At 40.7% G+C, this 72,089-nt stretch overlaps 2 protein-coding genes across 2 annotated transcripts; both read right to left on the bottom strand.

Moving 5' to 3' along the window:
* Positions 1 to 21,146: 21,146 nt before the first annotated feature.
* LOC122099534 (zinc finger protein OZF-like) lies at positions 21,147 to 27,550 on the bottom strand. Its single transcript, XM_042670079.1, is given in 3 exon segments — positions 21,147 to 24,557; positions 24,559 to 25,990; positions 27,524 to 27,550. Coding segments are annotated over 2 exon segments (1,635 nt in total). The 5' UTR covers positions 25,980 to 25,990; positions 27,524 to 27,550; the 3' UTR covers positions 21,147 to 24,343.
* LOC122099535 (zinc finger protein 809-like) lies at positions 27,482 to 60,867 on the bottom strand. Its single transcript, XM_042670080.1, has 4 exons — positions 60,713 to 60,867; positions 58,682 to 58,740; positions 36,112 to 36,238; positions 27,482 to 27,613 (listed from the first exon to the last, which is right to left on the bottom strand). Exons 1-4 carry the CDS (start codon positions 60,717 to 60,719, stop codon positions 27,501 to 27,503), a joined length of 306 nt encoding a protein of 101 aa, XP_042526014.1. The 5' UTR covers positions 60,720 to 60,867; the 3' UTR covers positions 27,482 to 27,500.
* Between the last annotated feature and the right edge of the window lie 11,222 nt (positions 60,868 to 72,089).

Below are 72,089 nucleotides of genomic sequence, written 5' to 3'. Positions count from 1 at the left end.
TGGTACTAGGGAATCGAACCCAGGGCTTCATGTATACTAGGCAAGCTCTGTCTGTCTGTCTGTCTGTCTCTCTCTCATGGTCCTAGTCTAGGACTCAAACTCAGTTCTTTCTGTTTTTCCCTCACTGGCTAGAGCTCTACCGACAGAGCCACGTCTCCAAAGAGGCCCCAAATGGGATTACAAATGGAAGAAAATCGTATTTTCTGGTGATCATCCATTTTTCAAGGGGTGGAGGTGGGGTGTTAAAAAATAAGTTCTATTTCTCTTCCCCCATTTCCTCCTCTTTCTCTTAGGAGAGTCTCGGGGAGCCATCCCCCACATCCAGGCCTGGCACAGGGCCGTGAGACCTCACACCGGCCCTTGGACCCTTTCGCTGGAAGGTCACAGCCAGCACAGCCCCTCTGTGCTCTGAGCCCTGGGGCTCCCCAGCGGCCCTTCCCACCCTTCCCTGCACCCCGTCTCCACCCAGAGCCCAGAGCCCAAGACTGCGCCCAGTCCAGGCACTGGGGAGAAGAAGCCTTTCTGGTCTGGAGTGACTGCCCTGTGATTTATCACCAAAGCAGGGGCAGGGCAGGGTGGCTGCCCCCCTGAAGCAGCCAATGGAGCTGAATTTGGGATGGATTCCCCCCAACACTGAGGACTGCCTGCCAAGAAGAGGTGAAGAGCTGAGAGGCGATGGGGAAGGAGGCGGCGGCGCGCGCCCCCGTGTGGCCGGAGCGCGGCAGCGTCGCAGGAGCCGGGCGGGGCCTGAGCCAGCCACACAGACCCTCAGACAGAAAGGCTTGACTTAGTGTGCACTGACAATGCGCACACTGGCCTCTCACAGTGGTCGGGCCCGAAGAAAACAGGCTCTGAGAGGTGGACTTCTCTGTTCCCTCCACCCCCCCTGAGAAAAGATTGGTGGTGCACACCAGATGGGCCAGGAGGGATCTTGGGGGTGAACCAGAGTTAGATGAAGACTGGCATTGCACCTCAGGCCTGCAGACCTGTGAGCAACAGTGTGTGTGTGTGTGTGTGTGTGTGTGTGTGTGTGTGTGTGTGTGTTCTACCACTTGAGCCACAACTCTACTTCCAGCATTTTGCTGGTTAACTGGAGATAAGAGTCTCATAAACTTCTTTTTTTTTTTTTTTTTTACCCAAGTTGGCTTCAAATCTCAATTCTTTGATCTCAGCCTCCTGAGTAGCCAGGACTACAGCCAGGCATGACCCACTGATTCCTACGTATACTTTCTTTTGCATTTAGTTGAATGGTTCTTACTAGCTTTGAGTGGGTATCCATTTTGTGCCTGGTCCATGAGTACCCCAGGAAGATCAATTTCATTTGTAAGGTGTGAATTCAATTTTGTGTCCACTCATTTCCCTTATGGTTCCTTTTGTTTTTGTTTTGTGTGCCCATCCTGGGGCTTGAACTCAGGACCTGGGTGCTGTCTCTGAGCTACCACTTGAGCCACACCACCACTTCTGGTTTTTCTGGCAGTTCATTGCAGATAAGAGTCTCATGGACTTTCCTGCCCAGGCTGGCTTTGAACCACGATCCTTAGATCTCAGCCACCTGAGTAGCTAGGATGATGGGAGTGAGCCACCGGCACCAGAGCCTCTTTATTTTCCTGTTATTCTATGACTGTGTTGTTGTTATTATTTTGTATATATTAACTGTACCAAAGAGTTTCACCCTTGTATCTTGCACATGTACTTTAATCAGATTAACCTCTTTTATTTTTTTCCTCAGTTCCTTAATTCTGTTGTTAGCTTACAGCGAGATCCCATAGACACATAAAACATGTGGTGTGTGTGTGTATGCGCGCGCGCGTGAGCTCTAGATTCCACAAACGATCTGGGCTTATCCTACTCAACAGTGTGATCTCCAGGGATATACATCTCCCTGCAAATGCTGTCATTTTATTTATCTCTATGGCTGTGTAATATTCTATTGTAGAGATGTAGCATGTTTTCTTTATCCATTCATCAACTAGTACTGATTCCCCAGTTGGGCTCTTGTTGAGAGCTGCGATAAACCACAGGTGTGCGAGAGTCTTTCTTGTATATTGGTCTAAACTCTTTACATGTCTATGAATGGTATGGTTGGATCATATGCAAGGTAGATTTTAGATGCTTCAGGAATCTCTATACTGATTTCACTAGCTTACATTCCCAACAAGACTATATAAAAGTTTCTAAGTCTCCACATCCCAGCTGCATTTGCTGTTGTTTTGTTGATAATTTTCACTGAGGTCAGATGAATCTTAGTACAGTTTTTGTTTAGTTGATTGGGAGGGAGGGTCAGTTATGTGGCTTGAACTCAAAGCCTGGACGTTGTCCTTAAGCTATTATCGAGGCTAGCAGTCTATCACTTTGAGCCACAGCGCCACTTCCGGTTTTCTAGGGGTTCATTGGAAATAAGAGTCTCACAGACTTTCCAGCCCCGGCTGGCTTTGAACTACGATCTTCATATCTCAACCTCCTGAATCGCTAAGGATGACAGGTGTGAGCTATCAGCACCCACCTGATTTCCATTTATTTTTATGGCCCATCTGCTGGGTATAAAGTGGTTATCTTGTAGTGCTTTTTAATTTGCACTTCTCTAATGATTAAGTTGAGCCTCTTCCTATGCTCATTGGTCATATACATACCTGCTCTGAAGAAATATTTACTCCATCCCCCCCTTTTTTTGTTGTTTAGTGCCAGGGATTGAACTCAGGGCCTGAAGCTCTACCACCTGAACCACAACTCCATTTCTTGGTTTTGCTGGTTCACTGGAGACAATGGGAGGGGGGAGGAGGGGCGGAGATGGTCCTCAGGAACTCTTCTGCCTAGGCTGGCTTTGAACTGCAGTCCTCAGATCTCAGCCTCCTGAGTAGCTAGGATTATAAGCGTGAGCCACCAACGTCTAGCTTTTTGCCATTTTTAAGTTGAGTTCTTTGCCTCATAGTGGTTGGTGATATATTCTAGATGGAAGCCACAGTATTTTCTCCCATCCTGTGGTTGCTGTTTGTGTGCATGTGTGGTTGATGATGGAACTCAGGTTCTTGCATGTCCAGCCATCCGCCTACCCCTCAGCTACTCCCATCTGTCTTTTCCTTTCCCCATACCATCTTAGGAAGCACTTTTTAAATTCATTTTCATTACATCCTATGTATATGGCTTTGTGTGTGTGTTGTTTGTTTATTGGGGGGGGTATTTTATTGTTATGTTTTCGTTTCTTGTTGGGTTGGGCTTTTTGCTGTTTTGGGCTTGTGTGTATGGGTGTGTGTGTTTTATTCTGCTGTACTTGGTGTCTTATTTAATAATGTGGTATGAGTCAAGTGTTGGTGGCTCACGCCTGTCATCCTAGCTACTCAGGAGGCAGAGATCTGAGGATCAGGGATAAAAACCAGCCGGGGCAGGAAAGTCCATAAACTCTTATCTCCAATAAACCGCCAGAAAACTGAAAGTGGTGCTGTGGCTCAAGTGGTAGAGGGCGCACCTTAAGCTGAAGAGCTCAGGGATAGCGCCCAGGACCTTAAGCCCCAAGACTGGCAGAAAAGAAGGAAGGAAGGAAGGAAGGAAGGAAGGAAGGAAGGAAGGAAGGAAGGAAGGAAGGAAGGAAGGAAGGAAAGAAGGGAGGGAGGGAGGGAGGGAAGGAGGGAGGGAGGGAGGGAAGGAGGGAGGAAGGGAGGGAAGGAGGGGGGGCTGGGTGCCAGTGGCTCACTCCTGTCATCCTAGCTACTCAGGTTGGAAGCCAGCCCGGGCAGAAAAGTCCCCGTGAGACTCTTATTTCCAATGAACCACTCAAAAACCAGAAGTGGCGCTGTGGCTCACTAGCCTTGAGCACAAAGAGGCTCAGGGACAGCTCCCAGGCCCTGAGTTCAAGCCCCAGGACCAGCAAAAAAAAAAAAACCCAAAAACTAAATAAACTAGCTTACGTTGAACTCTACGTCCATCGTAGTTCCCTGTCCAGTTGCCGAGAGGTGGACAGAGCTGGAGATTTTCTTTTCTTTGTCCTGGGCCGGTGTTCATGCTGATGGAAGTCTACCCTTGGGGCTGATCAGGCAGCAGAGCAAGTTGTTAGTTACAGGGAGAGATCGCCACCTGCTGGCCAGCCTGCTCCACAACACTTGAGTCCTCGTTCACTCCTGGGCCCTCAGAAGCCTGTTAGGCCCCGTCCCTCCCGCCCGCCCCGCGTTGCTTGGCAACGGCGGACGCTTAGGCTCCCTGAGTCTGCGCAGTGGTCGATGGCTCCTAGCGTCGCGTCGGGACGAGGTGGAGACCGGGTCTGGCGATCGCCATTGGAGTTGTTCAGCCTTGGGGTGAAGGTTCGGACACCCCTGGGGTTCTGCGATGACCGCCCCCTGCTCCCCCCCCCCCCACAGGGCGTACGCGGGACTGGGCCCCGGGAGTTGTGCAAACCCTCGTACAAGCCCCATTGGTGGTAAGGAGCACAGGGGTGGGGTGGGGTCAGAGGTCAGCGGCCCAGGGGAGTGCACCCCGCCCCTCCCCCACCGTGGGCAGCGCCCCCTGGTGCCCTGGCAGCCCAAACCAAGACACAGGCTTTGTTTAGTTTGGGTTCAGATCGTTTTAGAGCTCTTTATGGGCGCATCGACTCCATGGATCCATTTCCCATCAAGTGCACATGCGCCTATCTTGGTTCCTGAATTTGTTCCCTTCTTCTTTTCCTCTGTGTACTTTTGTTTGTTGGATGGTAAGCCTAGGCCAACTAGATCTTCCAGTTCCCAAACAGTAATCAGCCAGTTGCTGGGCAGGCCTGTGAGATGAGTGGAATGAATGTAGTCAGGCCTGGGCATTTGTGCTTCTTCATCCGCTTGGCTTGACCATGACCAAGAGGCCAACTGTCTCTGGCAAACGTCAGAGTGTTTCAGTCTATGACGCACTTCCCGTCCACTTCCCGCACCGCACCTTCTCAGTTCACCCCAGTGCATTGGCAGTTGATGCGCACACTCCGATGGGTTGCAGCTGCGCATTTTCCCACTTGCACTGGAATGTTTTGCAGCTGTCTTGACAGAAGTTTTAGGGTAAGTTTCTCTCCCCATTGACCAACTACCAAACCACAGAGTTTTCTTGTGTCTAGTGCATTTTGAAGCGTTTTTGTTTGTTTTGCCAGTCCTGGGGCTTGAACTCAGGACATGGGCACTGTCCCTGAGCTTCTTTTGTTCAAGGCTAGCACTCTACTGCTTGAGCCACAGCGCCACCTCTGGCTTTTTCTGTGTATGTGGTACTGAGGATTCGAACCCAGGGCTTCATGCATGCTAGGCAAGCGCTCTACCACTGAGCCACATTCTCAGCCCCTCTCTTTTAAGTAGCAGGCCTGTGCTCCACTATCTCTTATAGGCCTTTTTTTGTTGTTGTTCTTGTGTGCTTGAGCGCCCTGTGCGAGCTACAAACTGTGTACACTAGTGTGTACCAGCGTTGATTGGCAAAATGTCATCAGGGCACCTGCATATAGTTGTCAATAGACATCCAATTCTAGAGCTTTCTAGAATATGATTCACTTTGAAATTGAATTTTGAAGGAATTTAGATTTTTTTTTTTTGTTGATTGTTGGGTTTGAACTCAGGGCTTGGGCACTGTCCCTGAGCTCTTGCGCTCAAGGCTAGCACTCTATCTCTTTGAGCCATAGCGCCACTTCTAGTTTTCTGGTGGTTCATTGGAGATAAGAGTCTCATGGACTTTCCTGTCTGGGCTGGCTTTGAACCATGACCTTCAGATCTCAGCCTCCTGAGTAGCTTGGATGACAGGCATGACCACTGGCACAAGGCTTGGAATTTAGAATTTCTAACACTTTGTTTTTTTGTGTTCTATGTTGACAATTCTATGACAATTCAATGCACAAGATGTAGTTATTCAGCAATTCCCCTTAATGTATACACTTTAAAATGTGTGTCACTGGGCTGGGAAGGTGGCTCAGTGGTAGAGCGCTTGCCTTGCATGCCTGAGGCCCTGGGTTCAACTCCTCAGCACCACTTATCAAAAAGAAAAAAGCCGAAGTGGTGCTGTGGCTCAAGTGGTAGAGTGCTAGTCTTGAGCTGAAGAGCTGAGGGACAGCGCCCAGGCCCAGAGTTCAGGCCCCACGACTGGACCCCCCCCCCCAAAAAAAATAAATAAATAAAATGTGTGTCACATCGATGGTAGAACATCAATGATGAGGGAAAACTTAAAGATACTCTATCATCCCCACCACCCCAACATATATTAATCTTCAAAAACTATTTTATTTTAATACATACCCATGGATATGTATTCTTTACTGACCTACATTAAACGGATTTTATATTATTATTATTATTATTTTTTTTTGCCAGTCCTGGGACTTGAACTCAGGGCCTGGGCACTATATCTGAGCTTTTTTTTTTTCTTTTTCTTTTTGTCCCTCATGGGGCCTGAGGTACTATACCTCAGCTCTTCATCTCAAGGCTACTGCTCTACCATTTGAACCACAGTGCCACTTCTGGCTTTTTCTCCTTATGTGGTGCTGAGGAATTGAACCCAGGGCCTCATGCATGCAAGGTAAGCACTCTATCACTAAGACACATTCCCAGCCCTATACAGTTTTTTTTTTTTAAAGTAGAGTGATTCAATGTAATTTTGATTAGTCAATTTAAAATTTTTCTTTTGCTTAATTGCTATTATAAAGGTGGTGTACAGAGAGGTTACAGTTTCATAAGTCAGGTAATGAGTCCTTTTCTTTTTGGACAATATCACTCTACTTCCTTTGCTCTCACTCAGTCCTAGGGCTTGAACTCAGGGCCTGTGCACTGTCCCTGAGCTATTTTTTTTGTTCAAGGCTTGGCATTCTGCCACTTGGGCCACAACTCCTCTTCTGGTTCCCTCTCTCCCTCCTTCCTTCTCTCTGTCTCTCTCCCTCCCTCTTTCCCTTCCTTCCTTCCTTCCTTCCTTCCTTTCTCTCTCTCTCTCTCTCTTTCCTTCCTTCCTTCTTAATTTCTTTCTTTCTTTCTTTACAGGACTTAATTGCTGTTTTGCTCATCCTATACCCGTCGTTGATTATCAGACCTTATCCTTCATTGTGTGCATACTTATTTCAGAAATTGATTACTCGATTCACAACCTCTTAAGCTTAACTCCTTTAATAGTAGTATTGTTTCTTTATACTTATATAATTTTTAAGCTCCATTTTAAATTTTTTTATTTTTTATTTTTCATTTTTCATTTTTATCTCTCTCCTCCAGTCCTTCTATCCTTATCGTATATCAGTATTATTTCTTTTAATTACATAATTTTTAAAGTTCCCTTTTTTAAATTTAAATTTTTATTTTTCATTTTTTTCTTATCTCTCTCCTTTTGTTCTATCTGCTTCCTCTCTGAAATTAGGGCTTTGTTAAATCCCCTCTTTCTTTTTACCTTTCCACATTGCTCTAATATTATTTCATCCCCACAATTCTCCCTAAACCTCTTAATTTCTGGTCTGCTCACTCCCTCTTAGACGTTCTTAGTCCATTAATCCATAATTGTTAGATGTTGAATTAGATTGTATCTGTTGAACTAGATTGTATCTGTACTCATTTTGACTTTGTTAATCAATCGGTGCAACTACAGGATTCTGGTGGATGCTTGTCTTAAAATAGTGTTCTAGCACAAAATTGGTTTTGCTTTCATACCAAATGGGCAGAACAAGCCAGAGAAATACAAGAAAAATGGGAAGTCCGAGTATCTCAACTCCCACTCAAGATAATCAGGTGACAGAACAGTTAATGAATAAGCCAGAGAGAGTTCCCAAAGAACTTTACAAACACTACTGGTAAACATGCTGAATGAAAAGCTTGAAAGCTTGCAAAGGACTCTATGTGAGTGTTATAGGGAGCGAGATGAGGCTAACCAAAGATTAATACAGGAATTTCAGGAGGGTGAAGAAGCTAATCAAAGATTAACACAAGAATTGTGTGAGAGCGATGAGAATAGACAAAGATCAATGGAGGCATTCATGGAATCCACAGATAGCTCAAGGAATCCAGGGAGGCCACAAAGGGAATGCTGAATGGAGCCTATCAGACGAAAAGGGAATCCAATAAAACAATAACCAATCAACTAGGTGATTTGGGAATGAAAACAAAACCAAATTAAGGAAGAAGTCCATACAAGATCTAAAACAAAGCTCCAACAAAGAACTTGAAGCCATCAAATCCAACCAATTAGAAGGAAAGGAAATAAAAAACAAAGTAGAAAGTCTTGACATTGCTTTAGACCATATGGAAGATCAAATCTCTAGGATTTAAGACAGTCTAGACATTATAGTGAAAGAACATACAACTATCCAAGACAAATCCAAGAAATATGATAGATCTATTCAACATTTGGAAAAAACAATCAGAAGGCCTAATCTGAGGATAATGGGTGTAGAGGAGCACCTAGAGACAGAAGTTAATGGTCTAGGAAATTTGTTTAACAGGATCCTAGCAGAGAACTTCCCAAACATGCAAAAAGATAAGCCTATTCAGATACAAGCAGCTTTTAGAACCCCAAACAGACCAGACCAGAACAGGACATCCCACTGTCACATTATAATCCACACAGGATCAATTCAGACCAAGGAAAAGATCCTTAAAACTGTCAAGAAAAGATCACCTATAAAGGGAAAGCAAATAGAATCACAGATTTCTCAGCAGAGACCATTAAAGCAAGAAGAGCCTGGAATGATGTATGCCATGCCCTAAAGACAAACAACTATCAACCAAGAATACTGTACCCAGCTAAACTCTCCTCTGTAACCGAAGGCTAAATAAAAACCTTCCAGAGCAAAGAAAAACTGGAACAATATATCTCCACCAAACCAGCCCTACAAAAGATATTTAAAGATGTCCTACACATAGAAAACCAACAAGACCACAATAAAGGCCAAGAAAGCTCACCCAAACTGAGAATCCAAGAATCATAGGAAGAACCCAGTTGTCACAGCCCCCAAGAAGGTGTATAACATGGTAGAACTACCAAACACTTCTCAGTCCTAACTCTCAATATAAAGGCCAAGAAAGCTCACTCAAACTGAGAATCCAAGAATCATAGGAAGAACCCAGTTGTCACAGCCCCCAAGAAGGTGTATAACATGGTAGAACTACCAAACACTTCTCAGTCCTAACTCTCAATATCAATGGACTTAACTCTCCAATTAGGTGACAGACTGTCTAGTTGGATTAAAAACCAAGATCCTGCTGCCTTCAAGAGTCACACCTTGCCCATAAAAAGAAACATATTCTGTAAGTGAAAGGCTGGAATAAAATCTACCAAGTGAACGGCCCCCATAAACAGGCAGAAGTTGCAATCCTAATATCAGATAAAATAGACTTCAAATTAAAATTAGTACGAAGAGATAAAGAAGGTTGCTACATACTAATTAAAGGATCTCTCCTTCAGGAAGATATTACAATTCTAAATATCTTTAATCAAACAACGGAGCACCAAACTTTATGCAAGAAACACTACTTTCCCTCAAATCTCACATAGATCCAAAGACATTAATTGTTGGGAATTTTAACACACCACTATCCCCACTGGATAGATCAACTCAGCAAAAACTCAACAGAGAAACCACTGACCTAAACAACTGCATATACCAGACATCTACTGAATATTTCACCCAGCAGCATCAGAATACACGTTCTTCTTAGCAGCACATGGAACATTCTCCAAAGTAAACCAGCTTTGTCCAAATTCAGAAACATCAAAATTATACCCTGCATTCTCTCAGACACAAGGGAATAAAATTAGAACTCAACACCAAAAGCCTCAAAGAAAGTCCTGTAACACATGGAGGCTGAACAACACACTGTTGAACCACCAGTGGGTCATGGAAGAGATTAGAAAGGAAATTCAAATGTTCATGATATTCAACAAAAATGAGCACACAAATTACCAGCTCCTCTGGGACACAGCAAAGGCAGTACTCAGAGGTTTATAGCTCTGAGTTCCCACATCAACAAATTGGAAAGATCTGAAACCAACAATTTAATGAGACATCTGAGCCTCCTTGAAAAAGAGCAGTAAGATGAACCCCAATCCAGTAGATGGAAACAAATAATCGAAATTAAATCAGAATACTAAATTTTAAAACACAATTCCTATCTTTGTCATAAAACAAATACCCTGCTGCTACATTTCATCAACTTTACAACCAAAATTGTGAATAAAGTTGTTCATACTCTCTTAGCTTTTCTTCTTCAGTTTTGTTCTCAAGTCTCTCCTATGTAGCTTTCATACCATCCATCTCTTGGTGATCACTAATGACCTTTAGGACACAAATGAACTTCACTTTTACTAAGGTTGAACATTTGATTCCATGTCCAGTCTTTTCTTTTGGATCCATAGACCATTCCAGCTAGGCTGATCCGATCTTATCCTTTATCCATCTCATGTGCAATTGCTATTTCCACTGATACTGACCTAAGAATTTAAATAAGCTACCTGCTACTATTGCATATAAAAATCATAGAAACCAGATGCCATATTGAAACATTTTATTCCTATAATCTAGATGGAATCTATTGAGAGTAGTCACATGATCACCTCCTTTCAGCCAATGGAATAGTTACGGAGAAGTGTGGGTTTGGCCTTGAGTATCAGAGCTCACCTTTGCTGTAAGATGGAATGGGGTCTGAAATCAGAGGTCCAAATCATTCTGTATCTCTGCTTTTATGTGTATTGAAAGAGTTGATGATAAAACTAATAACACCTCTTTGAGACCTGCCTTCTTTCTTGTCCCTCTTCCCCAAAAGGCACTTCTAAGGAAAGGAGAAGGGAACAGCATAAAGAGATGCTATTATTTTGCTGTCTTCTTTCTTACATCATTTCCAGATCAGAGATACGATTATACGTTAAACTTCAAAAAGCTTCTCATAAAATTAAATTTCTTTTCTTTGAACTTTTTTTTTTATTATAAAAATGTTGTACAGAGGGGTTACAGTTACATGAGTTAGTTACATTTCAAAGCGAGAATTGTTACCTCCTCCTTTATTTTCCCCCTACATCACTTCCCTCCCCACCTCCCCAACTCTTCCCACCCCCACCCCAAAATTGTAAAGTTCATTTTCAACATAATGTCCTGTTCATTTCGTCATCACAATGGGTCAGCCTGCATCCCCATTTAAGCATTCTGCAATATACCTTCTCCTCCCCAAATTACAAAAATATATATACAAGGGGCAGAATACCGGCTCAAACCCAGTGAAAACAGGTTATACCATGGGGGGGGAGAACATACAATAGAAACAAAAGAATCACGTAGTGTATTGGAAGTACATTAAAAACACTAGCAAGAAAGAAAAACCTCTTGTGTCCCTGTCTTGGGGTACATTTTGCTTAACATCATCTCATGCAGTCATATGTACATAGCTTTTGACCTACTCTGTTCATCCTAGACATGTACTAGTCACTGTAAACAAGGGAAACCATGGGACCTATGTTTCTTTGGGCCTGGCTTACTTCACTTAATATCATTTTTTCCAAGTCTTTCCATTTCATATGGAAAGAGTCAATGTCATTCTTCCTGACGGAGGCATAGAATTCCAGTGTGTGTGTGTGTGTGTGTGTGTGTGTGTGTGTGTGTGTATCACATTTTCTTGATCCATTCATCTACTGAGGGGCATCTGGGTTGGTTCCATATCTTATCTATGGTAAATACTGCTACGATAAACATGGTTGTGCTGGTAGCTTTGGTATGACCTTGTTTGTGGTCGTTTGGGTAAATGCCCAAAAGTGAGATTGCTGGGTCATAAGGGAGCTCTATGTGGAGTCTTTTGAGGAACCTCCATACTACTTTCCAAAGTGGTTGAAAAAGTTTACACTGCCACCAACAATGCAGTAAGATTCCCTTCTGTCCACATCCCCTCCAGCATCTGTTGTTGTTAGAGTTCTTGATTATAGCCATTCTAACTGGGGTGAGGTGGTATCTCAATGTTGATTTGATTTGCATTTCTTTTATGGCTAGAGAGGTACAGTATTTCTTCATGTGTCTATTGGCCATCCTTCTTTCCTCTTCAGAGAAGTTTCTCTTTAAGTCTTTAGCCCACTTATTTATTGGGCAATAATTTCTTTGAAGATTTGTTGTTGGGGGGATTTAATGTTTTGAATTCCAGGTATATTTTAGATATGAAACCCTTGTCCATTGTATGGCTAGTGAAGATCTTCTCCCAATCTGTGGGCTTTCTATTGATCTTGCTAGCTATGACCTTTGCCATGCAGAAGCTCTGCAATTTCATGCAATCCCATTTGTCCAACCTTTCTTTGATTTGTTGTGTTTTTGGGTCTCTATTAAGAAAATTTGGGCCTGTACTAAGGAGACCTAGGGTTTCTCCTATTCCATCCTGTAATTTTTTCAGAGTGTCTGCTTTGACGCTGAGGTCTTTGATCCATTTGGAGTTGATTATGGTGCAGGGTGATATATAAAGATGTAGCTTTAGTTTTCTACAAGTGTTTAACCAATTTTGCCAGCACCATTTACGAAGAGGCTGTCTTTCTTCCATTCTATTTCTTTAGCTCCCTAGTCAAAGATTAAGTGGCTATTGGTCTGTGGGTTCATTTCTGGGTTTTCAGTCCTATTCCATTGGTTCTCAGGTATGTTCTTGTGTCAGTAACAGGCTGTTCTGATTACTATGGCTTTGTAGTAGAGTTTGAAATTTGGAATTGGTATGCCTCCAGCGCTGTTCTTTCTACTGATTGTTTTTGCTATTCAGGGTCTTTTATTGTTCCATATGATTGCTTCTTCTATTTCATTGAAGAACGAGGTTGGAATGTTGATAGGTATCACACTGAATTTGTAGATAGCCTTTGGTAGTGTTGCCATTTTCACGATGGCAGTCCTCCCAATCCAGGTGCATGGGAGGTTTTTCCACTTGCTTAGTTCTCCTTTAATTTCCTTTTTCAGTTTTTTTTTTTAAGTTTTCGTCATATAGGTCCTTCACATCTTTTGTTAAGTTAACTAACTCCAAGTATCTTAATTTTTGTAGGGCTATTAGAAAAGGCATTGCTTTCCTAAGTTCAGCTGCACTCCTCTCATTATTGGCATACAGGAAAACCATTAGTTTCTGAGGGTTAATTTTGTACCCTGCTATTTTGCCAAAGTTTCTGATCAGCTCAAGTAACTTGGGAGTGGATTCCATAGGGTCCTTTAAATGCAAGATCATGTCATCTGCAAAGTGGGAGAGTTTTACTTTATCCTTCCCTATTTAGATCCCCTTTATGTCAGCATCTTGTCTTATTGTTGTAGCTAGGCATTCTAATACTAAATTGAAGAGAAGTGGAGACAGTGGACATCCTTGTCCCACTGACCTATAGCCACTTAATCTTTGACTAGGGAGCTAAAGAAATAGAATGGAAGAAAGACAGCCTCTTCAGTAAATGGTGCTGGCAAAATTGGTTAAACACCTGTAGAAAACTAAAACTAGCTCCTTATATATCACCCAGCACCAGAATCAATACCAAATGGATCAATGACCTCAAAGTCAAAGCAGACACCCGGAAAACATTACAGAAAGCAATAGGAGAAACTCTAGGGCTCCTTGGCACAGGCCGAAATTTTCTTAATTCAGACCAAGAAACATAACAAACCAAAGAAATGTTGGACAAATGGATTGCATGAAACTGCAGAGCTTCTGCATGGCAAAAGACATAGCTAGCAAGATCAATGGAAAGCCCACAGATTGGGAGAAGATCTTCACTAGCAATACAAAGGACAAGGGTCTCATATCTAAAATATACCTGGAATTCAAAAAATTAAATCCCCCAACAACAAATCCTCAAAGAAACAACAGCCCGATAAATAAGTGGGCTAAAGACTAAAAGACAAATTTCTCTGAAGAGGAAATAAGAATGGCCAATACGCACATGAAGAAATGCTCAACCTCTCTAGCCATAAAAGAAATGCAAATCAAAACAACATTGAGATTCCACCTCACCCCAGTTAGAATGGCTATAATCAAGAACTCTAATACAACAGATGCTGGAGGGGATGTGGCCAAGAGGGAACCCTACTGCATTGGTGGTGGGAACGCAAATTTGTTCAACCACTCTGGAAAGCAGTATGGAGGTTTCTCAAAAGAGTACATGTGGATGTCTGTCCCCTACTACCCAGCAATCTCACTCTTGGGCATTTACCCAAACGACCACAAACAAGGTCATACCAAAGTTACCAGTACAACCATGTTTATCCCAGCAGTATTTACCATAGCCAAGATATGGAACCAACCCAGATGCCCCTCAGTAGATGAATGGGTCAAGAAAATGTGACACACACACACACACACATTCCATTATATATATTATATATATCACCTGATATATATATATATTTATATATATCTACATATAGATATATATAATGGAATTCTATGCTTCCATCAGAAAGAATGACATCACCCCATTCGTTAGGAAATGGAAAGACTTGGAAAAATTATATTAAATGAAGTATTCCAGCCTAAAGAAACATAGGTCCCATGGTTTCCCTTATTTGTAATAACTAGTATAGATCTCAGACAAGGAGAAAAGGTCAAAAGCTATATACATATGACCATATAAGATGTCAAGCGAAATGAACCTCAAGACAGGGACACAAGTGATTTTTTTCTGTCTTGCTATTTCTTACGTATTTATAATGGACTATGTGATTTCTTTTTTGTTTCTTTGGTATGTTCCTCCCCCTACAGTATAACCCCTGTTTTCACTGTATTTGATTCTGTTGGTTCTGCATCTTGTATATACATTTTTCTAATTCAGGGAGGGGAAGAAAAAGCAAAATGCTTAAATAGGGATACAGGTTAATCTATTGTAACAATGAGATGTACAAGACACTATGCTGAAAACGAACTTTACAACTTCGGCGGAGGTGTAGGGATAGTTAGGGAAGTGAGAAGGAAAGGATGGTAGGGGAAAAACAAAAGAGGAGGCAACAATGCTTGATAGGAAATGTAGTCATTACCTTACTCATGTAACTTTAACCCCTCTGTACAGATTTTTACAATAGAAATGTATTTAAAAAGTGACAATCTTTAGATCTCAGCCTCCTGAGTCACTAGGATTACAACTGTGAGCCACTAGCACCTGACTGGAATTCATTTTTATATTTGATCTCTACTAAACCAGCTATTTCAGCAATCAGTTCATTTTTAATGAAGTAACATCATGAACTATGATATCAAAATGCATTTTTGAAATTTCAGGTTAGTATTGTTAAGCATGAATCACCATTTACGTATTGATAAGACTACGTTCTTTTTTTATGATATTTGTATTTGTAGTAGTAAATTTCAAACTTTGGGCCTCACACATGCAGAGCACAGGCTTCACCACAAGCCACCATCCTCATCTGTCTCGTAGTAGACAGGTATTTTTGTAATATGGTCAAATATGTTTTTGGGTGTGCTTGGCCTACGGCTTGAATTCAGGGCTTGAGAGCTGTCCTTGAGCTTTTTTTTTTTTTTTTTTGTTCAAGGCTAGTGCTCTATGCCTTGAGCCACAGCTCAACGTTCAAATTTTTTGTCTTATATCCTTTGATAATGAATTGGAGATAAGAGTCTTCTAGACTTTCCTGACAGGGATAATTTGGAATTATGATCCACAGATCTTAGCATCCTGAGTAGTTAGGATGGCAGGCATGAGTCACCAGCACCTGGCAGGCTGAACATTTTTATAAAGTGCCTTGGATATGTTATTTCCCTTACATTTAATTAGCATGTATTAGTTAAACAAAGGAGGTTGATTGTGCTATTTCTATTATGTATGTGAATGCACCTTCACTCTTTTGTTTTAATAATCAGTGGGGGTGATGTCATCGCCCCAGGGGCTGGGCTGCTGGAAGGGCCAGTGTGTCAATAGTGCTTGGGAGTGGGTGGCTTGGGGGGAGGAGCGTGAATGGCAGTTGAAACTGTTGGAGGGGGGAAGGGGGAGCAGCCTATATATAGGCTGCATATTCCCAGGAACAGGGGTGGAGATTGAGATGGCAGAGAGAAAGAGAGTAAGAGGAGCCTATTGTAGCAGAGCAGGGCCTGTGGAGAAGCCTGGAGCCTCTGGAGAGGCCTTTGGAAAGGCCAGTGACAAAACCTGAGGCCTTTGGAGAGGCCTTGGGAGAGGCCAGAGGTGAGGCATGAAGCCTGCAAAGAGGCCTATGGAGAGTGGAGAGGCCTGCAGAGGAGGAGGAAGGAAACAAAGGAAAAGCCTTCCCCTTTGGAGGTTTAGAGCTTTGAAGCTTTGCAGACTGACTAGGAGAAGGTTTGCAATCCAACTAAAAAGGTTGGGGCTGCCCATTGGAGGCTTGGAGTTTGAGGATGCTCTTGGTTCTGGGTAGCCAGCCCAGCACAAGGTAGTTGCAGGCCCCCTTTCTCGTGTAAATAAAAATTCCTTCTTTCACCTTTAACTGTGCCTTGAAGGATTGCCTCGCTCTCAGGTCACAACATGCCCTTCCTCATCCCCTTTCTCAAAACAGTGTCAACGCATTGCATCATTCTATTTGCACAAACATATACACGGTTTATTTCATCATACGGCCTTCCTTATCCTATCTTCTCAGCTCCTACTGGTACTCAGATCCTCAACAGAATGTTTTATGTTCCTGTTACTTGTTTGTTTTTCTTTTTAATTTTTACCATAAAGGTGATGTATGAAGGGGTCATAGTTCCATAGTCATGCATTGAGTACATTTCTTTTTGAACTGTGCTATTATTTGTTTTTTTATTTATGTTAGTTGTGCAAATTGGTTTCACCTAGGGATTTCAAAATATATATAGTTGCTTTAATCAGATGAACTTATTCTGGGGTCCCCTCTTCACTTGTCCACTACCTCCTTCCCCACTTCTATTATTCAACTACTTTCCATCAGTTCTTGTATGCATTCCTCATAGGTTCATATCTTGTAGATCAGTGTTATTCAGGGTCTGTCCATCCTGTTCCCTCTATGACTAGTCCTTGGAATCCCCAAATAGACCACATATTACAATTTTGGTTTAAGGATGTGATTATACATATGTACACACATAGGTATGAATATATTTTAGGACCCCATTCCATTCCATTATATAAGACAAAAACATAGCATTTGTCTGTATTAACCTAATTTAGTTCAAATAACAAGTCTCTATACAGTTACATCCTTTTGCCAATGAATGCTGTATTATCTTGTCTGTAGCTGAATAAGGGTCCCTTGATTATGCAAGGCACATTTTCTTTTCTTTTTGGTTGGTCATGGGGCTTGAACTCTGGGCCTGGGTGCTACCCCTCAACTCTTCAGCTCAAGGCTAACAGTCTACCACTTGAGCCACAGCCCCACTTTTGGCTTTTTCTGCTTATGTGGTGCTGAGGAATCGAACCAAGGGCCTCATACATTCAAGGCAAGCACTTTACCACTAAGCTACCTTCCCAGCCCCACATTTTCTTATTTATCTTGAAGGAGTTGTATGTTGCTGTTCAACCAGCAAGACCTAGGAATACACATCTGGTAGACAGAAAGTGGACTACACCTTGTTGGCATAGACAAAGTTTATTGAAATATCACATGCTTATATATAGCATACAGGCAGGAAAGTAAATCTTCAGCCAGGAGGCAGAAAGTTGATCTTAAACAGTTTTACGGGAATACAGACAATGAGAGTTAACTTTAAGTCAGTTAGCAGGAGAATTAATCCTTGACAACAAATGTGAGGTAGCTCCAGTGATCAAAGGTTACTGAAAGTAAGCAAGGCAGAGGTGAGCTTCCTTAGACACACAAAGGGAGTCTGGAGGCCTTGTTCTATGGGATGAATAAGAAGGGCAAGAATGGCACTTCCTGCAAACCTTCACTTGAAACTTGTGGCTGGGTGTGGGACTTTCGCCCTGACTTGGAAGGGACATTCCCCTTTCCCCTGCCCGAGGGATTGCATGCCCGCATATAGCATCCTCATGGCACACAAAACCTCAGATGGGGTCACAGGCATCTATGCCTCTGACAGTTGTACAAAGGACTTTTCCTTTATCCAAGCAATTACAAATACAATGTTTCTTGATCAATGTCACTCAGTTCAACATTCTCACTCATCCCTCCCCTATGTATCCCTTTTCTGTCTTTTCTTAATTTTGTGAGATGCACATTGGAACCCGGACAGCATTTTCTTCTTCTTCATTTGTTCACTGCCTTCCCCTTAAACCCATCTCACCCCTTTCAAGTACCCACTTCCTGGTGAAAATTTTGAAAATCTAATTTTCACAACTGTTGAAACCCCTCTGCTTAATTTTTGTCAGTTAGTCCTTCTGCCTACCAGGAGGAGAAGTTTCATAAAACCCTAACACCAAGATGGAAGTTGAGTTGTAGAGCTTTGCATTAAAGTGACTGACATAAACTGAGATAGACTAATCTGTAAGTATGTAACTCCTCAAACTGTGGGACTGAGGTCAGACACATATCCTTAATTCAAGAAATAAGAACCCACTCATTCAGCACACAACTGATTGCTTGGAATTTCATGAACTATTCTAGAGTTCTCAATCATCTCCACATTCTTTAACATTCCTGTCATTAGCTGACTGTGTAGATTACAGTTTACTGAGGCAAGCTGTCTTTTTTTGTAACTCATTAACACTTGGGCATAGTTTAAAAAAACCCTTTGGATCTTGATTTCCCATCTATACAATGGCAGAAATAATTCCATGTCTCTGTAATCTGGATATTGATAGTTGTGACAGGATACCATTGTTAGCAGAAGGGAATAATATACAAACTGCCTAGAACTTGGCATGTCTAAGCCACATTTTGTCTATTCATCAACTGTAGTGCTTCTAGACTGCTTCCAGTTTGGCTCTTGGGAATAGAGGTGCAATAAATGTGGGTATAAACATGACCATGTTCCCTCCTTATATTCTTTCAGATGTATGCCCATGGGTAGTATTGCTGGATCCTATGGTGCTTCTATTTTTAGCTTTTTGAGACATCTATACCATATTTCCATAATTTAAATGCACACAAATATCCTTACCAGCAGTTATTTCTTTGTGTGTACTTGCTGATGTGCACTCTGATTGAAATGAAATTTATATGTCATTCCATTTTTCCTTATCTTTCTAGCCAAGGATGTTGAGAATTGCTTCATCTAAATGTTCTCAGTTATATATTTTTGGGAATTAAGTTCACTCATTTGTCCTGTCAGTTTACGTATTTATTAATTGGATTATTGGTTCTTTGGGAGTTTAGATATTTGAGCTCTCTGTATCTTATTCTCTTTTCAGATGTATTTCTGGCAAATATGTTTTCCCATGCTGCAGTCTATTATGCTGTGTTTTAATTCTACTTATCAGAATCTGTGGGGGCTGGGAAGGTGGCTCAGTGGTAGAGTGCTTGCCTTGCATACATGAGGCCCTGGGTTTGATTCCTCAGCACCACATAAACAGAAAAAGCAGGAAGTGGCACTGTGGCTCAAGTGGTAGAGCGCTAGCCTTGAGCTGAAGAGCTGAGGAACAGCGCCCAGGCCCAGAGTTCAGGCCCCATGACCGGCAAAAAAAAAACCAAAAAAACAAAAAACAAAACCAAAAATCAAAATCTGTGATGTGTTGAGAATGAGGCTCAGTGGTAGAGTGCTTGCCAAGCATGAATGAAAACTTTGGTTCGATCCTCAGTACCACATAAACAGAAAAAGCTGGAAGTGGCACTGTGTCTCAAATGGTAGAGTGCTAGTCTGGAGCAAAAGAAGCTCATGGACAGTGCCAAGGCCCTGAGTTCAAACCCCAGGACTAGCAAAAAAAAAAAAATAGAATCCGTCATAAAATTATTCAAATATCTAGGGCTGGGAAGGTAGCTCAGTGGTAGAGCACTTGCCTTGCATGCCTGAGGCCCTGGGTTCGATTCCTCAGCACCACATAAGCAAAAAGAAAAAAGTCGGAAGTGGCACTGTGGCTCAAGTGGTAGAGCGCTAGCCTTGAGCTGAAGAGCTGAGGGACAGCGCTCAGGCCCAGAGTTCAGGCCTCACAACCTGACACCCCCCCCCCAAAAAAAAATAATTCAAATATCTAAAGGCCATACACGGTTACTTAATCCACAACTGCTGGAGAATTTCTATGATACTAAGACCTTGTTCTTCAGATAGCTGATTTTTTTTTTTAACTGAATTGGCTAATGCCTATTTGTTTGTTTTTGCCAGTACCTGAGCTAGAACTCAGGTTTTGTGCTTGTTCAGTTTCCTCTCTTATAGATCAAGGAGATGCGAGTCATGCCTCCCACTCAGCTTTTTGCTAGTTAATTGAAGCTAATGTCTTGTAGTCTTTTTGGTCTATGCTTGCTCTATTCCTTGATTCTCAGATCTTGGCTTCCTGAGTATCTAGGCTTACAGGAAAAATCCATCAATACCTTGCAGGCACAAGCCACCAGTACCTACATGGTTTTTTCCTTTTATGGCTGTTGCCATAGAAAATAAGATGAATTTTCAAATGCCATAAAGTGCGTCCCAATCTATTTGGACCATATATATATTCTAATTATATATTAACTATATATAATACATAAAGCATATATATATATAATATATATCCAGTATTAGTTGGGGACATGCAACATACACACACATACATATATGAGAAAACTACACAGTCTGTGGTTTGACATCATCAGAGAAACCATGGCCATTAACATTCCTTATAAAAAACCAAAGTACTTTATGTATATATAAAATATGTAATATATTAATATATACCATATAACATGCATGATTGTGCAAGTGTGTATGTATAGATATGCATGTGTGTATATGTCTCTCTATATATCCATATACAAACTGATGCAGAGCCTTACTATGTAGCCTGTGTTGCTCTCAAACTAGTGAAAATCCTGTCTTCCTTCACTACATTTTGAATTATAAACCTGCCCAACCACACCTAGCTTACTAACTTTATTTGAGGTGAATACACTGATGTCCTCAAACCAAACAAATTCCTAGTTATTAAGGAAGGATTATATTTAGAGGAACTACTAAATGATTGCCGGAGCCTGCCGGCAACGAGAGGGAATCCTGAATTAGGGGGCGAGGATGAGGAAAAAAAAAGACACAAGAAAAACGATGGGGTTGGGAGGTCTGCAGCTCAAGACTGCAGCACCGTTTATTTTTTAACTTTCCCTAATATATATTATTAGAAGTCAAGAGGTAACATAAGGTTACAATAGTCCAGAAAAACAAGGAAAATTTCAGTAAAAACAGAGTGCAGTAAAAACAAGACAAGGTCAACTGGTAGAAAGTAAAACAAACTGCAGACATAGCAAAGCAATCCTAGGCACCTGGTGTTATTCTAGTAAGCCAGTTTCTTGTATGTGCCTTCAAGTGAGCACAAGGGTCAAGATGACCTTTGAACTTTACTGTCAGCTCTCAACAAATGATGAACTAGCTTCACAACCGTATCATAGAAATCTACTTTTTTGTTTCTAAGAGGATTCTTTAAGTGTGCATTATTATGAAATGAAGTTCAATTACTACAATTGGCATTGATTTCTGTACATCAGTCAAACATGCCAATGTTAGCACTTGATCTCATTGCCTAGGTGCTGTACCTGAGCTTTGCTGAAGCCTAGCCCTCTACCACTTGAGCCACATTTCTACTACTTCTGACTTTTACATTAATTGGAGATAAGTGTCTCATGTTCATTTTGCCAAAGTAAGCTTCAAAGATTGATCTTCAGAACTGCAGGCATGAGCGGCCTGAGCCCAGCAGCTTTACATATTGATATTTACATGTTTTGTATTATTTCTGGTATTGAATCAGGGCTTCTATGTTTATTTGCATTTTTGCTGGTCCTGGGGCTTGAACTCAGGGCGTAGGTGCTGTCCCTGAACATTTTTGCTCAAGACTAGCACTGTGTCACTTGAACCATCTGTTCGCCTTTGGGTGAATTGGATATAGTAATTTCAACGACTTCCCTAGCTTGGCTGGTTTTGAACTATGATCCTCAGATCTCAGCCTCCTGAGTAGATAGGAGTACAAGTGTGAACCACAGGTGCCCAGCTGCTTCAGAAGTGTTCTGAGACCTCTTAAAATCAGCCAAATACTTTACACTGACCAACAGTTTTCATCAGGTGAGTTTCAGACACTTCAGGGTGAAAGGGAGAAAAAATATGAGTTGGAGAACTAGGAATATTCTTAGGTGCTAATGTGTCAGAGAAACTATTCATGGTGAGATGAATTGTGCTTTTATTTTCAATCAATGAAATTCCTTGACTTTTAATCCTCTTCTTTGTAAGAATCTTCATTTCTTGGGTTTTCAATTCCAAATAATTTAACCTTACTGCTATCCCTTCTTTGAGGACTTGATCATACAGTAAGTGAGTTTCCTCCTTTATGTGCCTGTACTTAGGGCCTGATATGGGTCTGTGCTCTTTTGCACCATGGCTGCTCCTGAGATGAGCTGATTGTGGAAAAGCTCTGATACAATGAATGGTGCTATGGAGAACGGTGGGTAGATTCAAGTGAGTGGATGAATTTGTACTGGTATATATGTGTATACATACATAGATATATACATAGATATCTATACACACACACACACACACATATATATATATATCACTGATATATTTCCAGTGAATGGATTGTAATCTTACTCTACCTAAAAATGACTTATATATGTCAAAGCTCAATATCTTATATACATTAAGTATATATAGACATATATATGTATGTTTGCATACATATACATACATACATACATACACATATATATTTTTCTCAGAAAGAACTGCAAGTTTTATTCTACATCTACATCAAACTGAGGAAGAGAAGAAATTGGTAAGGTTGGTATTTCAAATCAAGGAAATAAGATTCTTTTCACTGTTTCATTTTACCTTGTTCCTTGATTCACATTGAAATTTACATGATCAATGAAAATATTCACAATGAAGATTCACAATGTTTGCTTTTTAAACATGACTTCATGTATAGGCATTAATATAATCTTTGGTTTTCAGATTAGTTTTGTAAAATGAAAATGTCTAGTGGGAAAATGATAGGTGCTCAATGTAAACACCCCGGTGACATGCTGATGCATGCCTCGCCTTGCAATCTGTAACTCAAAGCCAAGAGGTTCACATTCACGAACCGTTGGGACATTCTCAAGTATCTCTCTAAAGTCCTCATAAGCTGTTGCTATGGAGACATGTTCATGTGGAGCTTCTGAATGCTGTTTTCACACATGGGGTTGCACAATGTTACTTTATCTATATTACTCATCTTTTTTCAGTACTCATTTGAAAATTTCATTTGAAATAGTAAGAGTATATTCTTTTTTGTTTTTTTTTTAGCTCCAAGACTGGGACTCAAACTCAGTACATGATACTTTTGCTCATTTGCTAGTGCTCTAACAGCTAAGCCATACGTCTAACCCTTAATGTATGTATTTCGTCAATTCTGTTGTGATAGAATATATGCCAAATTCTACCAGCTCTATAAAAATTATAGAACTGTTAAGCTCCAGGGGGGAGAGACTGATGTTATACAAGGTATTGTTGGTTTACAGAAAATATGAAAATTGCTGTCCACATAAAATCTGAATGGACTCTGTCACTTTTATTGAATTTTACAACATAAAATAAGTATTTACTAAATTAACTTTATTACTCATCTTTATCTAATTCTCAAATATTTCTCATTATTTTTAAATGTGTTACAAAATTCCATTAAATCACTCAATTTGTATTATAGATTCTATGAAAATACTTATTTTCCTAATTTATAACATTTCAGTTTTACTTACATAAGTTTTGTAAACACCTTTGAAGAAAGTAGACTGCTTCCCAATGATAGGACTCATGATACTACATACAACAACCTCAAAATTAGAGATGTGGCACAAAGGGTAGAGTGCTAAGCTTGAGCATAAAAGCCAAAGGGAACTAAAGGGCCACGTGTTCAAATGAAACTAACAGCAAAATAAAAGGAAAAAGGTAAATATCATCCTAGAATTTAATGAAACAGAAATTAGACATTATCATCTTCTTGTAGATCTCCCAATAGAGAATGTTAGATATGGAACTCAAGGATTGTAGAAGATGGACATTCAGGGAAGAATGACTGAGAGTATGGAGAACTTTTTTGAAAACCTTTCCACGTGTTTTTTATTTCTATGATTGCTCTCATGTGTGTGTGTGTTCAATGATGAACCCTGAGCTGTGCCTTCCGGTTGAAGGACTCCACATTTGCTACCGTGATAAGGTTTGTATCCTGTGTGGGTTTTTTGTTGCAAACTGACTTTTCTTCCAGATGAAAGACTTTCTCCACTTGTTACATTCCAGAGGTTTCTCATTTGGGTGAATTTTCTTATATGCTAGGCTGTGGCCTCCTGTGGACGGTTCTTTCCACATTTGTTGCATTCATAAGGCTTCTCTCCTGTGTTGTGCTCTCTGATGAAAAATTAGGGTTGACGTCTGTGAGAACCACAGCTGTTACATTCACAAGGTTTCACTCCTGTGTGTTTTCTGATGGACAGAAAGTTGTCCCCTCTGGGCGAATGACTTTCCACAAAAGGTTTCTCTCCTGTGTGTGTTCTCTGATGGTTAGTAAGGTATTTCTTCCTGGTGAAAGACTTTCCACAGCTGTTACATTCATAAGGTTTCTCTCCTGTGTGTTCTCTGATGGATGTTAAGGTGTGCCTTCTGGGCAAAGGACTTTCCACACAGGTTACATCCCAAAGGTTTCACCCCTGTGTGTGTTCTCTGATGGATATTAAGGCGTGCCTTCCATATGAAAGACTTTCCACACTTCATACATTCATAAGGTTTCTCTCCTGTGTGTTTTCTCTGATGTGTTTTCAGGTGTGTCTTCTGGATGAAAGACTTTCCACAACTACTACATTCATAACGTTTGTCTCCTGTGTGCATTCTCTGATGGATGTTAAGTCCTGCTTTCCACCTGAAAGACTTTCCACACTCCATACATTCATAAGGTTTCTCTCCTGTGTGTCTTCTCTGATGTGATTTAAGGTCTGCCTTCCGGATGAAAGACTTTCCACACCAGCTACATCCATAAGGTTTGTCTCCCGTGTGTATTCTCTCATGGACACTAAGGCTTATTTTCTGGGTGAAAGACTTTCCACACCTGCTACATTCATAAGGTCGCTCTCCTGTATGAGTTGCCTGATGGGCAGTAAGGTGTGCCTTCATGGTGAAAGACTTTTTACATACATTACATTCATAAGGTTTCTCTCCTGTGTGTATTCTCTCATGGACAGTAAGGCATATTTTCTGGGTGAAAGACTTTCCACACACATTACATTCATAAGGTCTCTCTCCTGTATGTGTTGTCTGATGGACAGTAAGGTGTGCCTTTCGGGTGAAAGACTTTCTACACACATTACATTCATAAGGTTTCTCTCCTCTGTGTGTTGTCTGATGGACAGTAAGTTGTGACTTCTGGGTGAAACACTTTCCACACACATTACATTCATAAGGTTTCTCCCCTGTGTGTGTTCTCTCGTGAACAATAACGTATGCCTTCAAGTGAAAAGATTTTCCACACATGTTACATTCATAAAGTTTCTTTCCTGTGTGAGTTGTCTGATGAAAAGTAAGGTTTGCCTTCCGGATGAAAGACTTTCCACACACGTTACATTCATAAGGTTTCTCTCTTGTGTGCGTTTTCTGATGGACAGAAAGGTGTTCCTTCCGGGCGAAAGACTTTCCACACAGGTTACATTCATGAGGTTTCTCTCCTGTGTGTGTTGTCTGATGGACAGTAAGGTGTGCCTTCCGGGTGAAAGAATGTCCACGTTGGTTTGATTCTTTAACTACAGGAGATACTCCGGGACTATAAGCAGCACACATCTCAGTAGGTTCACCATAGAGAAGCATGTTCTGACACTGCCTGAACTCCTCTGTCCTTATCCCTAAGGAGTTCCCATTATTCCTAATCATCTCTGACTTAGGTTTTGACCTCAAATTAAAAGTTGTTATTAATTTCACATTTTCCTCCCCTGTGTTACTATTCATGACTCCTACTTCAGACAGACATTCATAGGGACTCTTCTGATAGGTCTTAATCCTGTACTCCATTTCTTGGACATCTACAATGAGATATAGAAAGTCAGACAAAAACATAAATGGGACCTCAAGATCCCTTAATGTAAAAGTAAAGACATTTTCTCTCATCCTATCTGTTACGAGATTTTTAAAATATCAAAGCAGGAACTGTTGATGCAGAATATATTTTTTTCTCTGTAATGTATTAGTTAACAAACTGGTACTGATATTTTACAATGGTAAAAAATGTTTTTATGTTTCATATTTTTTCTGTTTTTCTCAAGGAATTTATTACTCGAATTATTCAACTATACATTGTTAAGTTTTAAGCCGAGGACTTAACATCTGGTTTAGTACCCTTGAGGTTTGGTCATAAGGGAATAGCTGTTGTTTTTCTTTTAATTTGTGAAAATAATTTATATATTTTGCTGCTTTGCTTATCAACCATTAGATAAAGAACAGAAATACTGTCTAGATTTAGAGACCATTAGGGTATTTTATACATCTGTTTGCGTTTCACGTAAGCAGGAAAGGTTCCTGAGAATAAGAATATATAACTCCATCTCTTCAGTTCTAACTTCTCACTAAGAATTACTTTAGGTATTGGTGGCATTTTTTTATTTTCTGGTCAGTCATGGGGCTTGAACTGTGGGCTTGGGTGCTGTCCTTGCCCTCTTCAGCTCAAGGCGAGCATTCTAATGCTTGAGCCACAGCACCACTTCCGGTTTTCTGGTGGTTTATTGGAGATAAGAGCCTCAGGGTAGGGCTGGGAAGGTGGCTCAGTGGTAGAGTGCTTGCCTTGCATGCCTGAGGCCCTGGGTTTGATTCCTCAGCACCACATAAGCAAAAAGAAAAAATCCGGAAGTGGTGCCTTGGCTCAAGTGGTAGAGTGCTAGCCTTGAGCTGAAGAGCTCAGGGACAGCACCTAGGTCCTGAGTTAAAAAAAAGTCTCAGGGACTTTCCTGCCCAGCTGGCTTTGAACTGTGATCCTCAGATCTCAGGCTCCTGAGTAGCTATGATTACAGGTGTGAGCCACTGGCGCCTGGCTATTGGTGGCATTTTTAAAATTTGTTTCTCTTTCTCTTAGTCAAATTCTCATCAAATTTCCTCTCTGACACCCCTACCCCCTCACAATCATTAAAGACCAAAGATACTCCAGCTCACCACCCAGGTAATCATCCCCTGTGAACCAAAAGCTTTGGTTCTGAATCTCACTCACTGCCTACCATCACCAAGAAGCAATTTTCCTCATCAGTGGATAGCAGTCCTGGCATATTCCTTATTTCCTCATACCTGCATAGTGTGCTAGTTTCAAAGAAAGTGAGACCTCATTTTCTACATTTCTATTTCCTTTTTCTGTTTAAGAATGATTTCTACAAAGAGAAATTTGCTCACTTTAACTATATCAGTTTGTCTCCATGTGACTTCTTGACTGACAAGCCCTTGAGACAAAAGATCACTTTGTTCTCTGCCACACATGACTCAGGGAACTAGGAACATCATTGCTTAGTACAGCTCATTAAACTTACCAAGTGGGCTCTGGCTGCAAGATCACTATGCAAGATGATTTATCTCACCTGTGAGATTCTTGTCTGAGGCTTCTCTTATCCATGGTTCTGCACCTTGCTCCAGCTTGGCAATCAATTTAGGTTTAGGAACACAGTGTCCTGTTATTAAGAAGTAGAGAACTATTGCTCAGGCTGGGTCATCATTACTGTAAAGTGTTAAAAATCGTGTTCACAAAGATGCTCCTAAACCTTGTGTCTCATTTCTTACCTGCTCCCTGGCTGACATTCCCCAGCTTTGGACTTATTTTGCCAATTGTGTGGCTTGAACTCAGCTCTTTTGCGCAAGCATTCTTCTGGTTTCAGTCCCAGCTATATTTGCAGTTTGTGAGGGGAATAGGAGATAAAAGCCTCATGGTCACTTTTCTGCAGTTGCTGGCTTCAAACCAAAATCTTCATTTTTCAGCCTCCAGAGAAGCTAAGATTACAGGTGTTAGCCACTGCACCCAGGATCAGGTTTGATTACAAATAACTACTTTGAACTAGTGATTTTCAGATCATACCTCAAACAGTGATGTACATTCTATCCTAGACTACATTTGCACCTACAAAAACCACCCCAAGTTTAGGAAGACAGTCTTCTAATAGTAGAACTCAGTTTAGAACTTGGGTCCGAGTGCTGATTGGGCTTCTTGAAGAATGAGAATAAAATTTTCTCGAGTTACATAATCAAGTAGAACTTTCCCTTAGAAAAAATGGACAAAAGACCAAGTTCCGGGAAGATGGTGGAGGAGAAGCTGGAGGCTAAACAAGCTCTCACATAGAAAGCAGTTTTAGTGTTCCAGTAAACAGTCCTAAGCCAGAGAATCACGCCAAGTGTGCCATCACAGTACAGAGAGTTAGGCCAGAGAAGGAAAATCCAGGCAAGGAGACAGATCTGAGCACTTGCCAGCAACTGCAGACGCAGTGGCAGCTGCGGCTGCAGCAGTGGCACCTGTAGCCGCCATACCTGTAACACAGAGAGTCCGGGATGAAGGAGCCAGATGTGGCGGGGGAGCGGATTCTATTCAACACCAGCAAGAACCAACAAGGAGCAGACATCTTCATCCTGTAGTTCGCAGACCAGAGACGATCCAGGAACCAAGACTGGGCGAGAGTAGAAGCCTGACATCCTCAATCACTCTCAGGGAGCAGAGTAGGGAAGACCACCCCTCCCCCCTACTACCGGAGATCTCCATCTTGGATACTGACAAAGGCCTGGCTGAGCTGCCAGCTCCAACTCAGGCCTTGGAAGAAAACTAGAGTCATTTAGCAGGTCACAAGAACCTAACCTGACCTGCCAGGCTCAGCTCCACTCAGGGAAAAGTCACTCAGCTCAGGCCGCCAGCCCCAGGAGTGGCTTTCTTCACTAGGTAAACAGAGACAGAGGCTGCCCCTCCCTTTAGCAGCCTTGACACTCAATTGAAATTCGGTAAACATAAACCCTGAGAATGGCTCCAGACTAGGCTCTGTGAGTCTCTCAGAAGCTAGCCCCTCAGGGAAAAGATACCATTTGCTGAAAGGCCTCAACTCTATCCAGAACCTAGGCTTATCACAGCATCTCCAAACTAGAGGAAACAGCCATCTCCCTCTTTTGTGATACTCAAAGCAGATCTCCCTCTCATTGAACTAGCCTGGGAGGAGGATCACAAAATCCTGGGTAAAGCAGAGCATTTTTCTGCCTGCTCAAACAAACTGACTTAAGAAACCAACCAAGCCACAGGAAAATCAAACACCACAAGCAGACCAGAGACTCCAACAAGAGACTGGTTACGGACACAAGGAAGATACAGGATCTTCCTATCCCCCTAAAAAAAAAAAAAAAAAAAAAATCAAAGAACTTTTTTTTGTACCTTTTATAAGAATTTTTTTCTAAAAGTTTTTTAATTTTTAACTTAAAAAATTGTTTTCTAGTAACTTTTTTTTCTTCCTGTTATAATTTTTATTTTAGGGATATATGTGTGTGTGCGTTTTTCTTTATTTTTTCCTTTTTAAAAATTTTATTTTTTGTTTTTTGTTTAGCTCTACTGAACTTTTGATCTTTTTTTTTCTTTCTCATTCCTTTCACCTTCTCTTTCGTTCTTCTTTGTGTGACTTAATTGCTGTTCTGCACATCCTCAGATATACCCGTAGTTGATTATTAGACCTTATCCCCCATTGTGTACACACTTAATCCAGAAATTTATTACTCAATTCAAAACCTCTTAGACTTAAATTCCTTAATAGCAGTACCACCTCTTTATACCTATATATTATTTTAAGCATTTTTATTTTTAACTTTTTCACGTTTCCTTTATATTCCTCCCATTCTCTCATTATATCCATGTTCTTCTTTAAACATTTTGTTTTCAATTTTGCGTAATTTTTAAGCATTGCACTTTTTAATTTTTGCTTATTTTTTCTTGTCTTTTTCTTCTTTTTTCCTCTCTCTCTACTTTCATTCTATCCAACCTATTTCCTGCTTTGAGATTAGGACTTAGTTAACTCTCCCTGTGCCTCCCCACATCCCTATATTACTATTTTTACCCACATCTCTCCCTAAGCCTAATAATTTCTGGTTTGCCAAATTCTTCTTTGCAGTTTGTAGCCCATTAATATATAGTTGTTTGATGTTGAATAGATATATCTGTTGAACTAGATTGTATCTGCAGACTTTTGACTGTGCAACTACAGACTTTGGTTGATGCCTGCCTTAAGATAGTGTTCTAGCACAAAACTGGTGTTAACTTTCATCCCAAATGGGCAGAGTAAGCAAAAAAACACAAGAAAAATGGCAAATCCGGGAATCTCAACTCCCACTCATGATAATCAGGGGACAGAATAGATAATCACTAATCCAGAGGAGAGTTCCCAGATAGTTCTACAAACACTCCTGGTAAATATGGTAAATGAAAAGACTGAAAACCTACAAAGGATTCTGTATGAGCATGAGAGGGAGAGAGAAGAGGCAAACCAAAGGTTAATACAGGAATATCATGAGCATGAGGAAGCTACTCAAAACCTGATACAGGAATTGCGTGAGCAGCTGGAGAACACTCAAAGAGAAAGGCAGGAATGGCATGAGCAGGCTGAGAACACTCAAAGAGAACTACAGGAATTGCGTGAATGTGAGGAAGCTAAGCAAAGAGTGATACAGGAATTGAAAGAGCAGGATGACAACACACAAAGATCACTAAAGGGATTCATGGAATCCATTAACAAAGAGCTGAAGGAAGTCAGGGAGACCACAAAAGGAATGTTGAATGGAACCCAACAGAAGGAATGGGAGTCCAAGGAAACCATAACCAATCAACTAAGTGATTTGAGAATAAACACTGAACACTAAATTAAGGAAGTAAAGGAGTTCATACAAGATCTAAAACAAAGCTCCAACAAAGAATTTGAAGCCATCAAAGCTGAACATCTAGAAGGAAAAGAAAAAAACAAAGTAGAAAGTCTTGTAGTAGGTTACACCATGCAGAAGATCGAATCTCAGGGATTGAAGACAGCCTAGATATTACAGAGAAAGAACTTAGAACTATCCAAGACAAATCCAAGAATATGATAGATCTATTCAACACTTGGAAGACACCATCAGAAGGCCTAATCTGAGGATAATGGGTGTAGAGGAGCACCTAGAGACAGAAGTTAATGGTCTAGGAAATTTGTTTAACAGGATCCTAGGAGAGGACTTCCCAAACATGCAAAAAGATAGGCCTATTCAGATACAAAAAGCTTTTAGAACTCCAAATAGACCAGACCAGAATACTACATCCCACTGTCACATTATAATCCACACAGGATCAATTCAGACCAAGGAAAAGATCCTTAAAGTTGTCAAGGAAAAAAGATCAATCACCTATAAAGGGAAAACAATTAGAATCACCTCGGATTTCTCAGCAGAGACAATCAAAGCAAGAAAAGTCTGGAGTGATGTATTTCAAGCCATAAAGAGAAACAACTATCAACCAAGAATACTGTACCCAGCTAAACTCTCCTTCATAACTGAAGGCCAAATAAAAACCTTCCATAGCAAAGAAAAACTGGAACAATATATCTCCACCAAACAAGCCCTACAAAAGATTCTTAAAGATGTCCTACACATAGAAAACCAACAAAACCACAATAAAGGCCAAGAAACCGCACCCAAACAGAATCCAAGAATCATAGGAAGAACCCAGTAGCTGCAGCCCCCAAGAAGGTGGATAAAATGGCAGGAACTCCCAAATACCTCAGTCCTGTCTCTCAACATTAACAGACTTAACTCTCCAATTAAGCAACACAGACTGTCTAGTTGGATTAAAAAGCAAGATCCTTCTATCTGCTGCCTTCAGGAGTCACATCTTGCCCATAAAAACAAACACATTTTCAATGTGAAAGGCTGGAACAAAATCTACCAAGCAAATGGCCCCAATAAACAGGCGGGAGTTGCAATCCTAATATCATATAAAATAGACTTCAAATGAAAATTCGTGAGAAGAGATAAAGAAGGTTGTGACATATTAATTAAGGGATAACTCCTTCAGGAGGATATTACAATTCTAAACATCTATTCGCCAAACAACGGAGTACCCAAGTTTATCCAAGAAACACTACTTTCCCTCAAATCCCACACAGATCCAAAGACATTAATTTTTGGGGACTTTAACACACCACTTTCCCCACTAGATAGATCAACTCAGCAAAAACTCAACAGAGAAACTGCAGATCTAAACAACTGCATAGATCAACTAGATTTAACAGAAATCTACCGAATATTTCACCCAGCAGCATCAGAATACATGTTTTTCTCAGAAGCACATGGAACATTTTCCAAAATAGACCACATTTTAGGCCACAAAGCAAACTTGTCCAAATTCAGAAACACTGAAGTTATACCTAGCATTTTCTAAGACCACAAAGGAATAAAATTAGAACTGAACACCAAAAGCCACCAAAGAAAGCCCTGTAACACATGGAGGCTGAATCACACACTGCTGAATCACAAGTGGGTCATGGAAGAGATTAGAAAGGAAATTCAAAGGTTCATGATATTCAACAAAAATGAACAAACAAATTACCAGCTCCTCTGGGATACAGCAAAGGCAGTTCTCAGTTGCAAGTTTATAGCTCTGAGTTCCTACATCAACGAATTGGAGAGATGTGAAACTAACAATGTAATGAGACATCTGAACCACCTTGAAAAAGAGCAGCAAGATAAACCCTATTCCAGTAGACAGAAAGAAATAATTAAAATTAAATCAGACTTAAATGAATTAGAATCCAAAATAACTATTGAAAGAACAAAACAAAGAGTTGGTTCTTCGAAAAAATTAACAAAATTGACAGACCCTTAGCAAATCATATCAGAAAAAGAAGAGAACACTCCCAAATAAATAAAGTCAGAGGTGAGAATGGAAACATCACCACAGAAACAACCAAGATTCAGAACATTATAAGGGAATACTTCTCAAAACTTTATGCTAAATAAGTTTGAGAACTTGGCAGAAATGGACCTTTTCCTAGCAAATAATGCCATGCCGAAAGTAAACCAAGATGAGCTAAACCATCTTAACAAGCCCATATCAAGCATTGAAATAGAAACAGCAATAAGAGACCTCCCAGCTAAGAAAAGTCTAGGACAAGATGGTTTTACAGCAGAATTCTACAAGGCCTTCAAAGCAGAGCTCACACCAATACTCTTCCAACTCTTCAATGAAATTGAAAGAGAAAGTTCACTACCGAAGCCATCATAGCCCTCATCCCAAAACCAGGCAGGGACTCATCAAAGAAAGAACTATAGACCCATTTCTTTGATGAACATTGTTGCAAAACTTCTCAACAAAATTTTGGCCAATCCACTTCAACAAAAAAATCATCCAAAAAATCATACACCACAATCAAACAGGATTCATTTCAGAGATGCAAAGCTGGTTCAATATACACAAATCAATTAATATAATTCATCACAAAAACAGGAGCAAGGATAAGAACCACATGGTATCTCAATAGATGCAGAAAAAACATTTGACAAGATCCAATACCCCTTTATGATGAAGGTTCTGGAAAAATTAGGAACCGATGGAACATTCCTCAATACAATATCGGCTGTATATACAGCCAGCATTATACTTAATGGTGAAAGACTAAAGCCATTTCCTCTTCACTCAGGAATGAGACAAGGATGTCCATTCCACTTCTCTTCAATCTAGTATTAGAATGCCTAGCTACAGCAATAAGACAAGATGCAAACATAAAGGGGATCCAAATAGGGAAAGAGGAAGTAAAACTCTCCCACTTTGCAGATTACATGATCTTGTATTTAAAGAATACTACAGATTCTACTCCCAAATTACTCAAGCTGATTCAAAACTTTGGCAAAGTAGCAGGGTATAAAATAAACCCTCAAAAATCAATGGCTTTTCTATATGCCAACAATGAGAAAAGTGTGGCTGAAATTAGGAAAGCAACTCCATTCGTAATAGCCCCACAAAAAATAAAATACCTAGGAATTAACTTAACCAAAGAAGTGAAGGACCTCTATGATGAAAACTTTAAAAACTTGAAAAAGGAAATTAAAACAGAACTTAGAAAGTGGCAAAAACTCCCATGCTCCTGGATTGGAAAGATTAACATCGTGAAAATGGCAATAGTTCCCAAGGCTATCTACAAATTCAATGAGATACCTATCAATATTCCAACCTCATTCTTCAAGGAAATAGAAGAGGCAATCCAAAAAATCATACGGAACAATAAAAACCCTGAAGAGCAAAAACGATCCTCAACAGAAAGAACACTGCTGGAGGATTATTAATACCAAATTTCAAACTCTACTATAAAGCTAAAGTAATCAAAACAGCTTGTTACTGGCACAAGCACAGACCTCAGGACCAATGGAATAGAACTGAAAACCCAGAAATGAACCTACAGACCTATAGCCATCTAATATCGATAAGGGAGCTAAAAAAATAGAATGGAAGAAAGACAGCCTCTTCAGTAAATGGTGCTGGCAAAATTGGTTAACTACTTGTAGAAAACTAAAGCTAGATCCTTATATATCACCCTGTACCAGAATCAACTCCAAATGGATCAAAGACCTCAGCGTCAAAGCAGACACTCTGTAAACATTACAGGATAGAATAGGAGAAAACCTAGGTCTCCTTGGCACAGGCCCAAATTTTCTTAATAGAGACCCAAAAACACAACAAATCAAAGAAAGGTTGGACAAATGGGATTGCATGAAATTGCAGAGCTTCTGCATGGGAAAGCAAGATCAATAGAAAGCCCATGGATTGGGAGATGATCTTCACTAGTAATACAATGGACAAGGGTTTCATATCTAAAATATACCTGGAATTCAAAAAATTAAATCCCCCAACAACAAATCTTCAAAGAAATAACTGCCCAATAAATAAGTGGGCTAAAGATTTAAGAGAAACTTCTCTGAAGAGGAAAGAAGGATGGCCAATAGACATTTGAAGAAATGCTCAACCTCCCTAGCCATAAAAGAAATGCAAATCAAAACAACATTGAGATACCACCTCACTCCAGTTGGAATGGCTAAAATCAAGAACTCTAATAACAACAGATGCTGGGGGTGGGGGGGAGGTGCAAAGAAGGGAACCTTACTGCATTGTTGGTGGGATTGTAAACTTGTTCAACCACTTTGGAAAGCAGTATGGAGGTTCCTCAAAAGACTACATAGAGCTTCCCTATGACCCAGCAATCCCACTTTTGGACATTTACCCAAATGTTCACAAAAAAGACCACACTAAAACTACCAGCATGACTATGTTTACTGCAGCATTATTTACTATAGCTAAGATATGGAACCACTAAGCTAAGATATGCCCCTCAGTGGATGAATGGATCAAGAAAATGTATATATACACAATGGAATTTTATGCCTCCATCAGAAGAATGACATTGCCCCATTTGTTAGGAAATGGAAAGGCTTGGAAAAAATTATATTAAGTGAAGTAAGCCAGGCCCAAAGAAACATAGGTCCCATGGTTTCCTTTATTTGCAATATCTAGTATATGTCTGAGTCAAGCAGAAAAGGTCAGATAAGTTGATATTAGGGAAATGAACCCTAAGATATGTATTCAAATGTTTTTTTCTTTCATGCAATTGTTTCTAACACATTTATAAGATGATTTCTTTGTTGCTTTTATGTCCCTCCCCCACAGTATAAGCTGTGCTTTCAATGTATTTGATGTTGGTATAATTTGTGGAGGGGAAGGGGAAAAACAAATCGTTTAAATAGGGATACAGGTGGACCCATTGCAACAATGAGATGTACAAGTTGTTATGTCAAAAACGAACTTTACAACTTTGGTGCGTGGGGTGGGGTGAGGATTGCGTGTGCGGGTGGGTGGAGTATGGGAAGGGATGGGATGGGGAAACAAAGGAGGAGGCTACAATGCTTGATAAGAAATGTACTCATTATCTTGCCCATGTAATTGTAACCCCTCTGTACAGTATTTTCACAGTAAAAAAAAGACCTAGGACCAGCACAAAATAAATAAATAAATAAATAAAATGGACAGGAATCTTATGTTCCATGGACTAGAATCCACTACTGAAGAAACATAAATATTTAGATATCTACTTAAAAAAGAAAATGGCACTTGATTTCGTATGTTAAAATGACTTTTGCTCACCTAAGGACAAGAGGTTGCTGTAGGTCTCCAGCATTACATCTCTATGCAGGGTCCTCTGAGCAAGATCCAGGTCCTGCCACTCCTCCCAGCTGAAGTCCACAGCCACATCATCAAATGACACCAGCTTCTGTAATGGCACATTTCCATCAAGTATTTAGCCCTGAGTCATAAGAACACCAAATATGGAACTTCATTCTTCTATATGGTACGCTTTTGTCTACATAAATGTTTGGAGCTTCTTGTGTTACCTGTACACTAGGGGAATTGAAAATCAAAGTAGAAATATTTGCCACCTTAACATCTTTGTTATTAAAATGCAAAGTTTCCCTGATATATGAGAACACATTTGTGCTGCTAGCAATTGAGACAAGACAATAATTCTAAGGAGACAGTGTTCTGGCATGACAAAAGTAAAGTCTAAGTAGGTGTGTGAAAGAGTGTTTAGCTTATTTTCGTAAAGTTTAGTACAGATCAGGGGAAAAATGAATTACAAAAATAATTTTTCCTGCATTTTCATATTCTGCCTCATTTAAAACCCTATTTAGATCTTCTATTAAAAAGAGATCTCAGCTAGGCGTTGCTGGCTCATGCCTATAATTCTAGTTATTCAGGAGGCTGAGATTTGAGGATTTCGGTTTAAAGGCAGCCTGGCAGGAAAGTCCATGAAACTCTTATGTCCAATAAACCACCAGAAAACCGGAAGTGGCGCTGTAGCTCAAGTGGTAGAGTACTAGCCTTGGAGTACTAGCCTTGGTAGAGTACTAGAAGAGCTGAGGGACAGCTCCCAGGCCCAGAGTCCAAGCCACATGAATAACAAAACAAAACAACAACAAAACAATGATTTCAGCCAGGGCCCAGTGGCTCAGGAGGCTGAGATGTGAGGATCACTGCTCAAAGTCAACCCAGTCAGGAATGTCTGTGGGACTCATCACCAATGAACCACCACCAGAAAACCGGAAGTGGTGATGTGGCTGAAGTGGTAGAGCACTAGCCTTGAGGTGAAGAGTTCAGGGACAGTGCCAGGCCCAGAATTCAAGCCCCACAACCAACCAATACACACACACACACACACACACATACACACACACACACACACGGAATCTCATAAGCAATCACAACACATTTAGTACATCACATGGAATACATAGCACATTACTGATTCATGAAAAGTAAGTGTTCAGGGACAGGGGGGACCAAGATGGCGACGGGACAGTAGGGAAACGCCACAGCTCTCTCCAACCAAAAAGAGAGTTCGAGTTCCAACGCTTAGTCTCCCCAAGAGACCGACAACAACAAAAAGACGAACACTCAGAGAAAAACCAGAGGTGGAAAATAACAAAAAAAGAAAGAGAGGAAAAGAAGAAATTCAGAACAGAGAAGAGCGAAGACCCCTCCCCCAACCTTTACTGGCCGCGCGGCAGTGCGCCAAGCCACCGGCCAGCCGGCCCGGCGGGGGCTGCCGGAGCCACAGAGACACAGGGGGCTGCTTGCAGATCACCAGGTACCGGATTGCAGAACAGCGGATCGCCAGGAACAGAGAAACCTACCAGCCGGGAGTCTCCACGAGGATCCCACCCCCACCCCTCACTCTCCACCGGAGCGGAGAGGCTCCATCCCGCCAAAGCCGCCCGGCACCAGCAGGGAGACAAAGGGACCTGTCCGCAGACCACCCGCCCAATCGCGATCGCAACCACCCGGCGGGGGCCGCCCAACCCAGCCCGCAACCACCCCAACTGAACTCGGACTGCAACAACAACTGACGACCTACAGGGTGAGTACCCCACAGGGGACAGTGAATCCATCAAGGGAGACCAGAGCTGGAGGGAATCCCCAGACCCTGACCTAGACTCCCTACCCCAACACCCGGACCACAGGACCCACTAAAACTGGGAACTGTTCGAGAGCTCCACCAGCCGGTGGAGCACACTCTGCTGGCCAGGCCAGAGCAAGAGTGCCCCTGGAAGGGAGCTTAAATGCCCAAGCCAGGAACAGCGCCCCTGGGTCAAGACTACCAACAGTAGAAGAAATTTGAACTGTGTCCTCCAGGCTGCATAACCTAGGTGGTATACACATTAGCACAGGCCTAATGAACGCGCTCCAGGCTGGGGCCGGAACCAGGCCCGGGGACCGGCGCCTGAACAAAGCAAAAAGGGTCAGAAGTGGGGCTGTGGCTCAAATGGTAGGGTGCCAGCCTTGAGCTGAAGAGCTGAGGGACAGCACCCAAACCTAGAGTTCAAGCCCACAACCAGCCCAAAACAAACAAACAAAAACACATCAGGAGCCCATAGCAGACTCCAGTATTTGGGAGAGTGCATCCAGAGCATCTGATCTTCCCAAGAGCACCCGCAGGAGCAAACACAAGCAGTCTAGGCTGCTCAACCCTTCCAAAGGCGGGAATTGCCAGCAATCTACAGCAGAGAGCTAAGAATCCTAAGTAAGTCAGAATAGCAGCTGGAAATAGGCTCCCAACAAAATCCAGATCAGGCACAGACTCTCTCTACCAATACAGAATCAGCAACCAAGCAAAGACAGACACACCAAAACAAGATTGAAGAGATTGAACCCCCATGCGAAAATCACAGAGAAAAATCACAAGGTTTACCACTACCCAGGACAGCAAGCTCACCTCAAAAGCCAGCAGCCACACAGGGGAGAGCCCCAGTGGGAGCAAAGCAGGAATGGAAGACAAAAGCTACATCCAAGGGTTGCTGGAGGCAATGACTCAAGAAATAAAGCGAGAAATGGATCAGAAATTGAAAGAGCACAAGGATGAACTATCAAAAGATATACAGGATATCAAACAAAAGTTGGATGCAAAAATAGAAGCTGCACAAACCTCAGTAAGAAGTGAGATAAACGCCAAATTAGAGGTAATGCATACTGATCTCACCTCATCAGTACTCTGAGAACCAACATTGAATCCATAAAGGGATCCATTTCCACCATGCAAACCACAATAGAAGCCACGCTCAACAGAGTGAATGAAATGGAAGGTAGAGTGTCAGATACAGAAGACAGAATACACCAACTGGACCAAAAAGTGACAGATATGGAAAAATCACTCAAATTAAACCAAAGGGAAATTCAAGAGCAGCAAGCAGATAATGCTAAAAAATTTAACCTTCGCATAATCGGAGTGGACAAAGGTGAGGAATTCCAGAGCAAGGGAATGCAACACCTATTTAACAAGATAGTCAATGAAAATTTTCCCCACCTCAAAAACGACCATCTTAACTACCTCACAAAAGCTTATCGAACACTCAACAAGCAAGATCCCAGGAGAAACACTTCTAGACACATTATAGTAAAAATGATGGATCTGAATAATAAGGAAACAATCCTGCATGCAGCAAAAATGAAGAAGGAGCTATACTACAACGGGAAAAAAATTAGAATCACTGCAGATCTCTCCACACAAACAATGAATGCAAGAAAAGCCTGGGAAAGCACCATACGAGCCCTGAGAGCCAATAACTGCCAACCCAGACTGATATACCCGGCAAAGCTAGCATTCACATTCGATGGAGAACTGAAAACTTTTAATAGCAAAGAAAACTAAATGAATACATAAACATTAAGCCAGCATTACAAAGAATTCTAAGAGGGGGGACACAACCTGAAGAAAGCAACCAGGAACTGGGACCTGCCCCAAACAGGCATTACTCAAAGTCTAACTGAGCAAGCACAGGAGGAAAGGAAAGAAGAAAAACTTAGGAAAACGGAATGGCAGGGACAACAATGCATCTCTCTATACTTTCTCTTAATATAAATGGGCTGAATTCGCCAATTAAAAGAAAACGAACTGAGGACTGGATCAGAAAACAAGACCCATCCATCTGTTGCCTTCAGGAGACCCACCTCTCAGCCAAACATACAAACAAACTCAGAGTGAAGGGGTGGAAAAGGATCTACCAATCAAATTCCCCCAATAAGAAAGCAGGTGTAGCTATCCTGATATCTGACAAAATAAACTTTTCATTAAAATCAGTACAGAAAGACAAGGACGGACACTACATATTAATAAAGGGAACAATCCAAGAGGAGGATATAACCATCATCAACTTATATGCCCCAAATATCGGTGCACCCAGATATGTTAAACAAATGCTCTCAAACTTACAGAATAAAATAGATCCCAATACGATAATACTAGGAGACTTTAACACGCCACTCTCACCAAAGGACAGGTCTACCAACCAGAGGATTGGCAAAGAAGCTACCGAATTAAGTGAGGCCACACTTCAAGCGGAATTAACTGACATCTACCGAGTATTTCACCCTAAAACAACACAGTACACATTCTTCTCAGCAGCTCATGGAACTTTCTCCAAAATAGACCATATCATAGTTCATGCAAGGAACTTAAGCAAATACAAAGGGATCGACATAATCCCCTGTATCCTATCTGACCACAGTGGAATCAAGCTAGCTCTCAATAACAAAGCATACTGCAGAAATTTCTCTAATACATGGAAATTGAACAGCACACTCCTTAACAAGGCCTGGGTAACAGAAGAGATCAGAGAAGAAATAAAGCATTTCCTACAACTCAATGAAAATGAAAACACCTCACAAAGAAACTTGTGGGACACAGCAAAAGCAGTCCTGAGGGGCAAATTTATTGCCCTCAGTGCCCACATCAAGAAAATGGAGACAGACCAAGTAAATAATCTCATGTTGCAACTAAAACAGCTAGAAAAACAAGAAAAAACGGGACCTAAAGCTACTAGACGAAGCCACATAACCAAATTGAGAGCAGAGATTAACCAATTAGAAAATCAGAAAACCATAACCAAAATAAACCAAACAAAAAGCTGGTTCTTTGAAAAAATAAACAAAATTAATGGCCCGTTGGCAAGATTAATTAAAAAAAGAAGAGAGGAAACCCATATTAATAGGATTAGGGATGCCAAGGGAAACATCACAACACGTACCCAAGATATCCAAACAATTCTAACAGACTACTTTCAAAAGCTATACTCTCTAAAGGAAGAAAATCTGGCGGAAATGGATGCATTTTTAGAGAAATACAAGTTACCCAAACTGAGCAAAGAAGTTAACCAATTAAATAAGCCAATATCCTATAATGAGATACAGGAAGCTATCAAAAGTCTTCCAACAAAAAAAAGCCCAGGACCAGATGGATTCACAGCAGAATTCTATAAGACCTTTAAAGAAGAACTAATACCCATACTCCTCAAGCTCTTCAGAGAAACAGAGAAGGAGGGAGCTATCCCAAACTCATTCTACGAAGCCAATATCACACTCATCGCCAAACCAGGCAAAGACCCAACCAAAAAGGAGAATTACAGGCCAATCTCCTTGATGAACACACATGCAAAGATCCTTAACAAGATTCTAGCTAACAGAATCCAGAAACACATTAAAAAAATAATACACTATGATCAGGTAGGCTTCATCCCAGAGACACAGGGATGGTTTAACATACCTAAGTCAATAAATGTAATCCAGCATATCAACAGAGCCAAGGTCAAGAATCACATGATTATCGCCACAGATGCAGAAAAGGCCTTTGATAACATTCAACATTCATTCATGCTAAAAGCTCTGGAGAAAATAGGAATAGAAGGAACATTTCTAAAAACAATAAAAGCCATTTATGACAGACCAATAGCCAATATTATACTTAATGGGGAAAAGCTACAACCAATCCTCCTAAAAACAGGAACAAGGCAAGGATGCCCACTGTCTCCACTCCTCTTCAACATAGTCCTAGAACCCTTAGCCAGGGCAATAAGGCAAGAAAAAGACATTAAAGGGATCCGCATAGGGAAAGAAGAAGTTAAACTATCCCTTTTTGCAGACGACATGATACTATACCTCCACGATCCCAAAAACTCCATCCCCAAACTTTTAGAAATCATAAGTCACTTCGGCAAAATAGCAGGATACAAAATAAACCCACAAAAATCAGTTGCCTTCCTATACACTGATAACGTACAGGAAGAGAGGGAAATAAAGGGAGCAACCCCATTCACAATAACCTCCCAAAAAATAAAATATTTAGGAATTAACCTAACCAAAGATGTAAAAGAACTATTTAATGAGAACTATAAAAAGTTAAAGAAAGAGATTGCAGAAGACACTAGGAAATGGAAAGAGCTCCCATGCTCCTGGATAGGCCGACTTAATATAGTAAAGATGGTGATACTTCCAAAACTAATATACAAATTCAATGCAATTCCTATTAAAATCCCAATGACATACATCACTGAAATACAGAAAACAGTCCAAAAATTTATATGGAACAACAAAAGACCTAGAATAGCCAAAACAATTCTAGGGGATAAAGACAATATGGGAGGGCTATCCATGCCGAACTTCAAACTCTACTACAGAGCTATAATCACAAAGACAGCATGGTACTGGCACAAAAACAGACCCGAAGACCAATGGAACAGAATAGAAGATCCAGATATAAATCCACAGGCCTACAGCCAGCTGATATTCGACAAAGGAGCCAAAGACATACAATGGAAGAAACACAGCCTCTTCAACCGCTGGTGCTGGGAAAACTGGGCAGCCACATGCAGAAAACTAAAAGTGGACCCCAGCCTATCACCATGCACCAACATCAACTCAAAATGGATTAAAGACCTTAACATTAAACCTGAATCTCTGAAACTACTGCAGGACAGAGTAGGAAAGACACTTGAACTAATAGGCACAGGAAGGAACTTCCTGAACAGAGTCCCAGGGTCACAACAAGTTGGAGAGAGACTCGACAAATGGGACTACCTTAAAATAAAAAGCTTCTGCACAGCTAAATCTATCGCAACTAAGCTAGAAAGACAACCAACTAATTGGGAAAAAATATTTACCAGCAATATATCAGACAAGGGGTTAACATCCTGTATATACAGGGAACTCAAGAAACTAATCCCTCCCAAACCTAACAAACCAATTACTAAATGGGCAAGGGAACTAAAGAGGGACTTCTCAAATGAAGAAATAAAAATGGCAAAGAAACACATGAGGAAATGTTCATCATCCCTGGTGGTGAAGAAAATGCAAATAAAGACAACCCTTAGATACCACCTTACCCCAGTCAGAATGTCCCACATCCACAAATCAGCCAACGACAAATGCTGGAGGGGATGTGGAGAAAGAGGAACCCTATTACACTGCTGGTGGGAATGTACACTTATACAACCACTTTGGAAAGCAGTCTGGAGGGTCCTTAGAAAGCTAAAGATTGACCTCCCTTACGACCCAGTCATACCACTTCTAGGCATCTACCCTGAACAACAGGAACCAGTATACAAGGACACGTGCACCTCCATGTTTATTGCAGCACTGTTCGCAATAGCTAGGATATGGAAAAACCTAGATGCCCCACCACAGATGAATGGATCCAAAAATTGTGGTATCTATACACAATGGAATATTATGCAGCCATTAGAAATGACAAAATAATGGCATTTGCAGGGAAATGGATGGAGCTAGAAGGAATCATGTTGAGCGAGGTAAGCCAAGAACGAAGAGGCAAACGGTACATGGTCTCCCTGATAAGTGGATGCTAAATCCAAAAGGTTAGGTGATATGACAAAACTAACAGGACTTAAGAAACAAAGAACTCCCGCTCATCTGGTTGAACCACTACTAAATATCCCCATGCTGCTGATCACAAATATGGTATATAACATGTGAACACTGTTATATATTACAGACTGTGGTAGACAATTTGCTCCAGGGAAGTTAGAATGAACTTGTGACTTTGAAATTATGTAATCATTTAATCACAATCAAAAAAAAAAAAAAAAGAACCTCGGGGAAGGGAGGGAGGGAGGGGATGGTAGGGGGAAAACAATGGAGGGGGTAACAATGTTCAAGAGGAAGTGTACTCATTACCTCACTCATGTAACTGTAACCCTCTGTATAGTATCTTTACAATAAAAAAAAATAATAAAATAAATTCAAGGGTAAAAAAAAAAAAAAAAGTAAGTGTTCACATAAATGTTAAAGGCAGTAATAGTACTTAAGAATGTAGCTAATGATGGATTTGGCCCTTATAAGATTTGATTTACTTCCCATTTATAAATATCCTATGTTAACTATTTTGTAGTTTAAGTGCTAAATACTGAAGTATGGTCATAGATACCCTGATATTTCTTTCCTATGTAAAAAAGAACTGCTAGAAGGAAGTTTTGTGAACTTGGCCTACCTTCTGCAATCCACAATATAGTTGCGAGGGGCATACAATATTCCCTGACTACATTTTCATTTAAATATGCCTTCATGGAAGGATGGAGGATGGATAGAGGCTTAAGGAACATTCAAGATGACAAAAAACAAAAAATAGGACCACGACAAGCAAGACCGAGAAAAATTAGAAGAGGGATGTGATCTAAAATTACAGAAGAAAAATTGACAAGTTGGAAGGAAATAAGCGTGCTAATTTGTGTGCAGAGGCTAAATGGAGAGGTTTTGGACTCCCACACTGAACCCTATTACAAATGATGAATGGCTAAGCCAGTCATGCTTGGCAATACCAGAGGTGAATGCTGACTAACACACAAAAGGGAAATATATATGTGAAGAATTGAAAGAAAATAACATTCAATTCACAATCCATTGGGCAGAGGAACTCTTCTAAAAATGTACATTGAAGATATCATCAGGGAAAGAGAATTTGATTAATTACACATCTGCATTTTAAGAGTGTTACAAGAGAAGTGCTTCAAGAGAAGAGCAAAAGGAGTCCACATAGATATACATGCAGGACAAAGAAACTAAAATGGTAAATGTGTAGGTAAGTATAAAATAATATATTGGTCATATATTTTATGTAATATTTCTGTAATAGTTTGTTGAAATAAAACTTATAGCACCATATTCATGATTCACAAAGCATGAAGCTCCAATATATAAACTTATCACTTTATTGAAAGTATGTAGAATACTCATATGCATCAATAAATATTGCAATTGCCAGGCAAATAGGAAGGCCTCAGTTCAAAGAACTAATTGTACCAAAAAACAGGGTACTAGATTTAGGGCTGGGAATGTGGCTTACTCCAGAGTGCTTGGCTAGCATGCACGGGTTCAATTCTTTAGTTCCATGTGAACAGAAAAACTAGAAATGGAGATGTGGCTCAAGTGGTAGAGTGCTAGACTTGAGCAGAAGAAATTCAAGGAAAGTGTGCTGGCCCTGAGTTCCAGACCCCAAAAAAGGCATAGAATTCTAATTCTTTAATCCACCATTGTCACTGGAGAAGTAATACAGCTCTTACTAACTGATAGAACAAGTAGACCAAAAATTAGCATGGACACACACACCGATGGCATTATATTAACCTAAATGATGTGTTTAAAGCGATGTCATTACATTTTCCAAGACAGAAAATTGAGAATAAATCTCATGACAAACTATATAGAAATCAACATGAGAAATAAAGCTACATGTTATAAATAAAGTTAAATAGTGTATTTCTAGTAATCTGTAAGTGAAACATAGGGAAATCAGAATGGATCTGGAAGAAATGACAAACATTATTGTGAATTTTTTTTTTTTGTTTGTCACGGGGCTTGAACTCTGGGAATGGGCACTGTGGCTGAGCTATTCAGCTCAAGGCCAGCAGCACTTCCAGTTTTCGAGTGGTTTCTTGGAGATTAGAGTCTCATGGACTTTTCTGCCTGGGCTGGCTTTGAACCATGAACATCAGATCTCAGCCTCCAGAGTCACTAAGATTAACGTGTGAGGCACCGGCGCCTGGCATTAACACTGTAATTTATAGAATACTAAAGGCAGCCAGTTTCTTACTTCACCTTTGCAATAAAAATAAATATTTTGAATTATGTATGCTGTATTCACATGTATATCTTGTAGAGACAGGGCAAAAGTCAGAGAACTGGAGGGAAATAGGGTGGAAAAGTGCAGCAGAGGAGGTTATGAGAAAACGATGAAAGTCAACTATAGAACAACACATGAGTAGAGATGGAAGGGAGTGATTGAGGAAGAGTGAGGGAATGGAACACTCTGTAAGAGAAGGAATGCACTTATTACCTGACTCATGGAATTTTCATCTCTCTGTACATCACCTCTATAAAAACAGTAAATTAATTATAAAACAATTGCTTCGTGGAGTTGTGCTAGCATAATCCATTTGCTGAGTGAACAAAATCTCCCATACTTAGAAGAACACTTACAATTATTAGAAATGAAATACAACACTTAATTTGAAACTGAAGTATTTGAGTTTAAGTTGAACATTAGTTCTACATGATCATCTTGTTTCATTGTAGTATCCAATTAGTTGTTAATGTTAAATGTTCCAGACAAGAAAAAAAAGCCAAACCAGGGCAGCAGGCACAAGACTGTTCCTCCTTCCCCAGCTGTGAAGGATGCTGAGGTCTGGAAGCCAGCCGGGGTAGACAACTCTAATTAAGCATTTAGACAACAGGTGGGAGCTGGCTCAAGTGACAGCAACAGTGACTGAGGAAGCAGACCTGGAGTTCAAGCTCCAGCACTACACAACAAAAGCATGGTGGAGGCTAAAGTAGATGTGGCACATGAGTTTCTAAGATAGACACCAATTGTGGCAACACAGCAAGTCCTCATCTGACACATAAAGAGAAAAGAGAATGAGTGGAGGGCCGAGAGAAGGGGAACGAAAGGGCAGGGAAAAGAAGGAAGAAGAAAGGACAAGAGAGGAGTGGAGGAGAGGAAAAAAGAGGGAAAGGCAAAGGAGGAGGAGAAGAGTGGAGGGCAGGAAAGCTTCATGACATTAGACTTGACAGTTACTACTTGGATAGGACACCAAAAGTCCTGATGCAAAACCAAACAAGATTAAGTCCATCAAAAGGTATGATCAACAAAGAAGCAAAAGCATGGATTGAGTGAACATATTTCCAAATATCACTAACAATTGGAATGATTTCTAAAATATGAAACAAAATTCTACAACAAACTGCCACACACAAAATCTGATTTTAATATGAGAAAAAACGATTGAAGACACTTTAAAAAACTACAAATAATTCATTGAAATATACAAAGCTCAGTATCAATAGTCAGGAGAAGAATTCAAAACCAACAAATATCCTTCCAAAGTCTAACATAGCCTGGGAAGGATGTGAATTCAATTTGAACCTTGGTGCATGTCTGGCAGGAATGTAAAACAAAGATGGTAGGGACAGTGCTAAAAAGAACTAAATAGAGAATTACATAGGAATATGGTCCAGCACTTCTATTTCTAGATTTATACCCAGCAGAAGAGAAAGCAGGGATAAGAAGTAGTATTTGGATAATCACTTCACAGCAAGTACAGACAACAACCAAAAGACAGACACAGGTAAAAGAATAGATAAAGACATTGAAAAGGAAGACAATTTTGCTACATTTTACAGCAGGATTGATCTTTGAATACATTAAGCTAAATAAAATACAGCAGTCATAAAAGCACAGCCATGGTATGATTTCCCTTACTGAGCTTCCAAGGATCAACAAACTTATTGAGCCAAAAATTAAGATGGTTCCAGAGACTGGGGTAGAGAGGAAAAGGAGCTGCCTATTAAGTATTATACAGCTTCATACATGGAAAATGAAACAGGCTGTACATGGATAGAAGAGATGGCTGCACAACAATGCAGCCATATGAACTATCAGTGAACTCTGAATTGAAAATGGTTAATGTAGCCACACAGGATGGAATATACCTATACACCCTGAATTTGGGAGATTCAAAAAGGATGACCAGCCAGGCTAGGTTCCATAACAAGTTCAAGGGCATGCTGGACTACATATCAAGACCTGTCTTCAAAAGGAATATGGAATGATTTGTATTGACAAAGCTCATAAAATTCCCAAACTTTATAGGCCATGATAATGACAATTTGCCTTCTGAAGGTGAAAATGTGTTTTTGACTTCAACTAAGCATATCTGTTCCACAAATCTGTGAAATATGTGAAATTTATGTAATCACTTAATCTCAATTTAAACAAAAAAAAGAGAAGGGATGGGGAATGGCAACTTCTTTGTACAACTACTTAAACCTAAGAATAATAAAAATTGTTTGATAAAAGGAATATGGAAAAATCAAACTTTAGACTCTAAATTGGATCAGAGATATAAGTGCCATATGTGTCTATTTTTCCAGTTGAAATTACAAATTAAAATTTATGAACAAACGGTAAGCCACATTTCAGCTGGAAACATACAAGTACAAATAGCATTAATAACAAACACACATGGACCAAAAATTCAAAGTATTCTTTTTTTTTTGTCGGTTGTGTAGCTTGAACTCTAGGCCTGGGCACTGTCCTTCAGGTCTTCAACTAAAGGCTAATGCTCTACCACTTGAGCCACTGTGCCACTTCCAGTGTTGTGAATCAGTTCTCCAGGTAGCTTCCCAAGGATATTTTGCTAAATATATTACCTAGTAGCGAGTTACTCAGAGATCAAAGTCTATCACTGAGCAGATGTTGGTCACATTTTGCTACCAGTGATATTTGAAATGTGAAAAACCTGGTCACTGTATTGTTTATTATAAAAACCAGCTTCTATCTTATACTGGCAGTGAATGAAAATATTCAAATGGAGCAAGAAGAAAATATAAAACTACACTACCACATCAAATGAAGCTAGATCAGATAAACACAATAGGATCAGGCTCATCAAGTTTTTTTGCTGTGTATTGATAGGTAGAAGGTTTTAATTATCTGTAGGGAATGCTGAAGCTGAGCTGAAAGTGGAAAAGGTTTGAGAGGTTGGACTCCACCCACACTGCACTTAGTACACTGAGAGCAGGCCATGGAAAACTTAAAACAGACAACTCTGGAGCTGGTTAAGAGACTGGAGTACCAACCCCCTGCCTTAGTGCTAGAAAGGCTGGAGCTGAATGAACTTTGGATGCTGTTGACCTTGAAGGCTAGGTAAGATGGACTTCATGCCTGGAATATGTCTCAGATGCAGTCTCCTGTCTCAAAAGTATAACACAGAAAAGGAGGAGGTAATGCTTGATTAAAAAAAAATGCACTCATTATATACTGTAACTCCTCTGTACAGTATTTTCACAATGAAAAACATAAAAAAATAGAAGTTTGGAGGAGAATTCTGGGAAGATGGCGGAGGAGAAGGTGGAGGCTAAACAAGCTGTAGCATAGAAAGCAGTTTTAGTGCTACAGTGAACAGTCCTAAGCCAGAGAATCACACCAAGTGTGCCATCACAGTACAGAGAGTTAGGCCAGAGAGGGAAAATCCAGGCAAGGAGACAGATCTGAGCATTAGCCAGCAGCCAGTGCTGCAGCAGGGGAGGCGGAGGCCTTAGCCACCATAGCTGCAACACAGAGAGTCTGGGACAAAGGTGTCAGACGCAGTGGTGAGTGGATTCTAGTCAACACCAGCAAGGAGCAGACATCTTCATCCTGCAGTTCGCAGACCAGAGATGACCCAGGAACCAAGACTCCAGTGTGAGTAGAAGCCTGACATCCTCACTCCTTCTCAGGAAGCAGAGGAGGGAAGGCCACTCCTCCCCCCCACTCCATATTTGATACACACAAAGGCCTGGCTGAGCTGCCAGCTCCAACTCAGGCCTTGGAAGAAAACAAGAGAGTAATTTAGCAGGTCACAGGAACCTACCTGACCTTCTAAGTTCAGCCCCACCCAGGGAAAATTCACCCAGCCAGGGTCCAAGCCCCAGGAGTGGCTTTCTTCACTGGGCAAACAGAGCCAGAGTCTGCCCCTCCCTATAGCAGCCTTGACAATCAATTGAAATTCAGTAAACATAAACCCTGAGAATGGCTCCAGGCTGGGCTCTGTGAGTCTCTCAGAAGCTAGCCTCCTCTCAGGGAAAAGCTACTGTTTGCTGAAAGGCCTCAACCCTACCCAAAACCTAGGCTTATCACAGCATCTCCAAACTAGAGGAAACAGCCATCTCCCTCTTTTGAGATACTCAAAGCATATCTACCTCCAATTGAACTAGCCTGGGAGGAGGATCACAAACTCCTGGGTAAAGCAGAGCATTTTTCTGCCTGCTCAAACAAACTGACTTAAGAAACCAACCAAGCCACAGGAAAATCAAACACCACAAGCAGACCAAAGACTGTAACAAGAGACTGGTTAAGGGCACAAGGGATCTTCCCATTCCTTCCCTCCCCAAAATCAAAAACTCTTTTTTTGTACCTTCCATAAAAATATTTTTCTAAAAGTTTTTTAATTTTTAACTTAAAAAATTGTTTTCTATTAACTTTTTTTTCTTACTCTCATAATTTTTATTTTAGGAGTACATGTGTGAGCTTTTTTTTTTCTTTCTTTTTAAAAATTTTTCTTATTTAGCTCTACTGACCTTTTGATCTTTTTTTTTTCTTCTCATTCTCTTCACTTTTTCTTCTCTTTCGATCTTCTTTGTGTGACTTAATTGCTGTTCTGCTCATCCTCAGATATACCCGTAGTCGATTATTAGACCTTATCCCCCATTGTGTACACACTTAATCCGGAAATTTATTACTCAATTCAAAACCTCTTAGACTTAAATTCCTTAATAGCAGTACTACCTCTTTATACCCATATAATATTGTAAGCATTTTTATTTTTAATTTGTTCATCTCCTTTCTATCCTTCTTCTTCTCTTATCCTGTCTAGGTTTTTCTCTGAATATTAACGTTTTAAAATTTGCATAATTTTAAGTGTTTCACCAACAAATAGGCATGAGCCAATTCAATATAAAAATCAGCTATTTGGAGAACAAGGAGTGTATAGGTCTTAGTCTCATAGCAGATGTATATGAAGTAACAGTGTAAGGCATTTAGGTATTTGAATAATTTTATGACAGATTCTATTTTTTTCGCCAGTCCTGGAGTTTGAACTCAGGGCCTTGGCATTGTACATAAAGTTCTTTTGCTCAAGACTAGCACTCTATCACTTGAGCCACAGTGCCTTTTCCACACAGGTATGCATATGTGTATAATCACATCCTTAAACCAAAATTGTAATACTGAAGTGGACCCTGAGATGAGGCCCCAGCTGGTATGATTCCATTTTGAGCTTTGCCTTTGTTTTAGGGATTTTAGACTTGATGGGCCTAGTTTCCAGAATGAAAAAATGCATCAGGTCCCCCTCCCTTTAACAACCTAACCGACCATTGATTGTTGACTTAAAGACTCACCCTCGAGACAGATACATTGTAATCTGGCTCCAACTGGGGACACCAGGTGCTTAAGATAACTCGGTCTTTTGCACATGCTTATGGTAAACTCTGGCTATTGGCCACCTGTTTGTGGTCTGGCAGGACTGTACAATCCTTCGAGTGTTACAATCCCACTGGTCACCTGCGAGTGACCAGGGTCGACCTCATGGATTTTGCCTTTAAAAAACAAAGAATGGGGCTGCTCCAGGTCGCAGTATCAGCTCGCGAGCCTGTGCTGTGGCCCTGACCAATCAGTGTAGGAACCTTCTCAAAAATGTTGCTTCTTTATTAACAACTTTGTTGGGGTGGGCTCTGTCCCTAGGTGAAACCAATTTGCACAACTAACAAAAATAAAAAAACAAATAATAACACAGTTCAAAAAGAAATGTTCTCAATGCATGACTATTGAACTATGATCCGTCTGTACATCACCATTATAGTAAAAATTAAAAAGAATAAACAAGTAACAGGAACATATAACAGTTTCTGTTGAGGATAGGAGTACCAGTAGGAGCAGGGAAGATAGGATAAAGAAACAAACCTTATATATGTTTGTGCAAATGTAACAATGGAATGTGTTCATATTGTTTTGAGAAAGGGGATGAGGATGGGAATGTGATGAGAATCCATCAAAGCACAGTTAAAGGTGACAAAGGAATGCTATTTACACTACTTACACCAGAAAGGGGCCTGCGACTACCTTGTGCATGGCTGGCTACCCAGAACCAAGAGCAGCCTCAACCTCCAAGCCTCCAATGGGCAGCCCCGACCTTACTAGTTGGACTGCAAACCTCCTATTAGTCAGTCTGAAAATCTCCAAAGCTCCAATGCTCCAAAGCTCCCAAGCTCCAAAGGGGAAGGCTTTTCTTTCCTTTTGCTTCCTTCCTCCTTCTCTGCGGGCCTCTCCACTCCACACAGGCCTCTTTGCAGGCCTTATGCCTTGCCACTGGCCTCTTGAGAGACTTCTCCAGAGGCTCCAGGCTTCTCCACAGGCCCTGATCTGCTGCAATAGGCTCTTCTTACTGTCCTTTTCTCTGCCATCTCAATCTCCACCCCAGCTAATGGGAACATGCAGCCTGTGTATAGGCTGTCACCTCCCCGCCTCCAACAGTTTCAACTGCCACTCACCCTACTCTCCCAAGCCACCCACTCACAACCATTTTGCACACCCTGCCCCTTTCAGTGGCCCAGACCGTTAGGTGATGACATCACCGCGAGGCTTGGTCTTCCCACCTCACTGGTTGTTAAAGGAAGAGAATGAGTGTGCATTCACATACATAATGGAAATAGCACAATGAACCTCCTTTGTTCAATAAATATACACTAATTAAATGTAAGGGAAATCATAGTTTCCCTTATGTGCAAAAACTAATCTATGTCTAGGACAAGCAGAAGAGGTCAAAAGCTATGTACATATGACCATATAAGCTGATGCTAAAGGAAATGAAGCCCAAGACAGGGACACAGATTATTTTTCTTGCTGTTCTTTTTGATGGGCTTACAATGTACTATATGATTTTTTTTTTTGTTTCTTTGTATGTTCTTCAGCCATAGCATAAACCTTGTTGTCAATGTCTTTGATTCTGGTGTCTTGCATCTTGTATATACATTTTTCTAATTGAGGAGGGGAAGGGAATAACAAAATGCTGAAATAAGGATACAGGATGGCCCATTGTAACTATGACTTGTACAAGGAACTATGTTGAAAAGGAACTTTACAACTTTGGTGGGGTGGGAAGACTTGGGGAGGTGGGGAGTAAAGTGATGGTAGGGGAAAAACAAAGGAGGGGAAACAAATGCTCTATAAGAAATGGACTCATTACCTTGCTCATGTAACTGCAATCCCTATGGACACTATTATATATATAAATGTGTGTGTGTGTGTGTGTGTGTGTGTGTGGAAAATAACATATCCAAGGTATTTTATACAAATGTTCAGTCAGCCAGGTGCTGGTGACTCATGCCTGTCATCCTAACTACTCTAGAGTGCTAGACTTGAGCAGAAGAAGTTCAAGGAGAGTACACAGGCCTGAGTTCCAGTTCCAGAAAAAAGACATAGAATTCTTTTTTTTTTTTTTTGCCGGTCGTGGGGCCTGAACTCTGGGCCTGGCCGCTGTCCCTCAGCTCTTCAGCTCAAGGCTAGTTAGTTAAGAAGCTAGTTAGTGCTCTACCACTTGAGCCACAGTGCCACTTCCGGCTTTTTCTGCTTATGTGGTGCTAAGGAATCGAACCCAGGGCCTCATGCATGTGAGGCAAGCACTCTACCACTGAGCCAACTACCCAGCTCAGAATTCTAATTTTTTAATCCACCATTGTCACTGGAGAAGTAATGCAGCTCTTACTAACTGATAGAACAAGCAGACCAAAACTTAGCAGGGACACACACATAGATAGCATTATCTTAAACTAAATGGTGTGCTTAAAGGGATGTCATTACATTTACCAAGACAGAACACTGAGAATAAATCTCAAGACAAACTTTATAGAAATCAACATGAGAAATAAAACTATATGTTATAAATAAAGTTAAATAGTGTATTTCTAGTAATTTGTAAGTGAAATAAACACAGGGAAATTAGAATGGATCTGAAAGAAATGACAAGCATTATTGTGAATTTTTTTTTTATTGTTGGTCATGGGGCTTGAACTCTAGGCAGTTTCTTACTTCACCTTTGAAACAAAAATAAATATTTTAAATTATGTTTGTTGTATTCACATGTAGATCTTGTAGAGACTGTGCAAAAGTCAGAGAACTGGAGGGAAATAGGGTGGAAAAGTGCAGCAGAGGATGGTTATGAGAAACTGATTAAAAGTCAACTATAGAACAACACATGAATAGAGATGGAAGGGAGTGATTGAGGAAGAGTGAGGGAATGGAACACTCTGTAAGAGAAGGAATGTACTTATTACCTGACTCATGGAATTTTCATCTCTCTGTACATCACCTCTATAAAAACAGTAAATTAATTATAAAACAATTGCTTCGTGGAGTTGTGCTAGCATAATCCATTTGCTGAGTGAACAAAATCTCCCATAGTTAGAACACTTACAATTATTAGAAATAAAATGCAACACTTAATTTGAAACTGAAGTATTTGAGTTTAAGTTGAACATTAGTTCTACATGATCATCTTGTTTCATTGTAGTATATACTTAGTTGTTAATGTTAAATGTTCCAGACAAGAAAAATAAAACAAACCAGGGCTTCAGGCACAAGACTGTTCTCCTTCCCCAGCTGTGAAGGATCTGAGGTCTGGAAGCCAGCCGGGGTAGACAACTCTAATTAAGCATTTAGACAACAGGTGGGAGCTGGCTCAAGTGACAGCACCAACAGTGAATGAGGAAGCAGACCTGGAGTTCAAGCTCCAGCACTACACAACAAAGGCATGGTGGAGGCTAAGGTAGATGTAGCACATGAGTTTCTAAGATAGACACCAATTGTGGCAACACAGCAAGTCCTCATCTGACACATAAAGAGAAAAGAGAATGAGTGGAGGGCCGAGAGAAGGGGAACGAAAGGGCAGGGAAAAGAAGGAAGAAGAAAGGACAAGAGAGGAGTGGAGTAGAGGGAAAAAGAGGGAAAGGGAAAGGAGGAGGAGAAGAGTGGAGGGCAGGAAAGCTTCATGACATTAGATTTGACAGTTACTACTTGGATAGGACACCAAAAGTCCTGATGTAAAACCAAGCAAGATGAAGTCCATCAAAAGGCATGATCAGCAAAGAAGCAAAAGCATGGAATGAGTGAAAAGATTTGCAAATACCATTAAGGTGACTAACAATTGGAATGATGTCTAAAATATTAAACAAAATTATACAACAAACTGCCACACACAAAATCTGATTTTAAAATGAGAAAAAACGATTGAAGACACTTTTTAAAAAATATCTGGAAATAATTGATTAAAATATAAAAAGTTCAGTATCAATAGTCATGAGAAAAATTCAAATCAAAATTCTACGGAAATAATTACTTTATCATGTTAGCATGCAGAGTTTTAAACAAAAACAACAAAAATCTTTCAAAAGTCTAACAAAGACTGGGAAGGATATGAATTCAATTTGAACCTTGGTGCATGTCTGGCAGGAATATAAAACAATCAAAGATGGTATGGACAGAGCTAAAAAGAACTAAATGGAGAATTACATAGGATTATGGTCCAGCACTTCTATTTCTAGATTTGTACCAGCAGAAGAGAAAGCAGGGATGAAAAGAAGTATTTGGATAATCACTTCACAGCAAGTACTGACAACAACCAAAAGACAGACACAGGTAAAAGAATAGATAAAGACATTGAAAAGGAAGAGAAGTTTACTACATTTTACAGCAGGGATGATCTTTGAATACATTAAGGTAAGTAAAATACAGCAGTCATAAAAGAACAGCCATGGTATGATTTCCCTTACTCAGCTTCCAAGGATGAACAAACTCATAGAGCCAAAAAGTAAGATGGTTCCAGAGACTGGGGTAGAGAGGAAAAGGAGCTGCCTATTAATGATTATACAGCTTCATACATGGAAAATGAAACATGCTGTACATGGATGGAAGAGATGGCTGCACAACAATGCAGCCATATGAACTATCAGTGAACTCTGCATTGAAATGGTTGATGTAGCCACACTGGATGGAACACACCATACACCCTGAACTTGGGCAATTCAAAAAGGATTACCAGCCAGGCTAGGTTCCATAACAATTTCAAGAGCATGCTGGACTACATATCAAGACCTGTCTTCAAAAGGAATAGGGAATGATTTGTATTGACAAAGCTCATAAAATTCACAAACTTTACAGACCATGATAATGCAATTTGCCTTCTGAAGGTGAAAATGTGTGACTTCAACTAAGCATCTCTATTCCACAATACTATGACATATGTGAAATTTATGTAATCACCCAATCTCAATTTAAACAAAAAAAAATAGTGAGAGAAGGGGTAGGTTAGGAGCAATGGATGACAATGTCAGACATCTTCTATTCACATATTGTTTTGTAGAATGGCAACTTCTTTGTACAACTACTTAAAGCTGATAATAATAAAACTGTTTGAAAAAAGGAACATGGAAAAATCAAACTAAAATTCATGAACAAATGTTAAACCACATTTTAGCAAATAGCATTAATAACAAACACACATGGACCTAAAATGCAAAGTATTCATGTTTTTTTTTTTTGTTGGTTGTATGGCTTGAACTCTGGGCCTGGGCACTGTCCCTCAGCTCTTCAACTAAAGGCTAATGCTCTACCACTTGAACCACTGTGCCACTTCCGGTTTTCTGAGTGGTTCATTGGAGATAAGAGTCTTATGGACTTTCCTGTCCAAGCTGGCTTTGAAGCATGATCCTCAGCTCTCAGCCTCCTGAGTAGCTGGGATGACAGGCGTGAGCCACCGGCGCCTGCACAAAAATGCAAATTATTCTAATCTGTGCATCTTACTTTTAGTTTTTGTATATCTTTTCACTGATTATTTTTCAAGTGTATCTCATATTGCTGAATCAGTTCTCCAGGAAGCTTCCCAAGGATATTTTCCAAATACATGATCGAGTAGGGAGTTCTTCAGAGATCAAAGTCTATCACTGAGCAGATGTTGGTTACATTTTGCTACCAGGGATATTTCAAATGTAAAAAACCAGGTCACTGTATTGTTTATTATAAAAACCAGCTTCTATCTAATATTGGCAGTGAATGAAAATATTCAAATGGAGCAAGAAGAAAATATAAAACTACACCACCATATCATATGAAGTTAGATCAGATAAAGGCAATAGGATCATGGTCATCAATTTTTTTTTGTTGTTGTGTATTGATGGGTAGAAGGTTTTAATTATCTGTAGGGAAGCTGAGCAGAAAGTGGAAAAGGTTTAAGAGGTTGGAACTCCACCCACACTGCACTTAGTACACTGAGAGCTGGCCATGGAAAACTTGAAACAGACAACTCTAGAGCTGGTTAAGAAACTGGCATGCCAACCCCCTTCCTTAGTTCTAGAAAGGCTGGGAGCTGAATGAACTCTGGATGCTGTTGACCTTGAAGGCTAGGTAAGATGGACTTCATGTCTAAACTTCGTCTGGGCTGCAGTCTCCTGTCTCAAAAGAATAAGGCAGCAAGTGTCTTTCACAAACTCTTTTTTTGGTTCTGATTGTAATATTAATAGAGATGTTTTACTTTTATTTATTTATTTTTGCATGTACTCATAGTAACCTTCCCTGTGGGAACCCAAATAAAGATGCTTAGTTGAAGGAATTTGGGGCCCAACTGGCAGTGAGCTTTAGGACACCTGCTTCCTCCCTATCTCTCTGTCTGTGTTTTTGTGTTTTTCTAATTTTCTTTAGCTCTGGACTCTTCCTAGAAGTACCTCGGCTTACATTTAGCAACAATTTTCCTATATAATGGGTAAAAATGTCAATTCTAAGAGCCATGTCAGCAAAGGAAAAGTGATCAGTAAGAAAAGCTAGTTCTAGTTGGGTGCTGGTGGCTCATGCCTGGAATCCTAGCTACTCAGGAGGCTGAGATCTGAGGATCACGGTTCAAAGCCAGCTTGGGCAGGAAAGTCCATGAGATTCTTAGCTCCAATAAACTACCACAAAATTGGACAAGGCACTGTGGCTCAAGTGGTAGAGTACTTGCCTTGACCTGAAGAGCTGAGAGACAGTAACCAGGCCCAAGAATTCAAGCCTTACAATGGAAAAAAAAGAAAAAAGAAAAAAGAAATACTAGCTCACAGATAAGAGCATTTGAAGCAAGGAAAAAAGGAAGAGAAATTTTTGGAGGGAGGAGGGTCTGAGAGAAACTGATAAAAAGAGAGAGTAAAACAGATGAAAAGGGAAAGAAGAGAAAGAAAGCTAGTAAGCAAGAAATAGAAAGAATAGAGAACATACAGGAAAAAAAAAAAACTAGTCAAGAGACCTTTGAGAAACATAGAGGGGATTTCTAGAAAGGACATAGACTATATGGTCATATATAGCCTAAGTTTAAGTACAAAAAGGCTATGAAGCAGTCCAATAAGTACGTGTGAAGAGTAATGTAAGTACACATACCTTACTCAGTAATCTTCAATATTTGAAGGTATAAGTGAACACACTTTTCAGCAACTATAGTAAAAATTATATTAGGACAGCTTAATGTTATTCATGGGTCTGTGATCTCTGACCAGTTGCTTCCATGAGAAGTCACCTCCTCGGTGTCAGTGAATCCTTGAACAAGTTTGACTACTTCTTCCAACATCAGAAAAACTAGAAACAAACTGAAGCAAATCTCTACTCAACTTAGACAGAATGTCAGATTTATAATGTACAAAGTCTACAAGCCATCTTTATCTGATTTAGGAGCATGTTCCTGAAGTTGAATCTGTTTTTCTGTTTTTCGATCTTGTCCACTATTGGGTTCATGAAATGGACTGTAAAACAGAGAAATCAAAAGCAACTCACCAGAGATCCTTTCTTTCTTTCTTGCTGTTGACAATGGACAGAAGATTCTGGAAGCATGGCTGGGAGACAAGGCAAATGAGGTAGTCAGGAAAGAACCTGTGTGATTTTGCCCCAGATTTTCCTGCTTAAAACATTACACATGGACCGGAAAAGCATGAAGCCTTCTTATGGGATAGCAAGTATCTTTTATGTCTCAAGTAGAGCATTAATCAAACACTCCACTAAAGATGAATCTACAGTAGATTAATTGGTATATAGATAGTATAAAAGCAATTCATTTCTAGGTTAATATACATGTAGTACTAAAAAAACTAACATCCCACAAAAATAATTGAAAAATAAAAACATACCACATTTCATTAAAACTAGTTTTTACTGAAATACACTTAGGGATGCATGAACTATTTTTTCTTTTAATGCAAAGATCCTAGCACTCCACTGGGCATTTGTACTCCATCTCATTCATTTCCATATTCACACACCAGGGAAATCATGTATAGTATAGCTCAGCATTTTTCACAAAGGTTATACAGGAAACACATTTGCAATGCATGTTTCTTGTGCTATAATGTTTCAATAATGGTTGTGAAATGGCACATTTCCTTGTATCCAAATACTCAGAGCACCCTTATGCAAGGACTTGCAATTTGCCATTTAACCTACTTTGGCCAAATGGACATCACTAAAGATCTATGTCAGTAATGCTCAATTTTCTAAGCAGTCATACGAAGACCTTGGCCATAATGCTGAAGGTACAGGGCCTAATAAGATGAACATAAAATACTGGGTCTTAGGAGAGACACAATTCCAATCAACCATCCTCAGGGAAGGAATTAGAAGATTAAAGTCTTATCGGTGATTTAAACAATATTAACACAAAACAGCAAGTTGAGAACACCCCAAAATATAGATCCATAAAACTTAAATCAAATAGCTATGTGATTTGGCTGGTACTTGCTGGTTGGTTTCTTACACAAGAAATGCTATTATCCACAGCTCTTTTGTTTCTTTGCACAAGTATGTAGAATTGTATTTAAATTATATTAATAGATTATATATTAATTTAATTTTATATATAATTAAGTGATCTATCAGTTGTTTGGGAATGCATGTTTAGGCAGTCTCTCTCATTTTAAGTGATGTAAAATAGCCTCATTAGTATATGGAGAAATTGCAATTTCTCAGAAACAAATATAGTGGAGAGTATTCATAACATTTTGAAGTTGCAGAAGCCATAGGACGTGAAGAGGATGAAAATAGGATCAATCTGTATCTATATGATATTTTAAAGGACTGTTTATGATTCACTGACTTCAAATGCCAAAAAGAATTTTCTATGTAAAATAATACTTCTTTGAGCAGATTGTGACAAAACGGGTAACACTAGCTAAAACTTCAGGACAGGTTACATGTATGCATCATATATCCTTGAGCAATATACACTACCTCCAACTTTTTTCTAGATCAACACTTCCTGAACGGCCAAGAAAAACTAACATGTTAGAAGTAGCGTCAGCAAATCCATTGATGCGACATCTGGAATAAGTCTGAGGGATCTCATACTAGAACTGATAGTGGGAAGAGGTTGAATAAACCAGTGAGAATAGGATTAGGGATCAGTACATAGTCTCCTGTCCCCTCTGATCACTAGTCTCTGGCTTAATCCTCAATCCAGATGCCGTCCCCTCCTGAAAGAGGGTCGAAATCTTCCAACAACACCAAATGATTTGAGAGAGTTGGGGAGAGAGTACCCAACCGTTTCCGTGCTCAGCTTACAGCTGGGCAAAGTGAATCAGGTCGCGTGGGTGCCGGCGGCATCTCAGTCGTGGCGTTCACACGCACAGCTCCCGGCTCTCCTAGTCTGGAGAGCCACCCAGCTTGCTCTTGGGGCTCCGGGAGCCAGGGTCCGGCTTCTGGAGGCTCGCGGGCCAATGGCAGCACAAGCACCCGAACCCCAAACAAATCACCAAGCCCAGACAGGAGGCACTCGTGGGGCCGACTCCGGTCCTGCACCCAGCTTGCCGTTCATACCTGACATCGGTTCCGCAGCCTGAGATTCCTTCAAGTTGCAGCTCCCAAGGTCCCCTGAAGAGCGGCTGGGCGCCTGCCTCGGGGCTTGGACCTCGGGAAAGCAACACCGAACTTCCAAGCACTTCCCGCAGAAGCGGAAGGAAAGAACCCGGAATTAGCCGACAGAAAATATCAACAGTGGGTGCGGAGGCGCATGCGCAGAAAGAACTTCCCGCCTCCTCCCCCCCCCCAAACCATCACTTTCAAAGGATCTGTGTGCCAACGCAGACTACAATTCCCACAATGCACGGCGCCACGTGCAGGAAGTGGGCTTCTGGGATTCCGACCAGTGCCAGATCCCAGTTCCCAGGACTCCCAGTGTATCTGCAGCCCTTCCTCTCCAAACCCAGGGAGCAAATGCGAGTTTCTTCCTGAAAATCACTGTCTGGCTCCTGAAATATTCAACGACCAACCCGAAGATGGAAATGTGTTAGGAGCATTGCATAAGTTGGCTTTTTAATTCTTAGTTCTAATCATGCAATTGAGGTGATGAGGCTGGGTTGTTGTTTTCAGTTTTGTTCATCTCTTATGTTCTCCTTAATATAAGTTACGTCTCCGTGTTGCCTTCAGTTTTTGAATATCTCTCCTCTCACTTTAAAACAGTATTCGCAGCCCCTAACATTTTCCACTGCTGTAATGTAGACGTTGGAATAAAATAGGTAGATAGGCACCATAATTCCTTTCTCAACTTGGATTTCTCAAAATTGATTTCCCTGAAACTCCCAAACTCCACCTATGAAATCTTAAGGAGTTTTTGGTTGTTTGTTTCTGCATTTTGTCTTTCCTTTAAGGGATTTTTTTTTTCTGTTCCTTTTTTGCTGTTGGTCCTGTGGCTTGAACTCAGAGTTTGGGCACCATCTGTGAGTTTTTGCTATGCTCCATTTACTTTTTCTTTTTCTGGGGGGAGTGGGGGTCTGGTTGTGGAGCCTAACTTTGGGCCTGGGTGCTTTCCCTCAGCTCTTCAGCTCAAGGCTAGCACTCTACCACTTGAGCCACAGTGTCACTTCCGGCTTTTTTTTTTTTTTGTTTATGTGGTGCTGAGGAATCGAATCCAGGGCCTCATGCATGCAAAGCAAGCGCTCTTCCACTGAGCCACCTTCCCTGCCCCCTTACTTTTTCTTTAATAATTTATTCAGGTAACTCGTGACACGTTCCCTCACAGGGCTTTCTTAGACCATGGATCATCACCTCCCTTGCTCTTCAAAGAGATGGTGGTTTGGGGGATCAGGAAGAGTGTGGGTTTGGGTAGAGGAGTGAAGTTTAGGGTAGGTCTGTGTTGATATGAAGTTTGATCATTTCCCCCATCCGGTCTGTTTTTGTGTTTCAATCCTTTGTTTTGAATTCCTATCTCTTCTGTGATCCTAAATGTTCCTTCCTCTCAGTAACTCAAGGCTGCATACCTAGGAAACCTCAGACTGGTCTTCCCAGACCTTATCCATTAGACTGTGGAATACATCTGTTGTCTCCTTCCCTCATGTCTGAGATCCTATTCATCTCTCTTAAAGGTTTACTGTGATATTTGCTCAACCTGTACATTAGTTCAGGCAAGGTTGGGTAGGAAACTTTTGTGTCTAATATTCAGTCCTCCAGTGTGTGGGTTCCCCAGGCCTCTTTAGTAGACCTGAGTTATTCCTCATGAAAATGGAGATCATAGAACATAAATGGGTGTGTAGACTTCAACTGAGGGGCATGTATAATAATATAAAGAAAAACCAATAAATATATTCTGTAAAAGTCAATCCTTCAGAGGCAAGGAGATAAGGATCAAGTAAAAAGGGGAGTGCTTCCAAGACTAGCTTTGTCGTGTACTTTTCATTGTTCAAGGTTACATTTCTGATCAATTTCTCCTTTATTCTCTTTTTCTTTTTTTTTTTTCCTTTATCAGTCCTAGGACTTCAACTCAGGGCCCAGGCACTGTCTATGAGCTTCTTTTGCTCAAGGCTAGCACTTTACTAATTTAAGTCATAGCAGTGCTTTCTGCTTTTTCTGTGGATGTGGTACTGAGGACTTGAACCCAGGGCTTCATGCATGCTAAGCAAGCACCCTAACTCTAGCCACCTTCCCAACCCATAAATGCATTTTTCATTTCTTTAAAGTAGTGTATATAGTCTTGATTTCCTACATTAGTTTAAAATTGTTCATTGCTCACATATATGTCCAATTATTTTTATACAAAAATTATATGCTGTTAGTGCATTGAACTCCACTGGTGGCTACAATAACTTTCAGTGTATTCTTGTGATTTTCTAATTAAAAATAATGTCAGCTTTTCCCAAAGCTGACTGCTACCTGTCATCCTAGCTACTCAGCATCTGACTTCAGAGCTTTGGTCTTGGAAGCCAGCCTGGGCATGGAAGTATATGGGAAGTATATGGGAGTCTTATTGCCAGTTAACCATCAGAAAGCCAGAAGTGGAGCTGCAGCTCTGGTGGTAGAGCTCTAGCATTGAGTGAAAAAGCACAGGGACAGCACACAGTCCCTGAGTTAAAGCCCCAGGATGGCACAAATAGAAAGTTAATGTTACCTGCACATAAAGATAATAGCACCCCTTCCTATTTACATAGATACTTGTGTTTGTATTGTCAAATTGACCTTGCTAGCAACTGCAGTACAGTGCAACTTAAAAGTGGTGAGAGTAGATGTATTTATCTTTTGGCTGATCTTAGACTATAAGTACATATGATTTCACCGTTAAGTAGGATACTGGCTATCAACTACTCTTGTGTAAAACCAAGTATTTTTATTAACATATTTTAGTTGCACAGGGGAGATTCATGTTGAAAATTTAATACAAGAATATAACTTTACTTGATTGAACTCACTCAATTATTCTTTCTCATCCCCTCTCTTTCCTAAAACAATTTCAATAGCTTTCATTGATCTGCTTATTTATATGCTTATATAGTACTTTGACAGGAAGAAAGGAAACAGTTGATATTGATCATTTGAATATATGAAAATATAACAATGAAACATATTAAAATTACCAGATGATGCAGGGAATGTGACATTGAGGTGATGGTGAATAGAATAGATTATAAACATATATGCAAATATCACAATGCAATCCGAAGTATAGTATAATGTATACATTTTCTTATGTTCTAGTCTTGGCAGTATTTCTGAGCTTTTTATCCCCCTCAAGTCTTGCTGCCTACCACTTCAATCTCACCTCCACCTCCAGCACTTGGATTAGTTAATTGGAGATTAGGGTGTCTTAGATTTCTGGGTAGACTGGCTATAATCCCTGATCCTCAGATCTCAGCCTCTTGAAGAGCGAGAATTATGGCATGAGCCACCAGAACATGGTGGCTCATATAAATATTTTTATATATCCATTTTACACTCAATCACCCTCACTATTTTCCCTACCTCTACCACTGAGCTCATCTTCTAACTGAGACTATGTTTCCTGTATGTGATTATTATTGTCTTTTCTTTCCTTTGAAATCTTTCTGTCAAATCTGATGTTTGGATCCTCTAACAACAGCTACTTTTTCCCCTGGTCGTCATGCTTACTGACACTTTGCATATCTCATTCTTTTTAGTAAAAATGAAATAACATAGTGTAGCAACTGTGGATAGCACTTGTTTATTTCTCTGCTTACATCAAGACTCTTGGAGAATTCTGCTTTTGTACAAATCTGTTCCAAGGGCCAAACCTGAACATGTACACAGGCTCTTTAGGGTTTACCAGGCAAGGTACTGCTTCTATTGCCTTTAGCACACTGAGAAGTTCCACTAACACTAGGTGATTATTGTTTGTGAGAGAAAATGGGGCCTAGGAAAGAGAGAGATACCTGTTCCCACTCTTGGCAGGCAGACATTTGTACAATTGCAGATATGGGCAGGAGAAGCCTCTGGACCAATCTCCCACTGCTCTGTGGAATTTCTGAAGAGGGAGGATATAAGTGGTTATTTATGTTGCATAAATGATTTTTTTTGTTTTCCACTATGTTCTTTAAATGCTCTCAAACAACTCAGGAGTTCTTACAAAGCTTTAGTGTTTTCTTCTTTTGCTGTATGTCCTTAGGTTACTCCCTGGCAGTAAATGGTATTTCTGGTATTCTATAAATATTGTGGTATGCCCCATGTATTTCATAAACCCCACACCGACCACTACTAACCTACTGATATTTCCTACCTCAACTGGGAAATGCAGGACTGAACTCTGGGCCTGGGCGCTGTCCCTCAGCTCTTCAGCTCAAGGCCAGCTCTCTACCACTTGAGCCACAGAACCACTTCCGGCTTTTTTTCTTTTTGCTTATGTGGTGCCTCAGGCATGCAAGGCAAGCGCTCTACCACTGAGCCACCTTCCCAGCCCCCCCAGGTCTATTTTTTAAATGTGTTATTCTGTCTTCTAGTACGAGAGTAGTACCTGGCATTGAATGGAATATTTATCCATAATTGTTGAGTAAATATTTGAAATGATATTGCTTGACTGGAAATTTAGGGAGTATAGTGACAATAGAAAGACAGGACCGTTATATCCTAGATATATTCTAATTATTACTAATAAGTGGAAGCATGCACCCAGTGATTCTTTGGGTCTCGCTTGCTTCCCTCAGTATAATTGTTTTCAATTCTTTCCATTTCCTATGGATGAGCAATGTTATTCTTTCTGATGCAAGCATAGAAATCTATTATGTATATATACCACATTTATTAATGAACTCATCTAAGGAGAGACATCTGGATTTATTCCATATTTTAGCTATAATAAGTAATGCTGTAATGATCATGGTTGTACTGTAGCTTTAGTATGCCCTTGGTTGTGGTCATTTGGGTAAATGCTCAGGAGTGGGATTCCTGGGCCATATGAAAGCCCTACAGTTAGCCTTTTGAGGAACTTGCATGCTGATCTCCAGCATGGTTGAATAAGTTTATGTTCCCATCAAGAATGTAGTAGCATTTCCGTTGGTCCACATCCCCACTAGCATATGTTATTTGATTTCTTGATAATGGCCATTGTAACTATGGTGAGATGGAATCTCAGTGTTTATTTTGTGTTTTCATTTTGTTTTGCTAGTCCTGGGGCTTGAATTCAGGGCCTGGGCATTGTCCCTAAGCTTGTTGTGCAGACTAGTACTCTAGTATTTAAGCCACAGGGCCATTTCTAGTTTTTTCTGTGTATGTGGTACTGAACACTAAACATGGGCTTCATGTATGCTGGGCAAGCACTTTACTACTAGGCCACATTCTCAGACTCATATTGTTTGGTTTGAACTTCATTTATGGTCAAAGATGTAGTACATTTCCTCCTATGTTTTCTCTTAGTCCTTTTATTAATATGGTTGTTGAACATTTGAGGATATGTTTTTGAGAGGGCATAATTTTTTGAGCTCTAAGTATATTTGAAATATGAGGCATGGAGTTTGGAGGAAGATGGTGGAAGAGAAGCTGGAGGCTAAAAGCTCTAGCATAGAATGCAGTTTTAGTGTTCCAGTGAACAGTCCTCGGCTAGAGAATCACACCAAGTGTGCCATCACAGTACAGAGAGTTTGGCCAGAGAGGGAAAAATCCAGGCAAGGAGATAGACCTGAGTAGTTGTAAGTAGCGGCGTCTGAGGTGTCTGAGGCGGCCGGGGTGGTGGCCATAGCCGCAATACCTACAACAGAGAGAAGTCTGGGACAAAGGTGCCAGACACAGTGTGGGAGCGGATTCTATTCAACACCAGCAAGAACTGACAAGGAGCAGACCAGTGACAGCCCAGGAACCAAGACTCTGGCATGAGTAGAACCCTGGCATCCTTACTCCTCAGCAAGCAGAGGAGGGAAGGCTGGTGCTTCCACACCAGAGGAGATCTCCATCTTTGATACTGACAAAGGCCTGGCTGAGCAGCTAGTTTCAACTCAGGCCTTGGAAGAAAATAAAAGAGTCATTTAGCAGGTCACAGGAACCTGAATTGACCTGCCAGGCTCAGTTCCACCAGGGGAAAGTCACCCAGCCCAAGCAGAAAAAGCTCCACCCCCAGAGGAGTGACTTTCTTCACTGGGTAAACAGAGACAGAGGCTGCCCCTTCCCACAGCAGCCTAGACATCAATTGGAATTCAGTCAACATAAACCCAGAGAATGGCTCCAGGCTGGGCTCTGTGAGTGTCTCAAGGGCTAGCCCCTCAGGGAAAAGCTACTGTCTGTTGAAAGGCCTCAAACCTGCCCAGAACCTAGACTTATCACAGCATCTCCAAACTAGAGGAAACAACCATCTTCCCTCTTTTGTGATACTCAAAGCAGATCTCCCTCCCACTGAAGTAGCCTGGGAGGAGGATCACAAAATCTTTGGTAATGCAGAGCATTTTTCTGCTTGCTCAAACAAACTGACTTAAGAAACCAATCAAGCCACAAGAAAATCAAACTCCACAAGCAGACCAGAGACTCCAGCAAGAGACTGGTTACGACACAGGGGAGATACAGGATCTTCCCATTTCCCTGCCGCCCCTACAAAAAAAGCCAAAGAACTCTTTTTTGTACCTTTCTTAATTTTTAATTTTTAAAAATTGTTTTCTATTAATCTTTTTTTTTTTCTTCTCGTAATTTTTATTTTAGGTGTATATGTGTGCGTGCTTCTTCTATCTCTTCTGATCTTTTGGTCCTTTCTTAATGCTTTTCATTTTTTCTCTTTCTTTCTTTTTTGCATTACTTAATTGCTGTTTTGCACATCCCCAGATATATACTGACAATTATTAGACCTCATACCCCATTGTGTACATACTTAATGCAGAAATGTATTACTCAGTTCATAGCCTCTTAGGCTTAACTTCTTTCATAGCAGCATTATCTCTTTATAATTTTCAAGTAACTAAATTTAAGAATTTTTATTTTTTAGTTTTTCATGTCTCCTTTCTATCCCTCCCCTCCTCTCATCCCATCCTTCTTCTCTTAATATCCTTTCTTTAAACTTACATACTTTTTCAATGTTTCACTTTTTAACTATAAATTTTACTTTTTCCATTTTTTTATGTTTTTTTAAAAAATCTCACTCCTATCATTCTGTCCAATCCATTTTCCTTTCTGAGATTAGGACTTGGTTAAATTCACTCTCCTTTTACTTCTCCACATCCCTCTCATCCTATTTCCCACCTCATTTCTCACTAAACCTAACAATTTCTGGTTTTCCAAATTCTTCTTTGCTGTTCTTAGCCCATTAATCCATAGTTGTTTGATGTTGAATAGAGTGTATCTGTTGAACTAGATTGTATCTGCAGACTATTGATTGTGTAAATTTAGACTTTGGTTGATGCTTGCCTTAAGTTAGTGTTCTAGCACAAAACTGGTGTTATTTTCATCCCAAATGGGCAGAGTAAGCCAAAAAACACAAGAAAAATGGCAAGTCCGTGTATCTCAACTCCCACCCATGATAATCAGGGGACAGAACAGATAATGAATAATCCAGAGGAGAGTTCCCAAATAGCTCTGCAAACACTGCTGGCAAACATGATAAATGAAAAGATTGAAAACATACAAAGGACTCTGTATGAGCATGATAGGGAGAGAGAGGAGGCAAACAAAAGGTCAATGCAGGAAAAGATTGAAAACCTACAAAGGACTCTGTATGAGCGTGATAGGGAGAGAGAGGAGGCAAACAAAAGGTCAATGCAGGAAAAGATTGAAAACCTACAAGGACTCTGTATGAGCGTGATAGGGAGAGAGGGGAGGCAATCCAAAGGTTTATACAGGAATATCATGAGCGTGAGGAAGCTACTCAAAAACTGATACAGGATTTGCGTGAGAATACTCAAAGAGAAAGGCAAGAATGGTGTGAACAAGCTGAGAACACTCAAAGAGAACTACAAGAATGGCATGAATGGGAGAAAGTAGAAAGTATTGATAGTAGGTTAGACCATGCAGAAGATCGAATCTCAGGGATCGAAGACAGCCTAGATTTTTTTTTTTGTCAGTCATGGGGCCTGAACTCTGGGCCTGGGCACTCTCCCTCAGCTCTTCAGCTCTAGGTGAGCGCTCTACCATTTGAGCCACAGCACCACTTCCAGCTTTTTCTGCTTATGTGGTGCTGAGAAATTGAACCCAGGGCCTCATGGATGCAAGGCAAATACTCTAACACTGAGCCACTTTCCCAGCCCCCAGCCTACATATTATCGAGAAAGAACATACAATTGTCCAAGACAAATCCAAGAAATATGATCTATTCAACATCTGGAAGACACAATCAGAAGGCCTAATCTGAGGATAATAGGTGTAGAGGAGCACGTAGAGGCAGAAGTTAATGGTCTAGGAAATTTGTTAAATAGGATCCTAGCAGAGAACTTCCCAAACATGCACAAAGATAGGCCTATTCAGATACAAGCAGCTTTTAGAACCCCAAATAGACCAAAACAGAACATCAAATCCCTCCATCACATTATAATCTACACAGTATCAATTCAGAAGAAAGATGTATTTTTCTATCATTCCATAAACCATATTCAAATGCCCACATAGAATATTTTCAAGAGTTTATTGTTTGTATTGTTCATGTTAGAAGTCCTCAGGTTTGAACTCAGGGGTCCATATTTTTTTGTTGGTTGTGGGGCCTGAAATCTTGGCCTTGGCACTGTCTCTGAGCTCTTCAGCTCAAGGCTATCACCCTACCACTTGAGCCCCAGCACCACTTCCAGCTTTTTCTGCTAAAGTGGTGCTGAGAATCAAACCCAGAGCATCGTGTATACAAGGCAAGCACTCTACAACTGAACCACCTTCCTAGTCCCAGGGGCTCACATTTGTGAGGCTCCTTTTTACCAGTTAAAGACATACCAGAAGCCCTTTTGTATCACTCATCTTTCCAATTAATGTATTGTTTCTTCATCTGTGCATATCTGGACACTAATGTCACAGGTAGCTGACACCAAATCCATGCTTTGATTTGCATGGGATGGCCTTATAAACACTGTCTTTCTCATTACAGCTAACTGAGTAGCTAAGATTATACACATGAACTAGTGTAATTGGCTCTTTTTTGCCAGTCCTGGGGCCTCAACTCATGGCCTGGGCACTGTTCCTGAGCTTCTTTTGCTCAAGACTAGCAATCTACCACTTGAGAGGGCCACTTTTGGCTTCTTCTGTTTATTTGGTCCTGAGGAATTGAGCCCAGGGCTTTATGCATAGTAGGCAAGCACTCTGCCATGAAGCCCTATTCCCAGCCCCTAATTGACTCCTTTAAAATTGCTACTCTTAAGAGAAGGAAAGGGTAATTTTTCATTTCAAAGAGCAATCATTCCTCAAGGACTGTGCCAAGGTTTCATTGACTTATGACACACAACTAGAAGTGGGATTGTCCAGTAACATGATCTGTGGGAATTTAAATTAACATGCCAAGTACAGGAGAAAGGAAGACTTTCTAAAAGACTGAAAAATGCTCTGGAGGATGAGTATTATGGATCACAGTTCACAAGAGGCCAAGAGTGAATATTCAAGAAGTCTCCCCAAGTTATCATTAATTATCTACAAAAAAAAAACAAGAAGTGGAGCAGTGTCTCAAAGTGCAGAGAACCAACATTGAGTGGAAACTATAAAAGAGACACCTCAAGTTCTGAGCTCAATCCCCAGTATTGAAAAAAATAATAATAGAAATAATAAATATATTACCAGCAAGACTAATTGAATAAATGGCATGTTGTGATTCATGCATATAATTCTAGCTATATGAGAAGCCTAAGTAGGAGGACTTCAGTCGATGAACCCTTCCTTGTGTATGGAAGACAGTTTATAGAAGACAGATGGGAATGTGAGTGATTTACAAGTGGCCATGTGTGTGTGTGTGTGTGTGTGTGTGTGTGTCTGTGTGTCTGTGTCTGTGTCTGTGTCTGTGTCCATGTGTGTGTTTGTGGTGTGAAAGCAGAGGAGCCAAGGCTACATCTGACAGTCCCCCTGTTTTTGTTAAGGCTCAGTAGAATGGCAGAGGGGTGAACAGGGTAACTCGCGGGGATAAGCTAACACCACATCCAACACTTGCAATGTAAATCCACTGTCTTTGTTCATAAATGTAGATGTGACCAGGACTCAAAGGCCCAGAGGGAAAATGAAAATATACATTGGGATTATTTTAGGCCTAGGAAGACTGAGGTGACACTCAGAAATAAACCTCTTTTCCCGGATTGAAAAGATTCCTCCAGCCTGAACCTGGAGCTCAAGCTTTTATTCCTAGCTCCTCTGGAAACCAAGATCTGATAATTATGGTTTGCAAGCAGTCCTGGCAGAAAATAGTCAGTACTCATATCTTCAATTAACCACCAAAAAAAAATCATAAAATGTGTTCATGTGATAGAGTGATAGCTTTGATTAAAATAAGACAACAGGGAGGATCAGAAGAAGATGGCAGAGGAGAAGCTAGAGGCTAAACAAGCCTTCCCATAGAAAGCATTTTAGTGTTCCAGTGAACAGTCCTAGGCCAGAGAATCACACCAAACGTGCCATCACAGTACAGAGAGTTTGGCCAGAGATGGCAATCCAGGCAGCTTGGTCAAGGAGACAGATCTGAGCACTTGCTGGTAGCCCTGGCTGCAGTGGTCTTAGCGGCAGCCAAGGCCGTCTTACCAACAGAGAAAGTCCAGAATAAAGGTACCAGATTCGGGGGCGAGCAGATTCTACTCACCAGTAACAAGAACCAACAAGGAGCAGAATTCTTCATCCTGCTGATGGCAGACAAGGGACCGCCAGGAAACAAGAGTCTGGTGTGAGTAGAACCCTTACATCCTCACTCCTTCTCATGGAACTGCGGTGGGAAGGCAGCTCCTCCCCCACCACTGGAGAAGATCTCCATCTTTGATACTGACAAAGGCTGGGCCTAGCAGCTAGCTCCAACCCAGGCCTTGGAAGGAAACATTTGGAGCCATTAGCAGTTCACAGGAACCTTACCTGACCTGATAGGCTTAGCTTCACCCTGGGGAAAGTCACCCCCCCACCCCAGGTAGAGAAAGCTCCGCCCCTGAGAAGTGACTTTCTTCACAGGGTAAACAGAGCCAGACGCTGCCCCTCCCCATTGCAGCCTAGACAAAAAAATTGAAACTCAGTAAACATAAATCTGAGAATGGCTCCAGGCTGGGCTCTGTGAGTGTCTCAGGAGCTAGCCCTTCAGGGAAAAGATACTGTTTGCTGAAAGGCCTCAACCCTACCCAGAACCTAGCCTCATCACAGCATCTCCAAACTAGAGGAAACAGCCATCTCCCTCTTTTGTGATACTCAAAGCAGATCTCCCTCCCACTGAACTAGCCTGGGAGGAGGATCACAAAGTCTTGGGTAAGGCAGATCTGTCTGCCTGCACAAACAAACCTGTAAGGTCTGCACAGGGACACCTCCCTCCATCTTGGCTAAGTTTCCACCCCATATCAGTTACCTATTTACC

The sequence above is a fragment of the Dipodomys spectabilis genome, unplaced genomic scaffold (assembly GCF_019054845.1).
Source record: "Dipodomys spectabilis isolate Male_0828 unplaced genomic scaffold, ASM1905484v1 ptg000517l, whole genome shotgun sequence".
NCBI classification, from domain to species: domain Eukaryota; kingdom Metazoa; phylum Chordata; class Mammalia; order Rodentia; family Heteromyidae; genus Dipodomys; species Dipodomys spectabilis.
Note: the sequence above shows the minus strand (reverse complement) of the source record. Positions and strands in the feature narration are given on the sequence as shown.

Excerpts from the sequence above, each read along its gene's own strand:
- LOC122099535 (XM_042670080.1), bottom strand. Across the intron at positions 36,239-58,681 it reads AAAGAAAGAAAGGATCTCTG|AAGCTGGTGTCATTTGATGA; the intron begins GTGAGTTGCTTT and ends GTGCCATTACAG. Across the intron at positions 27,614-36,111 it reads CAGCAACCTCTTGTCCTTAG|GACACTGTGTTCCTAAACCT; the intron begins GTGAGCAAAAGT and ends TCTTAATAACAG.